Source organism: Physella acuta, unplaced genomic scaffold, assembly GCF_028476545.2.
Source record: "Physella acuta isolate Inbredline_101_S28 unplaced genomic scaffold, ASM2847654v3 ptg000952l, whole genome shotgun sequence".
Lineage (NCBI taxonomy): Eukaryota > Metazoa > Mollusca > Gastropoda > Physidae > Physella > Physella acuta.
In genome coordinates this window covers 4584-69387 of record NW_026732469.1, presented here as the reverse complement: position 1 = coordinate 69387, position 64804 = coordinate 4584, and the positions used below count along the sequence as shown (strand labels likewise).

At 34.6% G+C, this 64804-nt stretch overlaps 3 protein-coding genes across 3 annotated transcripts in view; all 3 read right to left on the bottom strand.

The window, feature by feature from the left end:
* Nucleotides 1-4158: 4158 nt before the first annotated feature.
* LOC131953778 (uncharacterized) lies at nt 4159-26932 on the bottom strand. Its single transcript, XM_059317148.1, has 10 exons — nt 26812-26932; nt 19634-19745; nt 18726-18853; nt 16290-16419; nt 15083-15234; nt 14835-14946; nt 6422-6546; nt 5627-5756; nt 4858-5013; nt 4159-4238 (listed from the first exon to the last, which is right to left on the bottom strand). Coding segments are annotated over exons 1-10 (1101 nt in total). The 5' UTR covers nt 26867-26932; the 3' UTR covers nt 4159-4237.
* A 5447-nt stretch (nt 26933-32379) lies between these two features.
* On the bottom strand, nt 32380-49953 carry LOC131953777 (uncharacterized). Its single transcript, XM_059317147.1, has 10 exons — nt 49833-49953; nt 42705-42816; nt 41017-41144; nt 38735-38864; nt 37536-37687; nt 37202-37313; nt 34878-35002; nt 34068-34197; nt 33080-33235; nt 32380-32459 (listed from the first exon to the last, which is right to left on the bottom strand). Coding segments are annotated over exons 1-10 (1101 nt in total). The 5' UTR covers nt 49888-49953; the 3' UTR covers nt 32380-32458.
* A 5210-nt stretch (nt 49954-55163) lies between these two features.
* Nucleotides 55164-64804, bottom strand: part of LOC131953780 (uncharacterized) — a 12957-nt gene continuing 3316 nt past the window's right edge. The window contains exons 4-11 of the mRNA XM_059317150.1: nt 63460-63587; nt 60440-60569; nt 59245-59396; nt 58997-59108; nt 57572-57696; nt 56777-56906; nt 55859-56014; nt 55164-55245 (exon numbers count right to left, since the gene is read on the bottom strand). Of these exons, the coding sequence (XP_059173133.1) occupies nt 55245; nt 55859-56014; nt 56777-56906; nt 57572-57696; nt 58997-59108; nt 59245-59396; nt 60440-60569; nt 63460-63587 (934 nt within the window). The 3' untranslated portion in view covers nt 55164-55244. The remainder of the gene's footprint in view (nt 55246-55858; nt 56015-56776; nt 56907-57571; nt 57697-58996; nt 59109-59244; nt 59397-60439; nt 60570-63459; nt 63588-64804) is intronic.

The following is a 64804-nucleotide window of genomic DNA, read 5'->3' as shown; positions in this document are numbered from 1 at the left end:
CAATTTACCCCTAAACAAGATACGAAAAAAAACAACTTGTAAAAAATGGATATGCCTTGGTTTTAAATGGGCTAAACCTGTTGTCAAAGGACAGAGGAGATAAAAGTGTTTATTTATCTACTAAATCCTTATAAGTCATCACAGTCTTTAGATGAAATTTAGTACATGATCTGTTACTAAAAGTAAAGTACCCTTTCCAAGAGGCAGGTGAGGTAGAATCACCCTTTTCAGTGACATCGGCATATCAATGGATAATGTGGTCAGCATTTTTATATTTCTTTTTATATTTCCTTAACTTGAGTTCGATACCCTTCATAGCTGGATGGACTCAGGGACGTTCTACAGGGCACGATCCTCTATCCGAATTTGAGATTTTCGACTCAGCAGTCATAAGCAAATTTAGTAAACACGTGTAATGAAATGTGTGTATTTTCTCAGACATAATTCAGAATTGCAGATATTGTGATTTTCAATTGTTTTTAAATAAATAAACGAAACTCAGGCAAAGTTTCAACGAACAGATATAAACTGAGCTATATACAAAATATTGACGCCTCTGAATCATGTATGGAGCCACTGCATAGCTTTCAGTTATTCAAAGCGAGGCTTAACACAGTCGGGCATCTCAACATGGGTATACATACTTACGGGTAGTAAGCAATCATGATATCAACTTACTGATCCGAAATGGACTTATAAGTTTTACTCATGTATTAGTGGTTAAAAAATTATTCATTTATGTTGGCACTGCAGTATTGCAATGCTATGACAATACAAGTAATTTAATTTTACAATTGAATAAGTTGCTTGATGCGGGTTGGATATACAGCAAGGATTAAGTATTTCATGTTTCAATAATTCTGTTCCATACCTCAGCTTAGTAGCCAAAAGCATTAACCGGCAATAGTTGAATCGTGTTATTGTAGAGGTAATCTTGTACTGGATCAATCTCAACGTGGTACCAAATGCATTGCGATTACATGAGAACACATTATGGTTCTTCTAATCCACTTTAGATCATCACTGGTTTGGTGTCAGCTTACACGTTCTTAATAAGATTTCGCAGAGATTAGTGTGAATAGGGTCTATTTGGGAAACTGCCAACTCATGGGCATTATGCACTTTGTGACATCAATAAAGATTATACTTTTAGCACATAGACGGGTGATGCCTAGATTACAGTAAGTGCAAATATTTCCAAAACTAGACAAGATGACTTCAAACATGTACCATGTACAGGGACAACCCACGGCCTTGAGCACATGATCCAAACTCGTTACATTCGGACTAGCTTGCGCGCGGTCTACCTCTAGGCCAACTACGATTAACAACAAACAACACGATATCATAAACTCGCTATTACTCAACTTATTACTTCTCACAAACATTACGTAATGATGCAATACCATCATCTCGATTCATCAAACCAAAATCATCAGTTGGATGCCATACAGCCGATACTATCAGTTCGATACGATTAACTCAATCGACTACTCTAAAACACTCCCAGTCGCTTTTCAGCTCAGCGACTCAATATTCTCAACTCATGATTAAGCAACCCACGATTAGTCTAATCCAAGCAATCTACAAACTCTAAGATACCACCACACCTTTGAAAAACCAACACAGAATAAACGCAACCTTTCACTACAAGACTCTAATCAATCATTCTTTGATACGGCATCACCAAACTCGATTCCGCAGAACTAAGATACCTCCTCTCCTAACTCATCCATGCTCTACCATCAACGACCAAATCTAGCACCAACTACAAGACAACAGACTTCTACGATATGCCAACACCACATTGTTCACTACTTCATCACCAGGAAACCACCTCAATAACATCCTCACTTCGATACTCTGTTAAGGATTCTACAACACAAGCGACATATCTCTAAGAATCGACACTTCAAAGAGACTCGACAACAACAAAAAACGAACATCAACCCCAACCAATGAAGATTGTTATTTGCAAGAAGCACGGCTTGAGAACTAATCAATGAACTAGGAGCGATCAAACTGTACATCTTCTAAGGAAACTACAAGTGTTAAAATATTTAGTCAATAAAATAAGGAAAATGTATAATTTATGTATAATATGATATGTATAAATGCTTATGTATTAATATCTTAAGCTGGGCATATTGTTTCACACCAGGCTCGAATGAAGTACAGAGTATGAGATGAAGGATACATGGATAAAAAAATCATCTTTATTGTATAGAAAACAAAGAAAAGAGCTGGATACTCAAGATTCATTTGACGTCACAACGCAGTAGGATCCTACTACCAGCAGTTTGTTAGATGATAGAGGTGATGGAAGCAAGCGTTGTTACTGCAACAGGTACATTGGCTACATAGAGTTTTTTCAACACCAAAAGTGGACACAGGTACATAATTAAGTATTGGTAAAAAAAAACAGAAAAAATTATATCAGTGGTTCAAAAGCTTGTTATCTTACTGCAATATTTCTTTAATCACTCAGCGACCCTCACCACGCCTACCCCCTAGAAAGTTATTGTAAAAACTAAGCCAGTATGGTATAGGACAAGGAAAGTCCAGTGTAGTGGGACATGAACAGTTTATTGTGATTGGACATGGACATTTCTATGTGGATGTCAACGAAGGTGGAAGTGGAGGGGGTTAAATCATGAAACTTGTTACAAGATGACGAAATAGTTTCAATATGACATGCTTATTGATAGACCACCTGTGATCAAAGGTCCTCTGCTGAGAAAACACCTGTGGTCAAACCCCCTATGGTCAAACCCCCTATGATCAAACCCCTTATGGTCAAAGCCCCTATGGTCAAAGCTACGATGTGGTCAAACCCCCTATGGTCAAACCCCCTATGGTCAAAGCACCTGGGGAGGGGGGGGCTCAGGCGTTCTTACGCGGGGGTGGGGCTTCGCCAAAGAATTGTATGCAAGAAACTCTTCACGCAAACCATTTAGATTAGACAAAATTGCCTTTTTATTCAATGTTTACTCGAGAATCAATGACGTCATATTACTGTGTGCACTCTCCGGCTTGAGATTATTTTTTACTCTATGCTAAATGTAACGTCATATTTCGTTTTTCGAATTACTATGCATGTTTTTAATTTGCTTGTGTTTTCTCTAGAGCGTTCTTGTCAGACAGATAGATAAATACACAGACAGTGAAACTATTATTATACGAGAAACATGGCCCGTTGAGGAAGGATACAACGGGCGCTAGGCTGATAGTGCTGTCTCTTTTCCCTAAACGAAAACCACCCCCACCCCCCCCCCCACACCCCCACACACCCACCCCCCACCCCCACCCCCCAAAAAACATGTCTACCGTCCCATTCAACGAAATATAATTATATACTTTTTTCAGTGTCAGCCCCCTCCCCGAAAATTCTACCCCCGCCCCCGAAAATTTCAAGTACCCCCACCCCTCTCCGGGGAGGAAAAAGTCTGAAAGAAACACTGGTGTCGCGCTTAGCCACTACCCGAAGAATTGCATTAAAGAAATTGCGAGAAAACCACTTTTTAGATTAGACACATTAATTAGGCGGTAATTTTATTATAGAGTATCGATGAGGAAATTTCTTTTGAGTTGGGGAGGGGGGGTGGGCTCAGACGTTCTTACGCGGGGGTGGGGCTTCGCCCCTACCCAAAGAATTGTATGAAAGAAACTCTTCACGCAAACCACTTAGATTAGACAAAATTTCCTTTTTATTCAATGTTTACTCGAGAATCAATGACGTCATATTACTGTGTGCACTCTCCGGCTTGAGATTATTTTCTACTCTGTGCTAAATGTGACGACGTCATACTTGGTTTTTCGAATTACTATGCATATTTTTAATTTGCTTGTCTTTTTTCTAGAGCGTTCGTGTCAGATAGATAGATAGACAGACAGCGAAACTATTAGTATTAATGGAGGCATGATCGAGTCGGCAAAAGCACATGGTTGATAAATTCAAACCCTCTGGCAGTTAAGGCTCGATCCCTTCCAACACTAAAAATTAAGAACTAAGAAGAAAGAAGAAGAAGACTGACGCTGTAAATTAAATGTCTAAGGCAGACAAAAGTAAAAATATATAAATGTCACAAAACGAATATTTCCACCGGATAATTCTGACACATAAAACAATACTTAAAATAAAAGATCTAAACTGATATTGGTATCTATACTTTTATTGGCAGATACATTGTATATAAGTATCATCGAAATCCGTATCTTATCCTGCCCTTCTCAAATTTCTGGGGGAAAAAGTGAAAAACAATACAAAACACCATTAGTTTACTAAGTTGTGTAATAGTAAAACGTAACAAAACCACTAACTTAAAAAAATATGTAGACTAATTAAGCTACCTTGCTGGATATTGAAAATAAATGTTCTTTTTGTCCCTTTTTATCTCTAATAGTATTCTCTATATCTACAATGATTTTTTGAAAATATATCTTAATTCGTAGTACAATTACGCTATTGGCGATGATATTAAAGGTCAATGACATACCGAAAATAGATATTCTGGACACTTCTGTAAAACATAATCGTTAATCTTACACACCGTGGTGTAGATTCCTACACCTGTCTCAGTTTATGACATCATCATCATCATCATCGTATTTTCCCTTTCGTGCCCGAGTTTCTTCTAGGCAGAATTCAGTCAGTGGAACGTCACTGTGGGTGGACACAGTGACGTTCCACTGACTTGAACTCGGATTCGAACGCGAGACTTTCGGGTTAGCAGCCTAGCGCTCTGTCTCTAGGCCACGCCGTCCCACATTTTATGACACTACCGAATCTACCTGACTAGCTAGCACAAATCGCACACCTAGGATTCTCCTTTCACCTAAGTAGGTGCCAAAACGTACCAATGTTCTGTTGCAAGCTCGTTCCTAATACAATTCTTGTGGTAAAAGTATCCTTCCTCATTCTCAAAGTTAAATGTGCTGTAGAATTCCCCTCCAATTTTACCACAAAGAGCTGTCAGTTCCAAATCATAACAGTCCTTCATTTTGTTCAGAATTCTAGTTCACAAAAATAAAAAAGTGTACATTTTATGTTGGATTTTTTATGTTCAGATACATAATGAAGGAAAAATAGAGCAAATACTTATCTTTGTACAGATTTAATGCAATAGACGTAACATTTTTTTTATCCATTTTTAATTACTTAATCGTTTCAAAATAGAATAGCATCTCTCAGGAAAAAAAAAAAGAAATGCGCTCCAAGTGTACGGCAAACAATATATGGGCCTATATAGGATGTTACAGCTGGAAACTATTTCTGCACCGATGAAGTGAAAAAAGGTATGGTTATTCATAATCAATGCAGATATATTGCACCTATTATATGCTTCTAAATTACAAAAGTCCAAAGAATATGCAACCGAAAACATTTACTCCTATAGAAACTTACTACCTAAAGAAACCTTTAACATTTTCATTAAAATAATGCAGTAACTTTAATTATATTTTATTGCTGTTATTCATAAAGTCTTATTATTACAATCAAAATATTATATTTTGTTTTTTATTTCCCAAGACACTTCTAATTAAAAGTTGCATACATCACTGTTTTCCCAGTAGGTAACAAACAGTTTATCTTAACCAAAATATCAATAGTATTACGACTTTTTACCTGCATATTTCTGCATTGTCATTTGCTTCATCAGTTGTGTAGGCTGTAGAACAAATACTAATCGCATTTTCAACCTTATTCTTCTTGTTCTCATCAATGAGGCATTGTGAAGCTGTCAGAGCGTCAACAGCTATTCATGTAAAACATGGATTCAAGATTTTAGATTTTAAAAATCTATTGATAAAATATCAGGCAATAAGGATGAAATGTAGTACAGACCATTAAAAAGTCATTTTAGTTACAAGCTTTACAAGCTTTTATTTAACTCGCAACGCTTGTCTAATTGTTTGTTTGTTTGTTTGTTTGTTTGTGGCAAATCTTGTAACTCATTTTTTTCCAACATTTAAAAAACAACCCAACCTAATGGCAATAAAAGTCTATCTATTTTTTTATTTAATTATTAGTTTATAAAAATTACTAAACGGTTTTGAAACTAATATGAAATAACAACATTGAATCACTCGATCATTAATATTTTCAATAAAAGAAAAAGAGCTAACTAGTTAGACGTTATCATCCGAATAGTCTGGTAAGCTTTGATCCATGCCGAATGTTAAAAATTGTAGAGTCGGTCGATCTAGTAAAGGGGCAGATAATAACGTTTTTAAACGATTTGACACGTAGAGATAACGCTATTAAGAACTCGATGTCACGGAAAGCTGCTTTTAAGGGGGTTTTCAAAAGGTATTCTAAATGAGTACGTATCACAGAGTAGGGTCAATTTGAACAGTGCCACCATGATCTTATTCTACGAGTTAACAAAAAAAACGCTGCATTGATTATGAATAACCATACCTTTTTTCACTTCATCGGTGCAGAAATAGTTTCCAGATGTTACATCTTTGTCATAGAAATCCACAATCTCGCTAATGTCACAGTCTTTGTGTTTTGCCACACAATCGGTATATGTATTAAATTCACTTTGGTCATGAGGGATAGTTTGAAGAATAACTATAAATAGGCTTATATATATATATATATATATATATATATATATATATATAAACGTTTACGTTTACGTTGACGTTGACGTTGACGTTGATGTTGATGTTGATGTTGATGTGTATGTTTATGTTTATGTTTATGTTTATGTTTATGTTTATGTTTATGTTTATGTTTATGTTTATGTTTATGTTTATGTTTATGTTTATGTTTATGTTTATGTTTATGTTTATGTTTATGTTTATGTTTATGTTTATGTTTATGTTTATGTTTATGTTTATGTTTATGTTTATGTTTATGTTTATGTTTATGTTTATGTTTATGTTTATGTTTATGTTTATGTTTATGTTTATGTTTATGTTTATGTTTATGTTTATGTTTATGTTTATGTTTATGTTTATGTTTATGTTTATGTTTATGTTTATGTTTATGTTTATGTTTATGTTTATGTTTATGTTCATGTTTATGTTTATGTTTATGTTTATGTTTATGTTTATGTTTATGTGACCTACTTAGGTCTAGTCATGTTTTATTTTTGGTTTGACATTGTATAATACCTTATATGGATTGATGGTGCAACCACCGGGTTTTTTCCACTGTCTTATTAAGGGTGTCTAAGACTAAGAATTTTTCCATCAAGATCTGATTGATTGATTCAGATCAAATGAACACCCCAACCAATGGCTACATGAGTTGAGGATAACCTCCCCTGTGGCCTAAGTCTTTAACTAGATCGCACACACGCGACACGAGGCAGTCTACCTTGATCAAGCGGTCCATTATGACCAGGCCGTCCATTTTGTCCGGCAATAGATTCTGACCATTTGAACGTGAGAGAACTTAAGTCCTGAGTGTGCAATGCCAATGCTTTCTTAAGTTGTTTTAGTCTTCTAGTATAATATTACTTGTCGCCAAGTGATTCTTGAAGCTATAGCAGTGTTGTGTGACCTGTGGCTATTTTTATACAGTGTTAAAATCTGTGATAGTATTTTTTCTTACGCTCTGTAAGTTGGGTTTTGTTATTTTCTAAATTAAATATTTTATCTCGTTTAACCTAGTGTTCTGCCACAACTGTGTTCGCTTATTAAAGGTTGTATGCAGATTGAATGAGTTGTTAACTTCAATAGTATCACTAGTTTTCCCTAGACATCGAAATCGAGCCCTAGTGTGCTGTTGAGTTAGCGTTCATTCATTTAGGCTTTAAGTCATTTGCATATAAACCCGAAAAAAGAATCCGGGGGCGTTCACCATCTATCTGGCTGGTAGATAGGTAAACGTTACAAAGTGGGGGCTCGTCCGGGATTTAATCTGTCGTTCCAGTTGTTGGTTATATCAGTTAAACACTAAGTTTAGTTTGATTTAGTTGTTTTTCTATCCAGTGGCGCCGTGTTCTTACAACGCGCGCAAGGCTAGAGGTATCTAGGTCAAAAGCCAGACGTGTCACGATAGGAGGTCAAGTACACGGCCCAGCGCTCCGTGTTAATTTAGAGAATCTAGGCTTGTTTTGATTTTGAAAGTTAGTGTTATGGAGTCTTTCTTATCTAATCCCACTTTTGAGGAGGTAGAGAAGTTGAGTAGAAAAGTTTTGATTAGTGTTGTTAAGGAATTGAAATTGGATTATTCTGTTACGCAGAAATCAGAGGTGTTGAGAGATAAAATTGTTGTTCATTTTATTAATGAAGGTGTATTTGATGAAAGTTTGTTGGCTGGTGTGTTAATCCGCGAGGAGAAACCTCTAGAGAAGGTAGAATTAGAAGCTAGAATTGCTTTAGAGAAGGAGAAAGTTACTTTAGAGAAGGAGAAATTTGCTTTAGAGAAGGCTTTAAAAGAACAGGAGTTAGAGGCTAAAATTGCTTTAGATAAGAGGAGGTTGGAATTAGAATTTGGTCAAGTTAGTGATGTTACTTCTCTGGTAGATCCAAAAAAGTTGTCGGTGGGGCAAGTGATTGCCAAATTTGGGAAATTAGTTCCTAAATTTGATGAAACAGATTTGGTCGTTTTCTTTAACTCATTTGAGAGTTTAGCGAAGACATGTGAGTGGCCCGAAACTTCCATTACTGCTTTATTGAGCACGGTCCTTACTGGGAAAGCTGCAAAAACATACCAGGCACTCTCTCACGACGTTCAAAATAACTATAGTTTGGTCAAGACTGCCATTTTGAAGGCCTACGAACTGACGGCCGAGGCCTATCGGATGAAATTCCGAGCACTCCGCAAGTTACCCACTCAATCATATGTGGAATTTCTCTTTGAAAAGGAGAAAATATTCTCAAGGTGGCTACACTCTGAGGAAGTTTCTGAGTTTGAGAAACTCAGGTCACTTATCCTAAGGGAAGAATTCCTAAAGTCCCTGCCTGAAGAGATACGACTACACATACTGGATAACAAGATAATTGACATCCAGAAGGCTGCTGAGTCGGCTGACACATATATGTTGGTGCATAAGAAACCACCAGTGTCAGGAAACCGCCTCAACCCCGTGCTTCCCCTTTTTGGCAGCAATCCTCCTGTTGGCCAACACGTGAAGGCATTACAGTCCAGGGAGAAACCAAGATCAACTCTCAATCGTCGAGCAGTATGCCAGTTCTGCAAAAGACCTGGTCATCATGTCAAGGACTGTTACAAACGTCTTCAATTTAACAGAGAGGTGGTGCGTACTTCTGCGCACTATGCTCTATCCCCTCAAGCAGCCAGTTCAACTATGAACTCTAGAATTCTAAAGGACTCTAACCCTAAGTGTCCGCAAGAAGGTAGTCAAGTCTCCACGCATTATGTGCAGTCACATTTTGACTGTTCACGCCACCATCCAGTTTCTTCCGAGTCTACCGATCTCGAGGGATCGAGAAAAGTTGACTTTTCATCTTTCATTGCCGAAGCTATCATTAGCAAACCAGGTGATCCGTTGTCTCAGCGGAATATCACCGTCCTAAGAGACACAGGAGCGTCACAATCACTTCTTTTGAAAAGTTCAATGGACATTACACCTGAGACGAACACCGGAAGGATTTCCATTATCCAGGGAGTGGGGACAAAATCTACTGTCGTCCCTCTACACAAGTTTGCCCTGAAACATCATCTCGTCGAAGGTGAAGTCATTTTAGGTGTGATAGATAGTATTCCTGTCCCAGGAGTACACCTACTTTTAGGGAATGACCTTGCGGGAAGCAAAGTATACCCCTGTACGGTTCCAAACCCTTTGTCAACAGTTCCAGCTAATGATAATGAACTGTATCCTGCATGTGTGGTGACAAGAAGCCAGACCAAACAATTAGCTGACACAACGTCTGAACCACACCTACCATCATCGTCAAGAAATTCGACTCCCAAACTGGAGTCTATGCTTCCAGAAAACACAAGCCTGGGCTTACCCCTGAGAATATCTCAGGAAGACATCATTAAAGCTCAACAAGTCGACGCGGAACTCAAAGCAATGGTCGAAAAATCTCTATCATCTGACGATGGGGAATATTTCTCCGAGAACGGCCTCTTCTTTCGTCGCTCTGTACCAGTGAATGCCTCACCAGCCGAACCATGGTTGGGTAAAAACCAGCTGTGGGTCCCTCCACCTTATCGGCATGAAATACTTAAACTGGCACATGACCATCCAATGTCAGCGCACCCAGGAGTCACTAAAACGACGGCGAAGATCAAAGAACTGTTCTTTTGGCCCAAAATAAGAAATGATGTGTCGCGTTACTGCAAAAGTTGCACGAACTGTCAGTTGGCCGGAAAGCCAAACCAGAAAATTCCTAAGGCCCCTTTGAGTCCGATTCCTGTATTAGAAGAACCCTTTTCTAAAATTCTCATGGACTGTGTAGGTCCCTTGCCTAAAACCAAGGCGGGCAACGAGTACCTACTTACCTTTATGTGTTCAAGTACCCGTTTTCCCGAGGCGTTACCCTTACGGAACATTAAGGCAAAGACTGTAGTCAGAGCCATGACCCGGTTCTTCACTACCTTTGGATTACCTAGAATTGTTCAAACAGATCAAGGCAGCAACTTCACCAGTCACCATTTTCAGGAAGCACTAGCCAAGCTAGGCGTTACCCACATCACCAGCTCAGCCTACCACCCTCAGTCTCAAGGCGTACTTGAGAGGTTCCACCAAACCCTCAAAACCATGCTAAGAACATTCGCTAAAAGTAACACCCAATGGGATGAGACTGTTCCTTGGATTATTTTCGCCGCGAGGGACTGTGTCCAGGACTCTTTAGGTTACTCTCCTTTTCAACTTGTGTTTGGACGTTCTGACCGTGGTCCCCTGAAGCTGATCCACGAACGTTGGACAGGTACCAGTGATCATCCAGTGGAAAACTTTGACGATTTTCACGTTCGACTGAAAGCCGTGTGCGAAATGGCTCACAAGAACTTAAGAAAGGCCCAAGTGAGAATGAAAGGACTGTATGATAAGAGTTCTCGTAAACGAACATTCAATCCAGGCGACAAAGTTCTTGTGCTAGTGCCTAATCTGAACAATGCGTTATCCTTGAGATATTGTGGACCCTTTACTGTGCATTCAAAATTAAGTGATTTGAACTATGTTGTCAATACGCCCGACAGAAGAAAGAAACAGACAGTGTATCATGTTAACTCACTGAAAAAGTATTATGATAATTGTAACAATTTTCATTCCACAGCTAAAATTACTTTACCTGTATGTTCAAATGTTTCTGATGATGTGATACATGATAAATTGAAACCCCCAAAATTGGTAAATTCTTCCTTTTTAGGTAATTTAAATGTCCACCTTATGCATTTGTCCACAGAGGAAAGCCATAAATTGTCTCAGTTATTTGAGACATTTCCCTCTATTTTTGGGGATGTCCCCAAGGAAGCGAAGGTCCCACCTCATGATGTAGACGTCGGTGACGCAAAACCCATCAAACAACACCCCTATAGAGTTAACCCGGAAAAAGCTGTTTTGATAAAAGATGAAATTGATTATATGCTCACGAATGATATCATTGAGCCCAGTTTCAGCAACTGGAGTTCCCCATGTCTCCTAGTCCCGAAAGACGGTGGATCTTTCAGGTTTGTGACCGACTTTAGGAAGGTAAATGCGCTCACCAAAGCTGATTCCTATCCTTTACCTCGGATAGAAGACGTTATTGATAAAGTTGGTCAAGCTAAGATAATTTCCAAAATTGATTTACTTTCAGGATACTGGCAAATCCCCTTATCTGACCGTGCAAAAGAAATATCTGCTTTTGTAACCCCTAATGGTTTTTATAGATACAAACGTATGCCCTTTGGTATGCGAAATGCTGGTCAAACTTTCCAGAGGGTCATTAACTCTGTCATTGCTGACATAGACCAATGTGAGGCCTACATAGATGATATAGTTGTATTTTCCAATACTTTTGAAGAACATATTGTGCAGTTGACGAACCTTTTTAGAAAATTGTCTGAGGTGAATTTTACTATAAACTTGCATAAAAGTGATTTCTGTAAAGGTTCAATTACCTATTTGGGTTATCAAGTGGGAACGAACCAAGTTCGGCCCATTGAAGCTAAAGTAGATGCTATTGTAAAGTTGCCACCTCCCAAAAATTGTAAAGAAATCAAAAAGTTCCTTGGGATGGCTGGTTACTATAGGCGGTTCTGTCAAAACTTTTCAGCTGTTGCTGAACCTCTTACCGCATTATTGAAAAAGGGTGTTGAGTTTGAATGGTCAAATAAATGTCAAGAAGCTTTTTTAACCATTAAGTCATTTTTATCTAATGCTCCTGTTATGGCTGCCCCAGATTTCAGCAAGCCCTTTAAACTTGCCATTGATGCTAGCAACTTAGCCATTGGTTCAGTCCTATTTCAAGAAGACAACATGGGGATTGACCATCTCATTGCTTTTTTTTCCAGGAAGTTAAATGAGAACTAAAAGAATTACTCTACTATTGAAAAAGAAGCTTTAGCTTTGGTTTTGTCCTTACAACATTTTGAAGTCTATGTCTCTTCTTCAACCAATCCAGTCAGAGTGTTTTCTGACCATGATCCCCTGAAATTTACCTCTAAGTTAGGACAGACAAATCAAAGAATATTGAGATGGTGTTTATATTTCCAAAATTTTAATCTGGAAATTTCACACATTAAGGGTAGTGATAATGTTGTGGCTGATTGTTTGTCAAGGATGTAAAATCTTATTACACACATTGATCATGTGACATGTTTTGTGGTTCATTAGGACCATATACAAGTGTTGTGTTTGGGTGACACTCACATGAAAATGAGTGGTATGAGTTTTGAATTTTTCAAAATTCCCATCCTGTTGAAAATTTTGTTTATTTTCAGGTGAACCTTAATTAAAGGTGGTTTTTGATTATATGTAATCTTTTATGATAATATGTCTCATATGACTCAGTTGATATTGTAGCTAGTCATTGAAATAAAGGTCTTACCCTGGCGGGTTTACCACTTTTAATATACACATGGAAATATTGTAATACCCCTTTCTGAGGGATTTTGATGTATAATTATTTGTTGAAGGGTTACTCCCCTTTCACCAATTGTAAAAGTTTGAGTTACTTCCCTTTTATGTTCAGGGATATTTTCATCTGGTATTAAGATTTTGATTGCCTACATTTGTAAGACATTTTTTTATTTTCATTGCCAGATTGGTTCCTTATGTATGTTTTTGTGGAACCTATCTGTCACTTCCAAAAAGGGAGGGCATGTGACCTACTTAGGTCTAGTCATGTTTTATTTTTGGTTTGACATTGTATAATACCTTATATGGATTGATGGTGCAACCACCGGGTTTTTTCCACTGTCTTATTAAGGGTGTCTAAGACAAAGAATTTTTCCATCAAGATCTGATTGATTGATTCAGATCAGATGACCACCCCAACCAATGGCTACATGAGTTGAGGATAACCTCCCCTGTGGCCTAAGTCTTTAACTAGATCGCACACACGCGACACGAGGCAGTCTACCTTGATCAAGCGGTCCATTATGACCAGGCCGTCCATTTTGTCCGGCAATAGATTCTGACCATTTGAACGTGAGAGAACTTAAGTCCTGAGTGTGCAATGCTTTCTTAAGTTGTTTTAGTCTTCTAGTATAATATTACTTGTCGCCAAGTGATTCTTGAAGCTATAGCAGTGTTGTGTGACCTGTGGCTATTTTTATACAGTGTTAAAATCTGTGATAGTATTTTTTCTTACGCTCTGTAAGTTGGGTTTTGTTATTTTCTAAATTAAATATTTTATCTCGTTTAACCTAGTGTTCTGCCACAACTGTGTTCGCTTATTAAAGGTTGTATGCAGATTGAATGAGTTGTTAACTTCAATAGTATCACTAGTTTTCCCTAGACATCGAAATCGAACCCTAGTGTGCTGTTGAGTTAGCGTTCATTCATTTAGGCTTTAAGTCATTTGCATATAAACCCGAAAAAAGAATCCGGGGGCGTTCACCATCTATCTGGCTGGTAGATAGGTAAACGTTACATTTATGTTTATGTTTATGTTTATGTTTATGTTTATGTTTATGTTTATGTTTATGTTTATGTTTATGTTTATGTTTATGTTTATGTTTATGTTTATGTTTATGTTTATGTTTATGTTTATGTTTATGTTTATGTTTATGTTTATGTTTATGTTTATGTTTATGTTTATGTTTATGTTTATGTTTATGTTTATGTTTATGTTTATGTTTATGTTTATGTTTATGTTTATGTTTATGTTTATGTTTATGTTTATGTTTATGTTTATGTTTATGTTTATGTTTATGTTTATGTTTATGTTTATGTTTATGTTTATGTTTATGTTTATGTTTATGTTTATGTTTATGTTTATGTTTATGTTTATGTTTATGTTTATGTTTATGTTTATGTTTATGTTTATGTTTATGTTTATGTTTATGTTTATGTTTATGTTTATGTTTATGTTTATGTTTATGTTTATGTTTATGTTTATGTTTATGTTTATGTTTATGTTTATGTTTATGTTTATGTTTATGTTTATGTTTATGTTTATGTTTATGTTTATGTTTATGTTTATGTTTATGTTTATGTTTATGTTTATGTTTATGTTTATGTTTATGTTTATGTTTATGTTTATGTTTATGTTTATGTTTATGTTTATGTTTATGTTTATGTTTATGTTTATGTTTATGTTTATGTTTATGTTTATGTTTATGTTTATGTTTATGTTTATGTTTATGTTTATGTTTATGTTTATGTTTATGTTTATGTTTATGTTTATGTTTATGTTTATGTTGACATCCGTCAACTTATTCTTTGTAAATTTAACCGATGAAAGAAATAGCAACTCACTCACAAAAGGCTGCGAGTGTTGTATTGTCGATGCTGTAGTACAATTCACTTAATAAGTTGCCTATTTCATCCTCCAAGCATTCAGAAAGTAGATTACATTTTTTCCAACTTACTAAATAATAAAATGTGAATTTAAATCAAAATGTAACTTCCAATCATAATACAAGTTTTAAATGTTCAATAATCTTATTTAAATTTCTATAAAACTTTTAAAATATTTTGAAACGTTAAATTATCTTTATCTAGACCTTTATGTTTTTCCTCCTCCAATTTACAGCCATAAGCGAAAAATCGTCCCTCCAACTCTTCCCAGATTAAACTGCTGTAGAAGTCCCCTCCAGCTCTACCACATAAAGCAGTCAACCTTGTTTCATAACAGCTCTGCATAAGTGATCCAAGCCTATTTGTAGATATGAAATGGAGACACGGTCATTTTCTCAGGAAAAACACTCTCCTTACAAATGATATCAGGACTAATGACCCGAATATATTGATCTCAGGATAAATTATCCCAAGACAAAAATTTAAATGATCTAATGTCAAACGATACTAAGACAAATAATCTCAGGACAAATGATCTCATTTGAAAATATCTCAAGGAAAACGATCTGTTAACAAATAATGTCATTACAAATTATCTCAGCGCAGATGATTGGGGGAGAAATGATCATATAAAAAATCAACTCACGACAAATTATCTCAGAATAAATAATCTCAGGACAAATTATCTCAGAATAAATCGTCTCAAGACAAATTATTAGGACAGATGATCTAACATACATAAATATTTCAAAAACACTAAATTAGAAGAAGCTGAATTTATAAAAGAACTCATTACAAAGGATCCCAAATTAAAAAAAAAAATAATATCTTATGACAAATGATCCGTTTACAAATTTTCATGGAAAACGATCTTAGGACGAATGATCTCAGGACAAATCATCCCAAGAAAAAATGATGACAGGCAAATGATCTCACGGACGAATGGTCGCATGATAAATTATTCTTTTTACTAATAATCTCTTGAAAAATAATCTCAGGACAAATGATCTCATTACAAATTAATTATCACAGGGCAAATGATTTTAGTGCAAATGGTATCAGGTCTATTGATCTAAGGACAATTGATCCAAAACATATATATTTTAAATATTAAATAATTTTAAATTTCTGTTACAAAATATATATAATATAAATATGATAAGAAAGATATTTTAAGATTTTTCTCGTATAGAATAAACTGAATCTACTTAACGGATTATTTTATAACCTATTAAAACATTGTTTTGAAAATGTATATATATTGTTTTCTGATGTTATCCACGAAGTATAATTCCTATCTGTATATGTGTTTTTCTTGCCCATACAACGTCTAACGCATACGTCATTAGGTTAAACATTTAAACAGCAAGTCACATAATGTTTCATCTAAACTATAATATTAAGTTTTATTACTGGCACACGTCCTCTATGAGATTGTAAGGATATCTGTAGATGATCCATGAACAATAATCTATCGCATTTTCAACTTCTTCCTTCTTCTTCGTATCAGTAAGGCATCGTGAAGCAGTCAAATCGTTAACAGCTGTTCACAATAAAAGGTATTTAAACATTAGTAAAAAACAAATTGTTTAAACAATAAAAAGTTTAGATAACTAAGATAAATTATAGTGTAATTATTTTAACATGTCAAAAAACTGCTTATTAAGGATATAATGTGAACAGAAAGTAAGTATATGAAACAGGGGTGTGTGGGATATGTGGCGGGGTTTATTTAGTTTTAGCTTGTTCTTGTCCTGGAGTGGTGTTATGTGGTGTAATATGGTTGCATGTGGTGTTATGTGGTGTGGTTTGATGTTAGATGGTGTCTTGTGATACGATGTGATGCTGTGTGGTGTCATTAGGTTTCATGTAGTGTGGTGTCGTGTGGAGTGATGTATTGTTATTTGATGTTATGTGATGTGGGATGATGTTATGTTATGTGATGTTATGTTATTTGATGTGGTGTGTTGTGATGTTGTGTGATGTTGTGTGATGTGGTGTCATGTGGTGTGATGTGGTGTAATGCGGTGTCACAGGGTATGATGTGATGTGGTTTGAAGTAATGTGGTGTGATGTTGTTTGATGTCGTGTTATGTGATATAGTGTGGTGTTGTGTGATGTGGTGTGGTGTGATGTGGTGTGATGTAGAGTTGTGTTATGTGGTATCGTGTGGTTAATGTAATTTGATGTGGTGTGATGTGGTGTGATGTGGTTTGATGTGGTGTGATGTGGTGTGATGTGGTGTGATGTGTGATGTGGTGCGATGTGATGTGATGTGGTGTGGTGTGATGTAGTGTCGCTATATAATGTGGTGTGTAGTGGTGTACAGTGACGTAGTGTGATGTGGTGCGGTGTGGTGTGGTGTGATGTGGCGTGGTGTGATGTTGTGTAATGTGCTGTGGCGTGGTGTTATGTTGCGTGATGTAGTGTGATGTGGTGTGATGTTGTTTGATGTCGTGTTATGTGATATAGTGTGGTGTTGTGTGGTGTGATGTGGTGTGATGTAAAGTTGTGTTATGTGGTATCGTGCGGTTAATGTATTGTAATGTGGTGTGATGTGGTGTGATGTGGTGTGATGTGTGATGTGGTGCGATGTGATGTGGTGTGATGTAGTGTGGTGTGTCGCTATAAAATGTGGTGTGCAGTGGTGTACAGTGATGTAGTGTGATGTGGTGTGATGTGGTGTGATGTGGTGCGGTGTGGTGTAATGTGCTGTTGCGTGGTGTTATGTTGCGTGATGTGGTGTGATGTGGTTTGATGTTTTGTGATGTTGCGTGATGTGGTGTGATGTGGCCGTGAGTGATGTAGTGTGGTGTGATGTAGTGTGGCGTGGTGCTATATAGTGTGGTGTGCTGTGGTGTACATTGTTGAGTGATGTGATGTGGCGTGGTGTGATTTTGTGTGATGTGGTGTGGTGTGATGTTGTGTGGTGTGATGTTGTGTGATGTGTTGTGGTGTGATGTTTTGTGATGTGGTGTGGCTTGATGTTGTGTGATTTGGTGTGGTGTGATGTAGTGTGGCGTTGTGTTATATGGTGTGATGTGGTGTGATGTGGTGTTATGTTGCGTGGTGTGATGTGGTGTGGTGTGATTTAGTGTGGCGTGGTGCTATAATGTGGTGTGCTGTTGTGTACAGTGGTTTGATGTGATGTGGTGTAGTATGATGCGGTGTGCTCTGGCGTACAGTGGTGTAGTGTGTGTAGTGTGATGTAAAGTTATGTGATGTTATGTCATGTGTTGTGATGTTGTGCCATTTGTTGTTATATGGTGTAATGTGTTGTAATGTGAAGTTGTGACGAGTAGAATGTTTTGCTTTTCTACCCGAAAGTACCTATAGTGAAAGAGGAACAAAGGAGTACCCATATATGTTTCATACATCGTGGGAAAAAGAATTTTGAATAGGTTTCAAGTAACCGCAAATCAAGTTATTTGATATATTTTTTTCCATGTTCTACATGCCTCTAGGAGTGTGTTTATATAAGTGGGTTTTAATGTTTGTGCAGGGTTTAGTATATGTGTATTGCATGGTTCTTATAGTTATACTTCAAATTCCCGAGATCGAACCCCCAGGCAGATGAGGCTCGATAGCTGGGGATAACAACGTATCTAGTACAGAAAACAAGAAAAATCAAACAACTACAGCCTTGTTGATTGTTTTTTAGGTTGACAAATACAATGATAACAAAGTGAGAATGAACACGGGCTTACAGCGTGAGCTCGCTGTCTAAAGAAGGCTGAGAAAGTTGTGCAATTAGTTGTGGTCTACCACCCGCTGGTATCACAACATTGGGTCTAATAGTATAGGCTAACTTGGGCCGAGCCTCCTACCACAGATTGAGAATAGCCATACCTTTTTTCGACACATTGGTGCAGACATACTTTCCCCGTGTAGTTATCTCCTCATGGTAATGTACAATGGAATCATCGTCACAGCGCCATGCAATCTCGTTTACACAATAGATGTAGTCATTCAATTCACTAATAGTAGCGTCGTGGGTGAAACGGGCACGTGGTTAAAATTAAATAAACACAAATATAGAGTAGGCTATATATGTATATATGTATAAACATATATATATATATATATATATATATATATATATATATATATATATATATATATATATATATATATATATATATATATATATATTCTTTCATTCTTTCATTCGTTCATTCGTTCATTCGTTTATTCGTTCATTGGTTCATTCGTTCATTCGTTCATTCGTTCATTCGTTCATTCGTTCATTCGTCCATTCGTTCATTCGTTCATTCGTTCATTCGTTCATTCGTTCATTCGTTCATTCGTTCATTCTTTCATTCGTTCATTCGTTCATTCTTTCATTCGTTCATTCATTCATTTATTCATTAAATTCATTCATTAAATTCTTCCACTAAATTCATTCTCTATCTATTTATATTTTATTTTTTAATTTTATTTATGTATTTATATTTATATATATATAATTAAAAAAGCATTTTTTTCAATACATATGTATTTACTTTTAAAATTAAAAGTTGAAATATATCTAAACGTTAATGGTTATTATCATGACTATTTCCAGGGCAAAAATATTTGTAAAAATTGTGGCTTACTTCATGCTCGACATTCTTGTTAAATTTGTTGTGTAATTCTAGTTTTCTAACATCTCTAGACGCTAGTCTACTAACATGCCTATTTGACTTATAATATTGCATCCGTCATAATATTTTAAAGTTATAATCAAATCTATATAAACAGTCAGGATTGATACGCACCTACAAAATGCTTGCAGTGTTTTACTGTCTATGTAGTAGTATGGACGAGGCAAGAATTGTTTAATGCCAGGAGTCACGCATTTCTTAAGTGTGGAACATTCCTCGTTGCTTTCTAATTTGAGAAAAATATGTACACCTTTATGTCATGAAATAGGATTCTCTAAGTGGGACATAGGCCTATTTATGGTGGCTTTCTGATTTTAAAAACATGTGACTGTTCGTATGGTGTTTCATTGTAAAATAGATGCTATCAAGATACATTTGAAAATAGTTATAAATATCACAATATAATTGTCACAGGCCTTTCTCCTACCTTTTACATTACATATACAGAATCAAAAGACAAGCCTTCTTTTGCAATGTTTCATATTTATTTTGTTTTCACACAGGCAGCATGTTCACTCAAGCTACGCCATATTCTTGCCTCCTTTTTCTCCTGTTCCTTTCGCGCATGCGCACAGCCACTGTCTCCCTGATGCAATCTCGCCTTATTACAACACACACACTCCCAAGATACAATCCACCAATATTTCACTGTTATACGCCCTTTCTCCCGTTTAAAAAAAATAATTTATTAATTTTTTTTGTTATATAGATCACATTCACTATAAAATATTCATTATACATGTAACAGTGAAATGAAAATCATGTTGAAAAAGAAACTTGCTAATGAACATCCTAAATTATTTTATATGTACACTTTTTAAATTTAAGCAATGATATTTATAAAATACATGGCAAAATGTAAAGCGTCACTTATCTTATAAGTATCGCCATTAAAAAAAACTTAGGTAAACCTTCTTAGTTTAGTAAGAACACATGACTCTAACTAAGGAACATCTCCTCTTAGTGTAACAAAAAAAGAAATCATTAAAACTCACTAAGGAATATTACCTCTTAGTGTATCTCAAAATAAATCTACTTAGGAAAACTCTCTCTTAGTAGAACAAAATCATAGCTATGCAATAGCTCCCATGGGCAAATCATATCCTTGATTTCCCTACTTCACTGGCTGAGGTAAACTCCTCATCATAACATATGTAAATCACCACATCTGTCAGGTCATACTGCCATAATCATGTTCATTACTTAACAAGATATACAGTATACATACAAATCATAAAAATACAACAAAATGTATGTTCATTTTCATTACTAAATTAAAATAGTGGTAAAACATATTTATACGAGTCATATTATGACTTATTCCTATCTTGCTCACATTTGTAAAATGTTAATGTTCTCTGGAATTACACATCACATACTACGTTATTCAAAATTTCCTTATAAGGATTGGCTGATATGTCTCAGGTCATTATTTTCTTTAGTCAGTTCCATGTTTGTTTTTTCATCTTCAATCTGTCTTGATAAAAAATTCAGCTAGTGTATTGTGCAGTCCCTTTACAGGTTAGCTTTTCTTGACATAATGTTACTAGACAAATCCATTTTCCTTATGAAAGCAATATTTACCAAGTCAAAATTCCAAACACATAGTTAAGCTCTGTTAATTGAATACAACTTTAAACAACAATAGAATCCATTAGCATTACCATATAAAGTGCAAAAAATACACAACTGCTTTGTTCATGAACATCAGTTAACAAAATACAAGGTCCAATAACAAACTAAACATTTGTTAACACATTATGATAACAAACTCCATGCTTTACTTTAAATGGTTTTCTAACTTACAAATTCCCCTAAAGTCAATAACATGTAAAATAATGTATGTTAGTAGTCCCTATATCACTGATGCTTAAGTACCAATGCACACAACATAAAAAGTAACAGGTTTTGTTAGCCAAAAAGAATGTGTAGAGCCAATCAATGAAATAAATTCTGTTTAAACTGCTGAGGTTGGTGATACAACTAAAGTGGTTAAATATTATTTTGTTACATCCACTAAACCAGGTTCTATATGCATGATAACTGATGTTATATATTAAAGCTTGAAAGTAAAATCTTAAAGGAGTAGTAAGTTCAGCATATTTATCCACAACATATTATAAAAATTGCATAGTCCCAACAATGCTTTCACTTCTTTCTTTGTAGTAGGGGTTTTGATATTTAATATTTTGTCCTTATTTCCTTCAGTAGGTCTAATTTCTTTATTTCCAACCTTAAATCCTAGGAATTCTACTGTATCTACTCCCACATGCAGTTTCTCTGGTGCTATGGTAACCCCATGTTTTCTAAGTCTTTCTAGTAGTTCTTTTAGTGTTTCTATGTGTTCTGCCCATGTGTTATTATGTATGCATATATCATCAACAAAGAAGACCAGGTTTTTCATTCCCTCTGTTATTTTATTCATGAATTTTCGGAACGTGGCGGTACTGTTCATAAGTCCGAATGGCATCACCTTCCATTGACATAGACCTTTGCTAGATGTAAAGGCTGTGTATTGTCTTGACCCCTTTTCCAGTCCTATTTGCCAGAAGCCTCTGTTCAAATCACAAGTGGTGAAAATTGAGGATTTACTGATAGTTTCCAAAATGTCTTTAGGATCATTCATGGGTTCAGCATCTATCTTAGTCCTTTTATTCAACTCTCGATAGTCACAACATATCCTTACTTTGTTGTTCTTTTTTCTTACTATCACCATGGGTGATGAGTATGCTGATTCTGTTCTTTCTATTTGCCCAGACTCAAGTAGAAAATCCAGTTCTGCTTCAACAGCTTCTCTATAAGCAACTGGTACTTGGTAATGCTTCCCTTTCATAGCACTATAATCAGTCAATTCTATTGTGTGTTGAATTGTTTCAGTAAAACACATTTCTGTTGTAATCACATCTTTGTACTCATTCATTATTTTGTCTATTATGTTTTTCTCATTCACTGGGATATGATTAGTCTTAATTTCTTGTGTATTACAGCTTTCACTTATTATAGTACAGGCCATAAGTTCCTCTTCTATCAGTTTCTCTGGCTCTACTTATAATTTCTTCATTCTGTCTATGTGTATAGGAGTGTTATTTCCCTTTATGTTTATTTCATAATTTACATAAGATAGTTTCTTGATTACTTCAAAAGGTCCTTGAAATACATCTATGTTTTTTGCTGTCTGGCAGTTTGACAAAAGCTAAATCTCCTCTTTTAAAAGTTCTTAAATATCTATGCTTGTTTTTTATATTTCTGTGTCTTTCACTGGCTACTTGTGCATTCTCTTGGGCTGTATGGACACCATAAACTAATCTCTCTCTAGTCTGGTTTACTAGTTCATGAGGATCAAATTCCTCTTCGTGTTTATTTAATAATTTGTGTTTCAATAAAGTTAATGGGCCTCTTGGCTTTACCCCATATATCAGTTCAAAAGGAGAAAAACCTGTTGACTCATGTTTAGTCTCTCTGTATGCGAATAGTACTTGAGGTAAATACTTGTGCCATTCACCTGGGTGATCATCTGTTACCTTTTTTAACATAGTCTTCAGTGTTTTATTCCATCTCTCATTAATCCCATTTGCTTGTGCATGGTATATGGTACTATGTACTTGTGCAATGTTCAAGAAGCTTGTGAATGCCTTTGTCAATTTTGCCTTAAACTGTGTTCCATTGTCTGATAAAATTGTATCAGGAAAACCAAATCTTGTACATACACTCATCACAGCATCACAGATAGCCACAGCTGTAATCTCTCTAAGTGGTATTGCTTCTGGCCATCTGGTTGCCCAATCCACTATAGTTAATATGAACTTGTGGCCCTGGGAAGTAGGGTGTTCCATAGGTCCAACTATGTCCACTGCTATTTTTTGGAATGGTCTTGTAACTCTATCTGTCTGTTGTATAGGTGCATTATGTTTCCCATCAATAGGATTGAGTCTTATGCATTTGGTGCATTTTTGTATGTGTGTTTTTATGTCTTCCTTCATTAAAGGCCAGTAGTAATCTTCAGCTATTCTCTCAAATGTATTTGTGTGCCCCCAGTGGACTGTCATGTGCTTGTTGTAATATCTTTGTTCTCATAGTGTGTGCCACCACTATCTGAGTCTTTTCATTATTCTTGTCATCAATATATTTCCTGACTAAAACATTATTTTCTTTAGTGTACTTAGATCCCCTGGCATTCATGTTACTTGTATTGGTGTTTTTCAGTATATTTTTGAGAGTATTGTCTTCTTCCTGAAGTTTAATCCATTCATTTATATCTTCTCTTAATTCTGTGTTGCTTTCCTCATTGTCCACACTTCCCTGATTTGCTTGTTTCTGTGCTCTTGTCTCAACCGCTGCTCCAATTTGACTTTCCCATCTATCTATATCTTCCTCATTACTTTCTTTCACCTCCTTTACATTCCCAATGATCATATCTGCTATTGGTTCTTCCATGACTGCCACTTTATATTTACCTTTCAGCCAAGCAGAATCTATATCAACTACTGCTATCTTACACTCATCCTTAAATTTCTTGTTTGCATATGTCATTCTCATTATGCCAGGAATGTATTGTTCTGGTCTTACAAGACTTTTCTTAACAATAATGCATGTGCAACCTGAATCTCTCAGGCACATTACTCTGACATTGTTTACTATAGCTGGGAACATCTTCAGTGTTGTATTGCTTTGACTAACAGATGCCACCATCTCTGACCCTTCTACCCCTGCTGATATCTCTTGATGATTATTTCTACAAATTCTATTTTCTCCCCTGTTGTCTGGTCCCATTCTTGGCTGTCTACTTTGATTGTGGAATTCATTTCTACTTTGTCCATTATACTGTTCTTGTCTGTAATAATTACTTTGATTTCTATAGTTGTTATTAGGTGCATAACCTCCTCTGTAATTATTGCTGAGATATGTATCTCTATTTTGTGAGCTGAGACACTCAGACTTTACATGGCCTTTTTTTCCACAGTTGTAACACTCTATGCTTCTGCTATATTTATACCTGTCTGGTTTCCATGTGGTAGGTGCACTGTTGCTTCAATCTCTCTTGCTGTTGCCATACCTTCTTTGATCCCTGCTAGAGTTTCTACTGTAGACTGCTGCCGAAATCTCTCCCTGCTCTCTTTTGTCTAACATAGCCCCTGGATGTGCATCCTTATAAATATTAAGGTGCTCTATTAATTGTTTCTGTGTCCTAACTTTTCTTTCACTCAAAAAAAGTGAATAAACTATCTGTTGCATTATTTAAAACATGATCTATCAGGTTGAGTTCAATAATTGCTTAAGGATTCTTTAAATCTATTTCTGCCAATTCTAGCCTTTTGTTCATGCATTTGCGAATGTCAAAAATGATCTGGTTTATGTCACCAGTGTTGTTAATTCTAGCTTCTCTTATAGTCTTTCTGTAATAGTCTTCTGTGTTTCCAAAATGTTTCATCAATCTTTCTTTTACTAGGTCATAGTCTTCTTTTTCAGCCACAGACATACTTGCTATTATGGCAATAGTCTCTCCTGTCAAATTAGTCAATAAAGCCTGTGCCTTCCCAGCAGGTGAATAATTAAAACTCTTAGATGTTTGCTCAAATTGTATTAAATAAGTTTCCACACTTTCTTCTTGTGGTTTGAATGCTCTGAATTTAGGCTTCCAATTGTCCATTTTGTGAACCTTGCTGTCTTGAGATTGGTTACTTTTAATTTTTTCTAATTCTAACTCATGTTGTCTCTGTTTTTCTCTATCTTCTAATTGTCTCGCTTTTTCTCTATCTTCGGCTGCTATTTTAGCTAGATTTAGTTCCTTATCAGCCTCTATTTTAGCTCTTTCATTATCAGCCACTTGTTTAGCTTTAGCTGCTTCCCTCTCGGAAGCTCTTTCTTCCCTTTCAGCTGCAGCCAATATTTTTTTTCTGCTATTTTATCTTCAACCCATTTGGCCTTTTCTGCCCCAGTGTATCCAAAAGAGTCAGCCAACTCCATGTATTTGGCATAGAGCTCGAACTCCATCGTAATGATGCAAGCACAGTTATTCAGTTACAATACTAAATCTAGATGTAATTCTTTCTTTTACGGTGTAGAGCACCGACCACTTCTGACAGCAAAATGTCACAGGCCTTTCTCCTACCTTTTACATTACATATACAGAATCAAAAGACAAGCCTTCTTTTGCAATTTTTCATATTTATTTTGTTTTCACACAGGCAGCAGGTTCACTCAAGCTACGCCACATTCTTGCCTCCTTTTTCTCCTGTTCCTTTCGCGCATGCGCACAGCCACTGTCTCCATGAAGCAACCTCGCCTTATTACAACACACACACTCCCAAGATACAATCCACCAATATTTCACTGTTATAATAATGAATTAGATTTCTTTGTAAATGATCATATTGTTAAATCATAACATAAATATAAAACTATTACAATTTTATGATTTTAAATGAAATATTTTAATAAAATAAACTGTTTCGTTAGTTAAGTGCACAGGGAACTTAGCTTTGCAAGAGATTTTTAAGACTGACAATACTTTTTTAAATTGCTTTATTTCGAGGAGGGTCGCAACTAATTTATCGGATTTGTGGCAAACAGACGCAGTGAACTTTGAGAAGAAAAAAAACACCAAAATGTTCAGAAGAAAAATTCTTTTTGCCAGTTCAATTAATGATTAATTAAAGTTAAAGTCTTGTAATTGCAAATCTACAATTATTACAACGTGCTAACTATAGAGAAAACAATTCTACACCCAACTGTATTATTAACAAACTATAGATAAACATCGTTATTAATCATGCAGTGATTAAAGTTTATACATACATATATATATATATATATATATATATATATATATATATATATATATATATATATATGCTTTGTTTCTTGGGGGGGGGTGACACCACAAAGTGCCGCACCACGTGACAATCGACCTAGAGACGCCACTGACCAACAGGACATAATACAAAGTATAACAAATCCACTGTATATAAGAGTATCATTATGAAAATTATCACTAATTTGCTATTAGATATTATTAACCTGCGATATGGTTAAGTGTCACGAGTTAAATTATCGCTCACCTGTAATAAATTAAACTACCACTCAACTGCCATAAGGTAAAATACCACTCACTTAAAAAAGTAAATGTAAAGTTCTCTTTTCAAACCTGACAGTCCTATTAAGGTCACTTGTTTCTGTGACCACAGCATATGATCAACTAGTGTGGTCAGCACTATGCCCATCGCTTTTACTAACTAAAACCCGGATTCGCGCTCGAGACTTTCAGGTTAGCAGACTAGCGCTCTACCACTCACCTGCCGTGGCGACAAACGCGGCAAAGATCAGAACAACTTTGATCACGTTGGTCATCTTTAACAGGTAGAAACGTAAGCTCTCCTCGTATGTTCGTGTGTGTGTTCTTGCTTTACTGTCCACTCGATTGAGCACAAGCAAGGCATGTGCCGTTTAAATATGTTAACGGGGCTTTTTTTAGCCACAGACACACAGTGTCGGATCTACTTTACAGAATGTACACACTCAAAGAGAGGTTCAGCTTCTAAATTACTTTACATAATTCACGTATCTAAGAATCTAAGAGGACACATGCTTAAAGAAAGTAGACTACTCGACAACCTGTTTTTGAGCTCATAAGATATTAAAATCCGTAACAAGTTTAGTTGATATAAATAGTTAATTTAAAAATATATTATATTCTGAATACCCTTGATAATTATAAGAAATAACACACTTGAAAAATTTATATTGTTATTAAATAGACGACGTGACTTATTAACTTTGAGTGTAAAAGAAATTAAATTTTGTTGTTCGTTTCATTGAGATAAGTACTCATTTCCAATATACCCGTAAACAAGATATGAAAAAAATAACTTGTAAAAAATGGATATGCCTTGGTTTTAAATGGGCTAAACCTGTTGTCAAAGGACAGACGAGATAAAAGTTTTTATTTATCTACTAAATCCTTATAAGTCATCACAGTCTTTAGATGAAATTTAGTACATGGTCTGTTAGTAAAAGTAAAGTACACTTTCCATGGGGCAGGTGAGGTAGAATCATCTTTTTCAGTGGCATCAGAATATCATTGGATAATGTGGTCAGCATTTTTTTAATTTCTTTTTATATTTCCTTAACTTGAGTTCGATACCCTTCATAGCTGGATGGACTCAGGGACGTTCTACAGGCATGATCCTGTATCCGAATTTTCGGGTCAGCAGTACTATGCAAATGTAGTACACAAGTGTAATGAAATGTGTGTATTTTCTCAGACATAATTCAGAATTGCAGATATTGTGCTATTCAATTGTTTTAAAATAAATAAACGAAACTCAGGCAAAGTTTCGACGAACTGATATAAACTAAGCTTTATACAAAATATTGACGCCTCTGAATCATGTATGAAGCCACTGCATAGCTTTCAGTTATTCAAAGCGAGGCTTAACACAGTCGGGCATCTCAACATGGGTATACGTACTTACGGGTAGTAAGCAATCATGATATCAATTTACTGATCCGAAATGGACTTATAAGTTTTACTCATGTATTAGTGGTTAAAAATGATTCATTTATGTTGGCACTGCAGTATTGCAATGCTATGACAATAAAAGTAATTTAATTTTACAATTGAATAAGTTGCTTGATGCGGGTTGGATATACAGAAAGGATTAAGTATTCCATGTTTCAATAATTCTGTTCCATACCTCAGCTTAGTAGCCAAAGCATTAACCGGCAATAGTTGAATCGTGTTATTGTTGAGGTAATCTTGTACTGGATCAATCTCAACGTGGTACCAAATGCATTGCGATTACATGAGAACACATTATGGTTCTTCTAATCCACTTTAGATCATCACTGGTTTGGTGTCAGCTTACACGTTCTTAATAAGATTTCGCAGAGATTAGTGTGAATACCGTCTATTTGGGAAACTGCCAACTCATGGGCATTATGCACTTTGTGACATCAATAGAGATTATACTTTTAGCACATAGACGGGTGATGTCTAGACTACAGTAAGTGCAAATATTTCCAAAACTAGACAAGCGACTTCAAACATGTACCATGTACAGGGACAACCCACGGCCTTGAGCACATGATCCGAACTCGTTACATTCGGACTAGCTTGCGCGCGGTCTACCTCTAGGCCAACTACAATTAACAACAAACAACACGATATCATAAACTATCTATTACTCAACTTATTACTTCTCACAAACATTACCTAATGATGCAATACCATCATCTCGATTCATCAAACCAAAATTATCAACTCGATGCCATGCAGCCGATTCTATCAGTTCGATACGATTAACTCACTAAACTACTCTAAAACACTCCCAGTCGCTTTTCAGCTCAGCGACTCAATATTCTCAACTCACGATTAAGCAATCCACGATTACTCTAATCTAAGCAATCTACAAACTCTAAGATACCACCACACCTTTGAAAAACCAACACAGAATAAACGCAACCTGTCACTACAAGACTCTAATCAATCATTCTTTGATACGGCATCACCAAACTCGATTCCCCAGAACTAAGATACCTCCTCTCCAACTCATCCATGCTCTACCATCAACGACCAAATCTAGCACCAACTACAAGACAACAGACTTCTACGATATGCCAACACCACATTGTTCACTACTTCATCACCAGGAAACCACCTCATTAACAACCTCACTTCGATACTCTGTTAATGATTCTACAACACAAATGACATATCTCTAAGAATCGACACTTCAAAGAGCCTCGACTACAACAAAAAACGAACATCAACCCCAACCAATGAAGATTGTTATTTGCAAGAAGCACGGCTTGAGAACTAATCAATGAACTAGGAGCGATCAAACTGTACATCTTCTAAGGAAACTACAAGTGTTAAAATATTTAGTCAATAAAATAAGGAAAATGTATTATTTATGTATAATATGATATGTATAAATGCTTATGTATTAATATGTCAAGCTGGGCATATTGTTTCACACCTGGCTCGAATGAAGAACAGAGTATGAGATGAAGGATACATGGATGCACCTCCCCCCCCCCCCTCCTCCCCCAAATAAAAGAACCGAAATGGAATAGGAAAAAAATACTTGTTTAGTGTAGAAGAACATTGATCTTTACAGTATAGAGAAATATATATTCAAAATGGTATATAAAAAAAATCTATTGGGATTTTGTGGTAAATATATTGATAAAAAAATCATCTTTATTGTATAGAAAAACAAAGAAAAGAGCTGGATACTCAAGATTCATCTGACGTCACAACGCAATAGGATCCTACTACCAGCAGTTTGTTAGAAGATAGAGGTGATGGAAGCAAGCGTTGTTACTGCAACAGTTATATTGGCTACATAGAGTTATTTCAACACCAAAAGTGGACACAGGTACATAATTAAGTATTGGTAAAAAAACAGAAAAATTATATCAGTGGTTCAAAAGCTTGTTATCCTACTGCAATATTTTTTTAATCACTCAGCGACCCTCACCACGCCTACCCCCTAGAAAGTTTACTTAAATGTTATTGTAAAAACTAAGCCAGTAGGGTATAGGACAAGGAAAGTCCAGTGTAGTGGGACATGGACAGTCTATTGTGATTGGACATGGACATTTCGATGTGGATGTCAACGAAGGTGGAAGGGGAGGGGGTTAAATCTTGAAACTTGTGACAAGATGACGAAATAGTTTCAATATGACATGCTTATTGATAGACCACCTGTGATCAAAGATCCTCTGCTGAGAAAACACCTGTGGTCAAACCCCCTATGGTCAAACCCCCTATGGTCAAACCCCTATGATCAAAGCCCCTATGGTCAAACCCCCTGTGGTCAAAGCCCCGCTGTGGTCAAAACCCCCCCAAAAACCGTGGGGATGGGGCTTCGCCGAAGAATTGTATGCAAGAAACTCTTCACGCAAACCATTTAGATTAGACAAAATTTCCTTTTTATTCAATGTTTACTCGAGAATCAATGACGTCATATTACTGTGTGCACTCTCCGGCTTGAGATTATTTTTTACTCTATGCTAAATGTAACGTCATATTTCGTTTTTCGAATTACTATGCATGTTTTTAATTTGCTTGTGATTTCTCTAGAGCGTTTTTGTCAGACAGATAGATAGATACACAGACAGCGAAACTATTATATATATATATATATATATATATATATATATATATATATATATATATATATATATATATATATATATATATATATATATATATATGTATATATATATATATATATATATATATATAATTTAATTGGATTTTTTTTTTAAATTCCAAAACACCGGGCTTCACAAAGTATACGAGTCTAAATAAGCACGAGTCTAAATAGGTCCAGGCCCTTTTACAAATAACTTTGACCTCAAACGCCAGTGCAGAGCTTAGTCGGGACGGCTAGTCTAATAATTCTATTTGTGATTCTTATTACGTTCATTAAATACATTTGTTTAATGCTAGTATTAAGTTCGATAAACATACTTGGTTTTGGCTTTTATTATGTTCACTAAATGTATTTGTTTGTGGTTTTTATTACGTTCTTTAAATATATTTGTTTGTTGCGTTTATTAAGTTCATTTCACATATTTGTTTGTGCCTTGTATTACCTTCATAAAATATATTTAATTGAGGCTTTTATAACGTTCACTAAAAATATTTTATTGTTGCTTTTATTACGTGTATTAGAAATATTTGTTTGTGACTTTTTTTTACAAATCGTATATGTTTTACACCTCTCTGAGTCGGAAAAACATATGTCTTTTTTGTGTATGTATGTGTGTAATTGTGTCTGTGAACACGAAAACTTGAGTTAAAATTATAGCTAGGTTGATACAATTCAATATACTATTATTATATCAAATTTGTTGTTCTGTATCAACTTTTCAGCAATTTCTGGTAACTGTAAATGGAACTTATTCTACTTTTAATTTTTCCAAAAGCCTATAACTTCATTACTGTTTCAGATAGATAACTGAAATTTCACATGTAAGTAAAGAACTAATTATCTGCCTTCTGACAAATTTTAAGTAATTTTCGTTGATCGAAAGAAGTTATTTATGCTATTTCAGATTTCTCAAAATAACGCACGTGAATTTATAAAGTACTTATAATATTCCACACTATTATACACATATTGTTTGGCGTTCACTTGTTGAGCAGTTAATTTTTTTTTTTACTTTCTCGTATACGAAGTATAGAGGTCTAATTGTAATCGTGGAAAAAAACATCGAAATCGATATTTTCACAAATCTCGATGTTTCACACTTCATTGAGTCGAAAAAACATAGTTTTGCAATTTTTGTCCGTACTGTGTGTGTGTGTGTGTGTGTGTGTCTGTGTGTCTGTCTGTCTGTCTGTCTGACTGTGAACACGATAGTTTAAGTACCGTTACAGCTAGGTTCATACAAATTCATATATAAGCATTATATCACATTTGTATTTTTGTATCAACTTTTCTGCGATTTCCGATAACCGGCATTGGATCTTTTTCTACCTTTTCTGGCTCATTCAGTGATTATAAAACATTTTACAAGTGTCCTCTCGACCCTGCCCCCGAAAATGTACACCACCGCCACACCCGAATGGTCTCAAGTTCACACGTATTCTTAATTGTGATGGAGGCGTGATCGAGTCGGCAAAAGCACATGGTTGATAAATTCAAACCCTCTGGCAGATAAGGCTCGATCCCTTCAAACACTAAAAATTAAGAACTAAGAAGAAAGAAGAAGAAGACTGACGCTGTTAATTAAATGTCTAAAGGCAGACAAAAGTAAAAATAAATAAATGTCACAAAACGAATATTTCCACCGGATAATTCTGACACATAAAACAATACTCAAAATAAAAGATCTAAACTGATATTGGTATCTATACTTTTATTGGCAGATACATTGTATATAAGTATCATCGAAATCCGTATTTTATCCTGCCTTTCTCAAATTTCTGGGGGAAAAAGTGAAAAACAATACAAAACACCATTAGTTATACTAAGTTGTGTAATAGTAAAACGTAACAAAACCACTAACTTAAAAAAATATGTAGACTAATTAAGCTACCTTGCTGGATATTGAAAATAAATGTTCTTTTTGTCCCTTTTTATCTCTAATAGTATTCTCTATATCTACAATGATTTTTTGAAAATATATCTTAATTCGTAGTACAATTACGCTATTGGCGATGATTTTAAAGGTCAATGACATACCGAAAATAGATATTCTGGACACTTCTGTAAAACATAATCGTTAATCTTACACACCGTGGTGTAGATTCCTACACCTGTCTCAGTTTATGACATCATCATCATCATCATCGTATTTTCCCTTTCGTGCCCGAGTTTCTTCTAGGCAGAATTCAGTCAGTGGAACGTCACTGTGGGTGGACACAGTGACGTTCCACTGACTTGAACTCGGATTCGAACGCGAGACTTTCGGGTTAGCAGCCTAGCGCTCTGTCTCTAGGCCACGCCGTCCCACATTTTATGACACTACCGAATCTACCTGACTAGCTAGCACAAATCGCACACCTAGCATTCTCCTTTCACCTAAGTAGGTGCCAAAACGTACCAATGTTCTGTTGCAAGCTCGTTCCTAATACAATTCTTGTGGTAAAAGTATCCTTCCTCATTCTCAAAGTTTAATGTGCTGTAGAATTCCCCTCCAATTTTACCACAAAGAGCTGTCAGTTCCAAATCATAACAGTCCTTCATTTTGTTCAGAATTCTAGTTCACAAAAATAAAAAAGTGTACATTTTATGTTGGATTTTTTATGTTCAGATACATAATGAAGGAAAAATAGAGCAAATACTTATCTTTGTACAGATTTAATGCAATATAGTGGCAAGAAAAATTATCTTAATACAAGAGACGTAACATTTTGATGTCTTAAAAAGCGGGAGTGATCTCTACTAAAACTTATTTTATTATATTACACTACAGGGAATGGCAACTCGAGATATAGACATGATTTTTTATCCATTTTTAATTACTTAATCGTTTCAAAATAGAATAGCATCTCTCAGGAAAAAAAAGAAATGCGCTTCAAGTGGACGGCAAACAATATATAGGCCTATATAGGATGTTACAGCTGGAAAACATTTCTCCACCGATGAAGTGAAAAAAGGTATGGTTATTCATAATCAATGCATATATATATATATATATATATATATATATATATATATATATATATATATATATATATATATATATATATATATATATATATATATATATATATATGCACCTATTATATGCTTCTAAATTACAAAATGTCCAAAGAATATGCAACCGAATACATTTACTCCTATAGAAACTTACTACCTAAAGAAAACTTTAACATTTTCATTAAAATAATGCAGTAACTTTAATTATAATTTATTGCTGTTATTCATAAAGTCTTATTATTACAATCAAAATATTATAATTTGTTTTTTATTTCCCAATAAACTTAAATTAAAATTTGCATACATTATTGTTTTCCCAGTAGGTAACAAACAGTTTATCTCAACCAAAATATCAATAGGATTACGGTAGAAGTGTTCAATTTTTTTACCTGCACATTTCTGCATTGTCATTTGCTTCATCAGTTGTATAGGTGTTATAACAAACAATAACCGCATTTTCAACCTTCTTCTTCTTGTTCTCATCAATGAGGCACTGTGAAGCTGTCAGAGCTTCAACAGCTGTTCATATAAAACATGGGTTCAAGATTTTAGATTTTAAAAATCTATTGATAAAATATCAGGCAATAAGGATGAAATGTAGTACAGACCATTAAAAAGTCATTTTTGTTACAAGCTTTACAAGCTTTTATTTAATTCACAACGCTTGTCTAATTGTTCGCTTGTTTGTTTGTGTATTTGTAGCAAATCTTGTAACTCAATTTTTTTCCCAAATTTAAGGCGGCGATTTCGTTCAAACTTTTCAGAAACAACCCAACCTAATGGAAATAAATGTCTATTTTTTTAAAAATTATTAGTTAATAAAAATTACTGTTTTGAATCTAATAAGAAATAAAGATGTTGAATCACTCGATCATTAATATATTCAATAAAAGAAAAAGAGCTAACGAGTTTGACGTTATCATCCGAATAGTCTGGTGAGCTTTGATCCATACCGAATGTTAAAAATTGTAGAGTCGGTCGATCTAGTAAAGGGGCAGATAATAACGTTTTTAAACGTTTGACACGTAGGGGAGATAACGCTATTATGTTTATTTCACGGAAAGCTGCTTTTAAGAGGGTTTTCAAAAGGTATTCTAAATGAGTACGTATCACAGAGTTGGGTCAATTTGAACAGTGCCACCATGATCTTATTCTACTAGTTAACAAAAAAACGCTGCATTGATTATGAATAACCATACCTTTTTTCACTTCATCGGTGCACAAATAGTGTCCAGCTGTAACATCCTTCTCATAGAAATCTACAATCATGGTATTGTCACAGTCTTTGTGTTTTGCCAAACAATTGGTATATGTATTAAATTCACTTTGGTCATGTGGAATAGTTTGAAAAGTTAGTATAAATAGACCTATATATATATATATATATATATATATATATATATATATATATATATATATATATATATATATATATATATATATATATATATATATATATAAATAAATATATATATATATATAAATATATATATATATATGTATATAAATATATATATATATATATATATATATATATATATATATATATATATATATATATATATATATATATATATATATATATATATATATACATAAACATTTCCGTTTACGTTAACGTTAACGTTAACGTTAACGTTAACGTTAACGTTAACGTTAACGTTAACGTTAACGTTTACGTTTACGTTTACGTTTTCGTTTACGTTTTCATTTACGTTTAAGTTGACGTTGACGTTGACGTCGACGTGTACGTGTACGTGTACGTGTACGTGTACGTGTACGTGTACGTGTACGTGTACGTGTACGTGTACGTGTACGTGTACGTGTACGTGTACGTGTACGTGTACGTGTACGTGTACGTGTACGTTTACGTTTACGTTTACGTTTACGTTTACGTTTACGTTTACGTTTACGTTTACGTTTACGTTTACGTTTACGTTTACGTTTACGTTTACGTTTACGTTTACGTTTACGTTTACGTTTACGTTTACGTTTACGTTTACGGTTACGTTTACGTTTACGTTTACGTTTACGTTTACGTTTACGTTTACGTTTACGTTTACGTTTACGTTTACGTTTACGTTTACGTTTACGTTTACGTTTACGTTTGCGTTTGCGTTTACGTTTGCGTTTACGTTTGCGTTTACGTTTGCGTTTACGTTTGCGTTTACGTTTGCGTTTACGTTTGCGTTTACGTTTGCGTTTACGTTTGCGTTTACGTTTGCGTTTACGTTTACGTTTACGTTTACGTTTACGTTTACGCTTACGTTTACGCTTACGTGTACGTTTACGTTTACGTTTACGTTAACGTTAAGGTTTACGTTAAGGTTTACGTTAACGTTTACGTTTACGTTTACGTTTACGTTTACGTTTACGTTTACGTTTACGTTTACGTTTACGTTTACGTTTACGTTTACGTTTACGTTTACGTTTACGTTTACGTTTACGTATGCGTTTGCGTTTACGTTTACGTTTACGTTTACGCTTACATTTACGTTTACGCTTACGCTTACGTTTACGTTTACGTTTACGCTTACGCTTACGCTTACGTTTACGCTTACGCTTACGTTTACGTTTACGTTTACGTTTACGTTTACGTTTACGTTTACGTTTACGTTTACGTTTACGTTTACGTTTACGTTTACGTTTACGTTTACGTTTACGTTTACGTTTACGTTTACGTTTACGTTTACGTTTACGTTTACGTTTACGTTTACGTTTACGTTTACGTTTACGTTTACGTTTACGTTTACGTTTACGTTTACGTTTACGTTTACGTTTACGTTTACGTTTACGTTTACGTTTACGTTTACGTTTACGTTTACGTTTACGTTTACGTTTACGTTTACGTTTACGTTTACGTTTACGTTTACGTTTACGTTTACGTTTACGTTTACGTTTACGTTTACGTTTACGTTTACGTTTACGTTTACGTTTACGTTTACGTTTACGTTTACGTTTACGTTTACGTTTACGTTTACGTTTACGTTTACGTTTACGTTTACGTTTACGTTTATGTTTACGTTTACGTTTACGTTTACGTTTACGTTTACGTTTACGTTTACGTTTATGTTTATGTTTACGTTTACGTTTACGTTTACGTTTATGTTTATGTTTATGTTTATGTTTATGTTTATGTTTATGTTTATGTTTATGTTTATGTTTATGTTTATGTTTATGTTTATGTTTATGTTTATGTTTATGTTTATGTTTATGTTTATGTTTATGTTTATGTTTATGTTTATGTTTATGTTTATGTTTATGTTTATGTTTATGTTTATGTTTATGTTTATGTTTATGTTTATGTTTATGTTTATGTTTATGTTTATGTTTATGTTTATGTTTATGTTTATGTTTATGTTTATGTTTATGTTTATGTTTACAATAGTTTTTAAGAGTTTGTTTTTGTAACTCTAGATTGACAACATCCTGACAAATTAGCCTATAAACATTTCATGAATTGAGAATACATTCGTTAACTTATTCTTTTTAAATTTAACCGATGTAAGAAATTGTAACTCACTAACAAAAGGCTGTGAGTTTTGTATTGTCCATGCTGTTGTAAAATTTATATAGTAAGCTGCGTATTTCATCCTCCAAGCATTCATAAAGTAGATTACATTTTTTCCAGCTTACTAAAATAATAACATGTGTAACTATTAGCGTGTTGTGATACGAGATACACATCCAAAAGTGTTTTCATTTGTTATAATAATGCTCATCGATTGATTTATACAGAATTTAAATGAAAATGTAATTTCCAATCATAATACAAGTTTTATATGTACAATAATCTTATTTAAATTTCTATAAACCTTTTTTAAATTTTTGAAACGTTAAATTATCTTTATCTAGACCTTTATGTTTTTCCTCTTCCAATTTACAGCCATAGGCGAAAAATCGTCCCTCCAACTCTTCCCAGATTAAACTGCTGTAGAAGTCCCCTCCAGCTCTACCACACAAAGCAGTCAACTTGGTTTCATAACAGCTCTGCATAAGTGATCCAAGCCTATTTGTAGATATGAAATGGAGACACGGTAATTTTCTCAGTAAAAGCACTCTCCTTACAAATGATATAAGGACTAATGACCCGAACATATCGATCTCACGATAAATTATCCCAAGACAAAAATTTAAATGATCTAATGTCAAATGATACTAAGACAAATAATCTCAGGACAAATGATCTCATTTGAAAATATCTCAAGGAAAACGATCTCTTAACAAATAATGTCATTACAAATTATCTCAGCGCAGATGATTGCGGGAGAAATGATCATATGAAAAATGAACTCAGGACAAATTATCTCAGAATAAATAATCTCAGGACAAATTATCTCAGAATAAATCGTCTCAAGACAAATTATTAGGACAGATTATCTAACATACATAAATATTTCAGAAACACTATATTAGAAGAAGCTAAATTTATAAAAGAACTCATTACAAAGGATCCCAAATAAAAAAAAAACAATTTCTCACGACTAATTATCCGTTAACAAATTTTCATGGAAAACGATCTTAGGACGAATTATCTCAGGACAAATCATCCCAAGACAAATGATGACAGGCAAATGATCTCACGGACCAATGATCGCATTATAAATTATCCTTTTTACTAATAATCTCTTGAAAAATAATCTCAGGACACATGATCTCATTACAAATTAATTATCTCACGGCAAATAATTTTAGTTCAAATGGTATCAGGTCTATTGATCTAAGGACAATTGATCCAAAAAATATATATCTTAAATATTAAATAATTTTATATTTCTGTAAAAAAATATAATATGAATATGATATGAAAGATATTTTAAGATTTTTTTCGTATAGAATAAAGTGAATCTACTTAACGGATTATTTTATAACCTATTAAAACATTGTTTTGAATTGTTTATATATTGTTTTTTGATGTTACCCACAAAGTATAATTCCTATCTGTATATGTGTTTTTCTTGTCCATACAACGTCTAATGCATTCGTCATTAGGTTAAACATTTAAACAGCAAGTCACATTATGTTTCATCTAAACTATAATATTAAGTTTTATTACTGGCACACGTCCTCAATTTGATTGTAAGGATATCTGTAGATGATCCATGAACAAAAGTCTATCGCTTTTTCAACTTCTTCCTTCTTCTTCGTATCAGTAAGGCATCGTGAAGCAGTCAAATCGTTAACAGCTGTTCACAATAAAAGGTATTTAAACATTAGTAAAAAACAAATTGTTTAAACAATAAAAAGTTTAGATAACTAAGATAAATTATAGTGTAATTATTTTAACATGTCAAAAAACTGCTTATTAAGGATATAATGTGAACAGAAAGTAAGTATATGAAAGATGGGTGTGTGGGATACGTGGTGGGGTTTATTTAGTTTTAGCTTGTTCTTGACCTGGAATGGTGTTATGTAGTGTATTATGGTTGTATGTGGAGTTATGTGGTGTGGTTTGATGTTAGATGGTGTCTTGTGATACGATGTGATGCTGTGTGGTGTCATTAGGTTTCATGTGGTGTGGTGTGAAGAGGTGTGATGTTATTTGATGTTATGTGATGTGGGATGATGTTATGTTATGTGATGTTATGTTATTGGATGCGGTGTGTTATGATCTTGTGTGATGTTGTGTGAAGTGGTGTCATGTAGTGTGATGTGGTGTGATGTGATGTACTGTGGTCTGAAGTAATGTGATCTGGCGTGTTGTGATGTAGAGTGGTGTAGTGTGATAAGGTGTTGTGTGATGTGATGTGGTGTGGTGTGATTTGTTGTAATGTGTTGTGATGTTGTTTGATGTCGTGTTATGTGATATAGTGTGGTGTTGTGTGATGTAGTGTGATGTGATGTACTGTGGTCTGAAGTAATGTGATCTGGCGTGTTGTGATGTAGAGTGGTGTAGTGTGATAAGGTGTTGTGTGATGTGATATGGTGTGGTGTGATTTGTTGTAATGTGTTGTGATGTTGTTTGATGTCGTGTTATGTGATATAGTGTGGTGTTGTGTGATGTAGTGTGATGTGATGTACTGTGGTCTGAAGTAATGTGATCTGGCGTGTTGTGATGTAGAGTGGTGTAGTGTGATAAGGTGTTGTGTGATGTGATGTGGTGTGGTGTGATTTGTTGTAATGTGTTGTGATGTTGTTTGATGTCGTGTTATGTGATATAGTGTGGTGTTGTGTGATGTAGTGTGTTGTGATGTGGTGTGAGTTGTATTATGTGGTATCGTGTGATTAATGTGGTGTGATGTGGTGTGGTGTGATGTGGTGTGATGTGGTGTGATGTGGTGTGATGTGGTGTGATGTGGCGTGGAGTGTTGTTGTGTGGTGTGATTTAGTGTGGCGTGGTGCTATATAATGTGGTGTGCTGTGGTGTACAGTGTTGTGTGAATTGATGTGGCGTGGTGTAATGTTGTGTGATGTGGTGTGGTGTGGTGTTGTGTGATGTGGTGTGATGTGGTGTGATGTGGTGTGATGTGGTGTGATGTGGTGTGATGTGGTGTGATGTGGTGTGATGTGGTGTGATGTGGTGTGATGTGGTGTTGTGTGGTGTTGTGTGATGTGGCGTGGTGTGATGTTGTGTGGTGTGATGTAGTGTGGCCGTGTGCTATAAAATGTGCTGTGCTGTTATGTACAGTGGTTTGATGTGATGTGGTGTAGTATGATGTGGTGTGCTCTGGCGTACAGTGGTGTGGTGTGTAGTGTGATGTAAAGTGATGTGATGTGATGTCATGTGTTGTGATGTTGTGCCATTTGTTGTTATGTGATGTAATGTGTGTAATGTGACGTTGTGAGTAGTAGAATGTATTGCTTTTCTACCCGAAAGTACATATAGTGAAAGAGGAACAAAGGAGTGCCCATATATGTTACATACATCGTGGGAAAAAGAATTGGAATAGGTTTCAGGTAACCGCAAATCAAGTTATTTAATATATTTTTTTCCATGTTCTACATGCCTCTAAAAGTGGGTTTATATAAGTGGGTTTTAATGTTTGTGCAGTGTTTAGTATATGTGTATTGCATGGTTCTTATACTTATACTTAAAATTCCCGAGATCGAACCCCCAGGAAGATGAGGCTCGATAGCTGGGGATAACAACGTATCTAGTACAGAAAACAAGAAAAATCAAACAACTACAGCCTTGTTGATTGTTTTTTAGGTTGACAAATACAATGATAACAAAGTGAGAATGAACACGGGCTTACAGCGTGAGCTCGCTGTCTAAAGAAGGCTGAGAAAATTGTGCAATTAGTTGTTGTCTACCACCCGCTGGTATCACAAAATTGGGTCTATTTGAATAGGCTAACTTGGGCCGAGCCTCCTACCACAGATTGAGAATAGCCATACCTTTTTTCGACACATTGGTGCAGACATACTTTCCCCGTGTAATTATCTCCTCATGGTAATGTACAATGGAATGATCGTCACAGCGCCATGCAATCTTGTTTACACAATAGATGTAGTCATTCAATTCACTAATAGTAGCGTCGTGGGTGAAACGGGCACGTGGTTAAAATTAAATAAACACAAATATAGAGTAGGCTATATATGTATATATGTATAAACATATATATATATATATATATATATATATATATATATATATATATATATATATATATATATATATATATATATTCGCTCATTCGTTCATTCGTTCATTCTTTCATTCGTTCATTCGTTCATTGGTTCATTCGTCCATTCGTTCATTCGTTCATTGGTTCATTCGTTCATTCGTTCATTCGTTCATTCTTTCATTCGTTCATTCGTTCATTCGTTCATTCGTTCATTCGTTCATTCGTTCATTCGTTCATTCGTTCATTCGTTCATTCTTTCATTCGTTCATTCGTGCATTCGTTCATTCGTTCATTCTTTCATTCGTTCATTCATTCATTTATTCATTAAATTCATTCATTAAATTCTTCCACTAAATTAATTCTCTATCTATTTATATTTTATTTTTTAATTTTATTTATGTATTTAGATTTATATATATAATAAAAAAGCATTTTTTTCAATACATATGTAAGCCCTGCTAGGGGGGATACCTAATATCTACCCTTCTAGGCTTATCTAACTAACTACTGTCCGGTCAGTGCAAGCCCGGATAAACCCAGACTGGTTAATAACCTAACCTTAGTCTAAATAATGAAAACAAAAAGCTTTGACAATAATATAAAATTTATTTAACAAAATATGGAACCAAAAGTTATTATAAAAAAACTAGAATCTAGACCTAGACAAAACACTCAAGACATTCAAAACAAACAGAACTCAACGAAACAAAACATTACGTTTGACCATTTGATGGTGTTGCGCCCGACTTATGATGTCTAGGATGGTCCAGGCCCTGACACACAGAAACCTCCCTTCATCCATTCTCGACATCCAAAAGTCCACACCAAACAAAACACTACGTAAAACCACTACGTACAATACCTTACGTACAACACATTACGTAGAAAACAATACGTACACAACAAACTTTTTACATCAAACAAAACAATTCATATCTAACAAAACACCCAGCCAAGTTGCCCAAGCAACCTCACTCCACGCGTGAGGTGCGCCACGCGCCCACACAGAAACCTGACCCGACCTACATCTCGCCGCGGGTCAAAAAGGAAGAAAATCGTCCGACCGGTCAATTTATACTGACCGCTTCGGACGGAAGGGGGACCCCGTGGCCTTTCCCCATTGGACCACCATGCACTCCCAGATTCGCAACAAATAAAATAATACAAAATAATCCATTCACCCGCTCACACATATGTATTTACTTTTAAAATTAAAAGTTGAAATATATCTAAACGTTAATGGTTATTATCATGACTATTTCCAGGGCAAAAATATTTGTAAAAATTGTGGCTTACTTCATGCTCGACATTCTTGTTAAATTTGTTGTGTAATTCTAGTTTTCTAACTTCTCTAGACGCTAGTCTACTAACATGCCTATTTGACTTATAATATTACATCCGTCATAATATTTTAAAGTTATAATCAAATCTATATAAACAGTCAGGATTGATACTTACCTACAAAATGCTTCCAGTGTTTTACTGTCTATGTAGTAGTATGGACGAGGCAAGAATTGTTTAATGCCAGGAGTCACGCATTCCTTAAGTGTGGAACATTCCTCGTTGCTTTCTAATTTGAGAAACATGTGACTGTTATTATGGTGTTTCATTGTAAAATAGATGCTATCAAGATACATTTGAAAATAATTATAAATATCACAATATAATTGTCACAGGCCTTTCTCCTACCTTTTACATTACATATACAGAATCAAAAGACAAGCCTTCTTTTGCAATTTTTCATATTTATTTTGTTTTCACACAGGCAGCATGTTCACACAAGCTACGCCATATTCTTGCCTCCTTTTTCTCCTGTTCCTTTCGCGCATGCGCACAGCCATTGTCTTCCTGATGCAATCTCGCCTTATTACAACACACACACTCCCAAGATACAATCCACCAATATTTCACTGTTATACGCCCTTTCTCCCGTTTAAAAAAAAAAAATTTATTATTTTTTTTTTGTTATATAGATCACATTCACTATAAAATCTTCATTATACATGTAACAGTGAAATGAAAATCATGTTGAAAAAGAAACTTGCTAATGAACATCCTAAATTATTTTATATGTACACTTTTTAAATTAAAACAATGATATTCATAAAATACATGGCAAAATGTAAAGCGTCACTTATCTTATAAGTATCGCCATTAAGAAAAATTGTAACTTAGGTAAACCTTCTTAGTTTAGTAAGAACACATGACTCTAACTAAGGAACATCTCCTCTTAGTGTAACAAAAAAAGAAATCATTAAAACTCACTAAGGAATATTACCTCTTAGTGTATCTCAAAATAAATCTACTTAGGAAAACTCTCTCTTAGTAGAACAAAATCATAGCTATGCAATAGCTCCCATGGGTAAATCATATCCTTGATTTCCCTACTTCACTGGCTGAGGTAAACTCCTCATCATAACATATGTAAATCACCACATCTGTCAGGTCATACTGCCATAATCATGTTCATTACTTAACAAGATATACAGTATACATACAAATCATAAAAATACAACAAAATGTATGTTCATTTTCATTTCTAAATTAAAATAATGGTAAAACATATTTATACGAGTCATATTATGACTTATTCCTATCTTGCTCACATTTGTAAAATGTTAATGTTCTCTGGAAGTACACATCACATACTACGTTATTCAAAATTTCCTTATAAGGATTGGCTGATATGTCTCAGGTCATTATTTTCTTTAGTCAGTTCCATGTTTGTTTTTTTCATCTTCAATCTGTCTTGATAAAAAATTCAGCTAGTGTATTGTGCAGTCCCTTTACAGGTTAGCTTTTCTTGACATAATGTTATTAGACAAATCCATTTTCCTTATGAAAGCAATATTTACCAAGTCAAAATTCCAAACACATAGTTAAGCTCTGTTAATTAAATACAACTTTAAACAACAATAGAATCCATTAGCATTACCATATAAAGTGCAAAAAATACACAACTGTTATGTTCATGAACATCAGTTAACAAAATACAAGGTCCAATAACAAACTAAACATTTGTTAACACATTATGATAACAAACTCCATGCTTTACTTTAAATGGTTTTCTAACTTACAAATTCCCCTTAAGTCAATAACATGTAAAATAATGTATGTTAGTAGTCCCTATATCACTGATGCTTAAGTACCAATGCACACAACGTAAAAAGTAACAGGTTTTGTTAGCCAAAAAGGAATGTGTAGAGCCAATCAATGAAATAAATTCTGTTTAAACTGCTGAGGTTGGTGATACAACTAAAGTTGTTAAATATTATATTGTTACATCCACTAAACCAGGTTCTATATGCATGATAACTGATGTTATATATTAAAGCTTGAAAGTAAAATCTTAAAGGAGTAGTAAGTTCAGCATATTTATCCACAACATATTATAAAAATTGCATAGTCCCAACAATGCTTTCACTTCTTTCTTTGTAGTAGGGGTTTTGATATTTAATATTTTGTCCTTATTTCCTTCAGTAGGTCTAATTTCTTTATTTCCAACCTTAAATCCTAGGAATTCTACTGTATCTACTCCCACATGCAGTTTCTCTGGTGCTATGGTAACCCCATGTTTTCTAAGTCTTTCTAGTAGTTCTTTTAGTGTTTCTATGTGTTCTGCCCATGTGTTATTATGTATGCATATATCATCAACAAAGAAGACCAGGTTTTTCATTCCCTCTGTTATTTTATTCATGAATTTTCGGAACGTGGCGGTACTGTTCACAAGTCCGAATGGCATCACCTTCAATTGACATAGACCTTTGCTAGATGTAAAGGCGGTGTATTGTCTTGACCCCTTTTCCAGTCCTATTTGCCAGAAGCCTCTGTTCAAATCACAAGTGGTGAAAATTGAGGATTTACTGATAGTTTCCAAAATGTCTTTAGGATCATTCATGGGTTCAGCATCTATCTTAGTCCTTTTATTCAACTCTCGATAGTCACAACATATCCTTACTTTGTTGTTCTTTTTTCTTACTATCACCATGGGTAATGAGTATGCTGATTCTGTTCTTTCTATTTGCCCAGACTCAAGTAGAAAATCCAGTTCTGCTTCAACAGCTTCTCTATAAGCTACTGGTACTTGGTAATGCTTCCCTTTCATAGCACTATAATCAGTTAATTCTATTTTGTGTTGAATTGTTTCAGTAAAACCCATTTCTGTTGTAATCACATCTTTGTACTCATTTATTATTTTGTCTATTATGTTTTTCTCATTCACTGGGATATGATTAGTCTTAATTTCTTGTGTATTACAGCTTTCACTTATTATAGTACAGGCCATAAGTTCCTCTTCTATCAGTTTCTCTGGCTCTACATATAATTTCTTCATTCTGTCTATGTGTATAGGAGTGTTATTTCCCTTTATGTTTATTTCATAATTTACATAAGATAGTTTCTTGATTACTTCAAAAGGTCCTTGAAATACATCTATGTTTTTTGCTGTCTGGCAGTTTGACAAAAGCTAAATCTCCTCTTTCAAAAGTTCTTAAATATCTATGCTTGTTTTTTATATTTCTGTGTCTTTCACTGGCTACTTGTGCATTCTCTTGGGCTGTATGGACAACATAAACTAATCTCTCTCTAGTCTGGTTTACTAGTTCATGAGGATCAAATTCCTCTTCGTGTTTATTTAATAATTTGTGTTTCAATAAAGTTAATGGGCCTCTTGGCTTTACCCCATATATCAGTTCAAAAGGAGAAAAACCTGTTGACTCATGTTTAGTCTCTCTGTATACGAATAGTACTTGAGGTAAATACTTGTGCCATTCACCTGGGTGATCCTCTGTTACCTTTTTTAACATAGTCTTCAGTGTTTTATTCCATCTCTCATTAATCCCATTTGCTTGTGGATGGTATATGGTACTATGTACTTGTGCAATGTTCAAGAAGCTTGTGAATGCCTTTGTCAATTTTGCCTTAAACTGTGTTCCATTGTCTGATAAAATTGTATCAGGAAAACCAAATCTTGTACATACACTCATCACAGCATCACAGATAGCCACAGCTGTAATCTCTCTAAGTGGTATTGCTTCTGGCCATCTGGTTGCCCAATCCACTATAGTTAATATGAACTTGTGGCCCTGGGAAGTAGGGTGTTCCATAGGTCCAACTATGTCCACTGCTATGTTTTGGAATGGTCTTGTAACTCTATCTGTCTGTTGTATAGGTGCATTATGTTTCCCATCAATAGGATTGAGTCTTATGCATTTGGTTCATTTTTGTATGTGTTTCTTTATGTCTTCCTTCATTAAAGGCCAGTAGTAATCTTCAGCTATTCTCTCAAATGTAGTTTTTTCTGCCATGTGTGCCCCCAGTGGACTGTCATGTGCTTGTTGTAATATCTTTGTTCTCATAGTTTGTGCCACCACTATCTGAGTCTTTTCATTATTCTTGTCATCAATATATTTCCTGACTAAAACATTATTTTCTTTAGTGTACTTAGATCCCCTGGCATTCATGTTACTTGTATTGGTGTTTTTCAGTATATTTTTGAGAGTATTGTCTTCTTCCTGAAGTTTAATCCATTCATTTATATCTTCTCTTAATTCTGTGTTGCTTTCCTCATTGTCTACACTTCCCTGATTTGCTTGTTTCTGTGCTCTTGTCTCAACCGCTGCTCCAATTTGACTTTCCCATCTATCTATATCTTCCTCATTACTTTCTTTCACCTCCTTTACATTCCCAATGATCATATCTGCTATTGGTTCTTCGATGACTGCCACTTTATATTTACCTTTCAGCCAAGCAGAATCTATATCAACTACTGCTATCTTACACTCATCCTTAAATTTCTTGTTTGCATATGTCATTTTCATTATGCCAGGAATGTATTGTTCTGGTCATACACGACTTTTCTTAACAATAATGCATGTGCAACCTGAATCTCTCAGGCACATTACTCTGACATTGTTTACTATAGCTGGGAACATCTTCAGTGTTGTATTGCTTTGACTAACAGATGCCACCATCTCTGACCCTTCTACCCCTGCTGATATCTCTTGATGATTATTTCTACTAATTCTATTTTCTCCCCTGTTGTCTGGTCCCATTCTTGGCTGTCTACTTTGATTGTGGAATTCATTTCTACTTTGTCCATTATACTGTTCTTGTCTGTAATAATTACTTTGATTTCTATAGTTGTTATTAGGTGCATAACCTCCTCTGAAATTATTGCTGAGATATGTATCTCTATTTTGTGAGCTGAGACACTCAGACTTTACATGGCCTTTTTTTCCACAGTTGTAACACTCTATGCTTCTGCTATATTTATACCTGTCTGGTTTCCATGTGGTAGGTGCACTGTTGCTTCTATCTCTCTTGCTGTTGCCATACCTTCTTTGATCCCTGCTAGAGTTTCTACTGTAGACTGCTGCCGAAATCTCTCCCTGCTCTCTTTTGTCCAAAATAGCCCCTGGATGTGCATCCTTATAAATATTAAGGTGCTCTATTAATTGTTTCTGTGTCCTAACTTTTCTTTCACTCAAAAAAAGTGAATAAACTATCTGTTGCATTATTTAAAACATGATCTATCAGGCTGAGTTCAATAATTGCTTCAGGATTCTTTAAATCTATTTCTGCCAATTCTAGCCTTTTGTTCATGCATTTGCGAATGTCAAAAATGATCTGGTTTATGTCACCAGTGTTGTTAATTCTAGCATCTCTTATAGTCTTTCTGTAATAGTCTTCTGTCTTTCCAAAATATTTCATCAATCTTTCTTTTACTAGGTCATAGTCTTCTTTTTCAGCCTCAGACATACTTGCTATTATGGCAATAGTCTCTCCTGTCAAATTAGTCAATAAAGCCTGTGCCTTCCCAGCAGGTGAATAATTAAAACTCTTACATGTTTGCTCAAATTGTATTAAATAAGTTTCCACACTTTCTTCCTGTGGTTTGAATGCTCTGAATTTAGGCTTCCAATTGTTCATTTTGTGAACCTTGCTGTCTTGAGATTGGTTACTTTTAATTTTTTCTAATTCTAACTCATGTTGTCTCTGTTTTTCTCTATCTTCTAATTGTCTCTGTTTTTCTCTATCTTCGGCTGCTATTTTAGCTAGATTTAGTTCCTTATCAGCCTCTATTTTAGCTCTTTCATTATCAGCCACTTGTTTAGCTTTAGCTGCTTCCCTCTCGGAAGCTCTTTCTTCCCTTTCAGCTGCAGCCAATATTTTTTTCCTGCTATTTTATCTTCAACCCATTTGGCCTTTTCTGCCCCAGTGTATCCAAAAGAGTCAGCCAACTCCATGTATTTGGCATAGAGCTCGAACTCCATCGTAATGATGCAAGCACAGTTATTCAGTTACAATACTAAATCTAGATGTAATTCTTTCTTTTACGGTGTAGAGCACCGACCACTTCTGACACCAAAATGTCACAGGCCTTTCTCCTACCTTTTACATTACATATACAGAATCAAAAGACAAGCCTTCTTTTGCAATTTTTCATACTTATTTTGTTTTCACACAGGCAGCATGTTCACTCAAGCTACGCCACATTCTTGCCTCCTTTTTCTCCTGTTCCTTTCGCGCATGCGCACAGCCACTGTCTCCCTGATGCAATCTCGCCTTATTACAACACACACACTCCCAAGATACAATCCACCAATATTTCACTGTTATAATAATGAATTAGATTTCTTTGTAAATGATCATATTGTTAAATCATAACATAAATATAAAACTATTACAATTTTATGATTTTAAATGAAATATTTTAATAAAATAAACTGTTTCGTTAGTTAAGTGCACAGGGAACTTAGCTTTGCAAGAGATTTTTAAGACTGACAATACTTTTTTAAATTGCTTTATTCGAGGAGGGTCGCAACTAATTTATCGGATTTGTGGCAAACAGACGCAGTGAACTTTGAGAAGAAAAAAAAACACCAAAATGTACAGAAGAAAATATCTTTTTGCCAGTTCAATTAATGATTAATTAAAGTTAAAGTCTTGTAATTGCAAATCTACAATTATTACAACGTGCTAACTATAGAGAAAACAATTCTACATCCAACTGTATTATTAACAAACTATAGATAAGCATCGTTATTAATTATGCAGTGATTAAAGTTTATACATATATATATATATATATATATATATATATATATATATATATATATATATATACATATATATATATATATGCTTGTTTCTTGGGGGGGGGGGGTGACTACACAAAGTGACGCATCGGGTGAAAATCGACCTAGCGACGCCACTGACAAACATGACATAATACAAAGTATAACAAATCCACTGTATAAAAGAGTATCATTATGAAAATTATCACTAATTCGCTATAAGATATTATTAACCTGCCATATTGTTAAGTATCACGAGGTAAACTATCGCTCACCTGTAATAAATTCAACTACCACTCAATTGCCATAAGGTAAAATACCACTCACTTAAAAAGTAAATGTAAGGTTCTCTTTTCAAACCTGACAGTCCTATAAAGGTCACTTGTTTCTGTGACCACAGCATATGATCAACTAGTGTGGTCAGCACTATGCCCATCGCCTTTACTAACTAAAACCCGGATTCGCGCTCGAGACTTTCGCGTTAGCAGACTAGCGCTCTACCACTCACCTGCCGTGGCGACAAACGCGGCAAAGATCAGGACAACTTTCATCACGCTGGTCATCTTTAACAGGTAGAAACGTAAGCTCTCCTAGTATGTTCGTGTGTGTGTTCTTGCTTCACTGTCCACTCCACTGAACAAAAGCGAGGCATACGCAGTTTAAATATGTTAACGGGGCTTTTTTAGCCAAAGACACACAGCGTCGGATCTACTTTACAAAATGTACATACTCAAAGAGAGGTTCAGTTTCTAAACTACTTTACATAATTCACGTATCTAAGAATCTAAGAGGACACATGCTTAAAGAAAGTAGACTACTCGACAACCTGTTTTTGAGCTCATAAGATATTAAAATCCGTAACAAGTTTAGTTGATATAAATAGTTAATTTAAAAATATATTATATTCTGAATACCCTTGATAATTATAAGAAATAACACACTTGAAAAATTTATATTGTTATTAAATAGACGACGTGACTTATTAACTTTGAGTGTAAAAGAAATTAAATTTTGTTGTTCGTTTCATTGAGATAAGTACTCATTTCCAATATACCCGTAAACAAGATACGAAAAAAATAACTTGTAAAAAATGGATATGCCTTGGTTTTAAATGGGCTAAACCTGTTGTCAAAGGACAGACGAGATAAAAGTGTTTTTTTATCTACTAAATCCTTATAAGTCATCACAGTCTTTAGATGAAATTTAGTACATGGTCTGTTAGTAAAAGTAAAGTACACTTTCCATGGGGCAGGTGAGGTAGAATCATCTTTTTCAGTGACATCGGCATATCAATGGATAATGTGGTCAGCATTTTTATATTTCTTTTTATATTTCCTTAACTTGAGTTCGATACCCTTCATAGCTGGATGGACTCAGGGACGTTCTACAGGCATGATCCTGTATCCGAATTTTCGGGTCAGCAGTACTATACAAATGTAGTACACAAGTGTAATGAAATGTGTGTATTTTCTCAGACATAATTCAGAATTGCAGATATTGTGATATTCAATTGTTTTTAAATAAATAAACGAAACTCAGGCAAAGTTTCGACGAACTGATATAAACTGAGCTATATACAAAATATTGACGCCTCTGAATCATGTATGGAGCCACTGCATAGCTTTCAGTTATTCAAAGCGAGGCTTAACACAGTCGGGCATCTCAACATGGGTATACGTACTTACGGGTAGTAAGCAATCATGATATCAACTTACTGATCCGAAATGGACTTATAAGTTTTACTCATGTATTAGTGGTTAAAAATGATTCATTTATGTTGGCACTGCAGTATTGCAATGCTATGACAATAAAAGTAATTTAATTTTACAATTGAAGAAGTTGCTTGATGCGGGTTGGATATACAGCAAGGATTATGTATTCCATGTTTCAATAATTCTGTTCCATACCTCAGCTTAGTAGCCAAAGCATTAACCGGCAATAGTTGAATCGTGTTATTGTAGAGGTAATCTTGTACTGGATCAATCTCAACGTGGTACCAAACGCATTGAGATTACATGAGAACACATTATGGTTCTTCTAATCCGCTTTAGATCATCACTGGTTTGGTGTCAGCTTACACGTTCTTAATAAGATTTCGCAGAGATTAGTGTGAATACCGTCTATTTGGGAAACCGCCAACTCATGGGCATTATGCACTTTGTGACATCAATAAAGATTATACTTTTAGCACATAGACGGGTGATGCCTAGACTACAGTAAGTGCAAATATTTCCAAAACTAGACAAGCTGACTTCAAACATGTACCATGTACAGGGACAACCCACGGCCTTGAGCACATGATCCGAACTCGTTACATTCGGACTAGCTTGCGCGCGGTCTACCTCTAGGCCAACTACAATTAACAACAAACAACACGATATCATAAACTATCTATTACTCAACTTATTACTTCTCACAAACATTACCTAATGATGCAATACCATCATCTCGATTAATCAAACCAAAATCATCAACTCGATGCCAGGCAGCCGATTCTATCAGTTCGATACGATTAACTCACTCAACTACTCTAAAACACTCCCAGTCGCTTTTCAGCTCAGCGACTCAATATTCTCAACTCACGATTAAGCAACCCACGATTACTCTAATCTAAGCAATCTACAAACTCTAAGATACCACCACACCTTTGAAAAACCAACACAGAATAAACGCAACCTGTCACTACAAGACTCTAATCAATCATTCTTTGATACGGCATCACCAAACTCGATTCCGCAGAACTAAGATACCTCCTCTCCCAACTCATCCATGCTCAACCATCAACGACCAAATCTAGCACCAACTACAATACAACAGACATCTAAGATATGCCAACACCACATTGTTCACTACTTCATCACCAGGAAACCACCTCAATAACAACCTCACTTCGATACTCCGTTAAGGATTCTACAACACAAATGACATATCTCTAAGAATCGACACGTCAAAGAGCCTCGACTTCAACAAAAAACGAACATCAACCCCAACCAATGAAGATTGTTATTTGCAAGAAGCACGGCTTGAGAACAAATCAATGAACTAGGAGCGATCAAACTGTACATCTTCTAAGGAAACTACAAGTGTTAAAATATTTAGTCAATAAAATAAGGAAAATGTATAATTTATGTATAATATGAATTGTATAAATGCTTATGTATTAATATCTTAATTGGGCATATTGTTTCACACCAGGCTCGAATGAAGTACAGAGTATGAGATGAAGGATACATGGATAAAAAAATCATCTTTATTGTTTAGAAAACAAAGAAAAGAGCTGGATACTCAAGATTCATCTGACGTCACAACGCAATAGGATCCTACTACCAGCAGTTTGTTAGATGATAGAGGTGATGGAAGCAAGCTTTGTTACTGCAACAGTTATATTGGCGACATAGAGTTATTTCAACACCAAAAGTGGACACAGGTACATAATTAAGTATTGGTAAAAAAAACAGAAAAATTATATCAGTGGTTCAAAAGCTTGTTATCCTACTGCAATATTTTTTTTAATCACTCAGCGACCCTCACCACGCCTACCCCCTAGAAAGTTTACTTAAATGTTATAGGACAAGGAAAGTTCAGTGTAGTGGGACATGGACAGTCTATTGTGATTGGACATGGACATTTCTATGTGGATGTCAACGAAGGTGGGAGGGGAGGGGGTTAAATCTTGAAACTTGTGACAAGATGACGAAATAGTTTCAATATGACATGCTTATTGATAGACCACCTGTGATCAAAGATCCTCTGTTGAGAAAACACCTGTGGTCAAACCCCCTATGGTCAAACCCCCTATGGTCAAACCCCTATGATCAAAGCCCCTATGGTCAAACCCCCTGTGGTCAAAGCCCCGCTGTGGTCAACCCCCCCCCCCCCAAAACCGTGGGGATGGGGCTTCGCCGAAGAATTGTATGCAAGAAACTCTTCACGCAAACCATTTAGATTAGACAAAATTTCCTTTTTATTCAATGTTTACTCGAGAATCAATGACGTCATATTACTGTGTGCACTCTCCGGCTTGAGATTATTTTTTACTCTATGCTAAATGTAACGTCATATTTCGTTTTTCGAATTACTATGCATGTTTTTAATTTGCTTGTGTTTTCTCTAGAGCGTTTTTGTCAGACAGATAGATAGATACACAGACAGCGAAACTATTATATATATATATATATATATATATATATATATATATATATATATATATATATATATATATATATATAATTTAATTGGATTTTTTTTTTAAATTCCAAAACACCGGGCTTCACAAAGTATACGAGTCTAAATAAGCACGAGTCTAAATAGGTCCAGGCCCTTTTACAAATAACTTTGACCTCAAACGCCAGTGCAGAGCCTAGTCGGGACGGCTAGTCTAATAATTCTATTTGTGATTCTTATTACGTTCATTAAATACATTTGTTTAATGCTAGTATTAAGTTCGATAAACATACTTGGTTTTGGCTTTTATTATGTTCACTAAATGTATTTGTTTGTGGTTTTTATTACGTTCTTTAAATATATTTGTTTGTTGCGTTTATTAAGTTCATTTCACATATTTGTTTGTGCCTTGTATTACCTTCATAAAATATATTTAATTGAGGCTTTTATAACGTTCACTAAAAATATTTTATTGTTGCTTTTATTACGTGTATTAGAAATATTTGTTTGTGACTTTTTTTTACAAATCGTATATGTTTTACACCTCTCTGAGTCGGAAAAACATAGTTTTGTCTATATGTCTTTTTTTGTGTATGTATGTGTGTAATTGTGTCTGTGAACACGAAAACTTGAGTTAAAATTATAGCTAGGTTGATACAATTCAATATACTATTATTATATCAAATTTGTTGTTCTGTATCAACTTTTCAGCAATTTCTGGTAACTGTAAATGGAACTTATTCTACTTTTAATTTTTCCAAAAGCCTATAACTTCATTACTGTTTCAGATAGATAACTGAAATTTCACATGTAAGTAAAGAACTAATTATCTGCCTTCTGACAAATTTTAAGTAATTTTCGTTGATCGAAAGAAGTTATTTATGCTATTTCAGATTTCTCAAAATAACGCACGTGAATTTATAAAGTACTTATAATATTCCACACTATTATACACATATTGTTTTGCGTTCACTTGTTGAGCAGTTCATTTTTTTTTACTTTCTCGTATACGAAGTATAGAGGTCTAATTGTAATCGTGGAAAAAAACATCGAAATCGATATTTTCACAAATCTCGATGTTTCACACTTCATTGAGTCGAAAAAACATAGTTTTGCAATTTTGTCCGTACTGTGTGTGTGTGTGTGTGTGTGTGTGTGTCTGTCTGTCTGTCTGTCTGTCTGACTGTGAACACGATAGTTTAAGTACCGTTACAGCAAGGTTCATACAAATTCATATATAAGCATTATATCACATTTGTATTTTTGTATCAACTTTTCTGCGATTTCCGATAACCGGCATTGGATCTTTTTCTACCTTTTCTGGCTCATTCAGTGATTATAAAACATTTTACAAGTGTCCTCTCGACCCTGCCCCCGAAAATGTACACCACCGCCACACCCGAATGGTCTCAAGTTCACACGTATTCTTAATTGTGATGGAGGCGTGATCGAGTCGGCAAAAGCACATGGTTGATAAATTCAAACCCTCTGGCAGATAAGGCTCGATCCTTTCCAACACTAAAAATTAAGAACTAAGAAAGAAGAAGACTGACGCTGTAAATTAAATGTCTAAGGCAGACAAAAGTAAAAATAAATAAATGTCACAAAACGAATATTTCCACCGGATAATTCTGACACATAAAACAATACTCAAAATAAAAGATCTAAACTGATATTGGTATCTATACTTTTATTGGCAGATACATTGTATATAAGTATCATCGAAATCCGTATCTTATCCTGCCTTTCTCAAATGTCTGGGGGAAAAAGTGGAAAACAATACAAAACACCATTAGTTATACTAAGTTGTGTAATAGTAAAACGTAACAAAACCACTAACTTAAAAAAATATGTAGACCAATTAAGCTACCTTGCTGGATATTGAAAATAAATGTTCTTTTTGTCCCTTTTTATCTCTAATAGTATTCTCAATATCTACAATGATTTTTTGAAAATATATCTTAATTCGTAGTACAATTACGCTATTGGCGATGATTTTAAAGGTCAATGACATACCGAAAATAGATATTCTGGACACTTCTGTAAAACATAATAGTTAATCTTACACACCTGTCTCAGTTTATGACATCATCATCATCATCATCGTATTTTCCCTTTCGTGCCCGAGTTTCTTCTAGGCAGAATTCAGTCAGTGGAACGTCACTGTGGGTGGACACAGTGGGTGGACACAGTGACATTCCACTGACTTGAACTCGGATTCGAACGCGAGACTTTCGGGTTAGCAGCCTAGCGCTCTGTCTCTAGGCCACGCCGATCCACATTTTATGACATTACCGAATCTACCTGACTAGCTAGCACAAATCGCACACCTAGCATTCTCCTTTCACCTAAGTAGGTGCCAAAACGTACCAATGTTCTGTTGCAAGCTCGTTCCCAATACAATTCTTTTCGTAAAAGTATCCTTCCTCATTCTCAAAGTTTAATGTGCTGTAGAATTCCCCTCCAATTTTACCACAAAGAGCTGTCAGTTCCAAATCATAACAGTCCTTCATTTTGTTCAGAATTCTAGTTCACAAAAATAAAAAAGTGTACATTTTATGTTGGATTTTTAATGTTCAGATACATAATGAAGGAAAAATAGAGCAAATACTTATCTTTGTACAGATTTAATGCAATAGTGGCAAGAAAAATTATCTTAAAACAAGAGACGTAACATTTTTTTTTATCCATTTTTAATTACTTAATCGTTTCAAAATAGAATAGCATCTCTCAGGAAAAAAAAAGAAATGCGCTCCAAGTGTACGGTAAACAATATATAGGCCTATATAGGATGTTACAGCTGGAAACTATTTCTGCACCGATGAAGTGAAAAAAGGTATGGTTATTCATAATCAATGCAGATATATATATATATATATATATATATATATATATATATATATATATATATATATATATATATATATATGTATATATATATATATATATATATATATATATATATATATATATATATATATATATATTTGCACCTATTATATGCTTCTAAATTACAAAAGTCCAAAGCATATGCAACCGAAAACATTTACTCCTATAGAAACTTACTACCTAAAGAAACCTTTAACATTTTCATTAAAATAATGCAGTAACTTTAATTATATTTTATTGCTGTTATTCATAAAGTCTTATTATTACAATCAAAATATTATATTTTGTTTTTTATTTCCCAAGACACTTCTAATTAAAAGTTGCATACATCACTGTTTTCCCAGTAGGTAACAAACAGTTTATCTCAACCAAAATATCAATAGTATTACGACTTTTTACCTGCATATTTCTGAATTGTCATTTGCTTCATCAGTTGTGTAGGTTGTAGAACAAATACTAATCGCATTTTCAACCTTATTCTTCTTGTTCTCATCAATGAGGCATTGTGAAGCTGTCAGAGCGTCAACAGCTATTCATGTAAAACATGGGTTCAAGATTTTAGATTTTAAAAATCTCTTGATAAAATATCAGGCAATAAGGATGAAATGTAGTACAGACCATTAAAAAGTCATTTTTGTTACAAGCTTTACAAGCTTTTATTTAATTCACAACGCTTGTCTAATTTTTCGCTTGTTTGTTTGTTTGTTTGTGGCAAATCTTGTAACTCATTTTTTTTCCAACATTTAAAAAACAACCCAACTTAATGGCAATAAAAGTCTATCTATTTTTTTATTTAATTATTAGTTTATAAAAATTACTAAACGGTTTTGAAACTAATATGAAATAACAATATTGAATCACTCGATCATTAATAATTTCAATAAAAGAAAAAGAGCTAACTAGTTAGACGTTATCATCCGAATAGTCTGGTGAGCTTTGATCCATGCCGAATGTTAAAAATTGTAGAGTCGGTCGATCTAGTAAAGGGGCAGATAATAACGTTTTTAAACGATTTGACATGTAGAGATAACGCTATTAAGAACTCGATTTCACGGAAAGCTGCTTTTAAGGGGGTTTTCAAAAGGTATTCTAAATGAGTACGTATCACAGAGTTGGGTCAATTTGAACAGTGCCACCATAATCTTATTCTAGTAGTTAACAAAAAAACGCTGCATTGATTATGAATAACCATACCTTTTTTCACTTCATCGGTGCAGAAATAGTTTCCAGCTGTTACATCTTTGTCATAGAAATCCACAATCTCGCTAATGTCACAGTATTTGTGTTTTGCCACACAATCGGTATATGTATTAAATTCACTTTGGTCATGAGGGATAGTTTGAAAAGTAACTATAAATAGGCTTATATATATATATATATATATACATACATATATATATATATATATATATATATATATATATATATATATATATATATATATATATATATATATATATATATATATATATATATAAACGTTTACGTTTACGTTTACGTTTACGTTTACGTTTACGTTGACGTTGACGTTGACGTTGACGTTGATGTTGATGTTGATGTTGATGTTTATGATGATGTTTATGTTTATGTTTATGTTTATGTTTATGTTTATGTTTATGTTTATGTTTATGTTTATGTTTATGTTTATGTTTATGTTTATGTTTATGTTTATGTTTATGTTTATGTTTATGTTTATGTTTATGTTTATGTTTATGTTTATGTTTATGTTTATGTTTATGTTTATGTTTATGTTTATGTTTATGTTTATGTTTATGTTTATGTTTATGTTTATGTTTATGTTTATGTTTATGTTTATGTTTATGTTTATGTTTATGTTTATGTTTATGTTTATGTTTATGTTTATGTTTATGTTTATGTTTATGTTTATGTTTATGTTTATGTTTATGTTTATGTTTATGTTTATGTTTATGTTTATGTTTATGTTTATGTTTATGTTTATGTTTATGTTTATGTTTATGTTTATGTTTATGTTTATGTTTATGTTTATGTTTATGTTTATGTTTATGTTTATGTTTATGTTTATGTTTATGTTTATGTTTATGTTTATGTTTATGTTTATGTTTATGTTTATGTTTATGTTTATGTTTATGTTTATGTTTATGTTTATGTTTATGTTTATGTTTATGTTTATGTTTATGTTTATGTTTATGTTTATGTTTATGTTTATGTTTATGTTTATGTTTATGTTTATGTTTATGTTTATGTTTATGTTTATGTTTATGTTTATGTTTATGTTTATGTTTATGTTTATGTTTATGTTTATGTTTATGTTTATGTTTATGTTTATGTTTATGTTTATGTTTATGTTTATGTTTATGTTTATGTTTATGTTTATGTTTATGTTTATGTTTATGGTTATGTTTATGTTTATGTTTATGTTTATGTTTATGTTTATGTTTATGTTTATGTTTATGTTTATGTTTATGTTTATGTTTATGTTTATGTTTATGTTTATGTTTATGTTTATGTTTATGTTTATGTTTATGTTTATGTTTATGTTTATGTTTATGTTTATGTTTATGTTTATGTTTATGTTTATGTTGACATCCGTCAACTTATTCTTTGTAAATTTAACCGATGAAAGAAATTGCAACTCACTCACAAAAGGCTGCGAGTGTTGTATTGTCGATGCTGTAGTACAATTCACTTAATAAGTTGCCTATTTCATCCTCCAAGCATTCAGAAAGTAGATTACATTTTTTCCAACTTACTAAATAATAAAATGTGAATTTAAATCAAAATGTAACTTCCAATCATAATACAAGTTTTAAATGTTCAATAATCTTATTTAAATTTCTATAAAACTTTTAAAAAATTTTGAAACGTTAAATTATCTTTATCTAGACCTTTATGTTTTTCCTCCTCCAATTTACAGCCATAAGCGAAAAATCGTCCCTCCAACTCTTCCCAGATTAAACTGCTGTAGAAGTCCCCTCCAGCTCTACCACACAAAGCAGTCAACCTTGTTTCATAACAGCTCTGCATAAGTGATCCAAGCCTATTTGTAGATATGAAATGGAGACACGGTCATTTTCTCAGGAAAAACACTCTCCTTACAAATGATATCATGACTAATGACCCGAATCTCCTTACAAATGATATCAGGACTAATGATTCGAATATATTGATCTCAGGATAAATTATCCCAAGACAAAAATTTAAATGATCTAATGTCAAACGATACTAAGACAAATAATCTCAGGACAAATGATCTCATTTGAAAATATCTCAAGGAAAACGATCTCTTAACAAATAATGTCATTACAAATTATCTCAGCGCAGATGATTGCGGGAGAAATGATCATATAAAAAATGAACTCAGGACAAATTATCTCAGAATAAATAATCTCAGGACAAATTATCTCAGAATAAATCTTCTCGAGACAAATTATTAGGACAGATGATCTAACATACATAAATATTTCAAAAACACTAAATTAGAAGAAGCTGAATTTATAAAAGAACTCATTACAAAGGATCCCAAATTAACAAAAAAAATAATATCTTATGACAAATGATCCGTTTACAAATTTTCATGGAAAACGATCTTAGGACGAATGATCTCAGGACAAATCATCCCAAGACAAATGATGACAGGCAAATGATCTCACGGACGAATGATCGCATGATAAATTATTCTTTTTACTAATAATCTCTTGAAAAATAATCTCAGGACAAATGATCTCATTACAAATTAATTATCACAGGGCAAATGATTTTAGTGCAAATGGTATCAGGTCTATTGATCTAAGGACAATTGATCCAAAACATATATATTTTAAATATTAAATAATTTTAAATTTCTGTTACAAAATATATATATATAAACTGAATTTACTTAACGGATTTTTTTATAACCTATTAAAACATTGTTTTGAATTGCAATATATTGTTTTCTGATGTTATCCACGAAGTATAATTCCTATCTGTATATGTGTTTTTCTTGCCCATACAACGTCTAACGCATACGTCATTAGGTTAAACATTTAAACAGCAAGTCACATTATGTTTAATCTAAACTATAATATTAAGTTTTATTACTGGCACACGTCCTCTATGAGATTGTAAGGATATCTGTAGATGATCCATGAACAATAGTCTATCGCATTTTCAACTTCTTCCTTCTTCTTCCTATCAATAAGGCATCGTGAAGCAGTCAAATCGTTAACAGCTGTTCACAATAAAAGGTATTTAAACATTAGTAAAAAAAAATTGTTTAAACAATAAAAAGTTTAGATAACTAAGATAAATTATAGTGTAATTATTTAAACATGTCAAAAAACTGCTTATTAAGGATATAATGTGAACAGAAAGTAAGTATATGAAAGATGGGTGTATGGGATATGTAGCGCGGTTTATTTAGTTTTAGCTTGTTCTTGTCCTGGAGTGGTGGTATGTGGTGTAATATGGTTGTATGTGGTGTTATGTGGTGTGGTTTGATGTTAGATGGTGTCTTGTGATACGATGTGATGCTGTGTGGTGTCATTAGGTTTGATGTGGTGTGGTGTGAAGAGGTGTGATGTTATTTGATGTTATGTGATGTGGGATAATGTTATGTTATGTGATGTTATGTTATTGGATGTGGTGTGTTGTGATGTTGTGTGATGTGGTGTCATGTGGTGTGATGTGATGTAATGCGGTGTCACATGGTATGATGTGATGTGGTTTGAAGTAATGTGATCTGGCGTGGTGTGATGTGATGTAGTGTGGTGTGATGTGATGTAGTGTGGTGTGATGTGGTGTTGTGTGATGTGATGTGGTTTGTTGTGATGTGGTGTGATGTTGTTTGATGTCGTGTTATGTGATATAGTGTGGTGTTGTGTGATGTAGTGTGTTGTGATGTGGTGTGATGTAGAGTTGTGTTATGTGGTATCGTGTGGTTAATGTATTGTGATGTGGTGTGATGTGGTGTGATGTGGTGTGATGTGGTGTGATGTTGTGTGATGTGGTGTGATGTGGTGTGATGTTGTGTGATGTTGTGTGATGTGGTGTGATGTGGTGTGATGTGGTGTGATGTGGTGTGATGTGGTGTGATGTGGTGTGATGTGGTGTGATGTTGTGTGATGTGATGTGATGTGGTGTGATGTGGTGTGATGTGGTGTGATGTGGTGTGATGTGGTGTGATGTGGTGTGATGTTGTGTGATGTTGTGTGATGTGGTGTGATGTGGTGTGATGTGGTGTGATGTGGTGTGATGTGGTGTGATGTGATGTGATGTGATGTGGTGTGATGTGGTGTGATGTGGTGTGATGTGGTGTGATGTGATGTGGTGTGATGTGGCGTGGTGTGGTGTGATGTGGTGTGATGTGGTGTGATGTGGGATGTGGTGCGATGTGATGTGGTGTCGCTATATAATGTGGTGTGCAGTGGTGTACAGTGATGTAGTGTGATGTGGTGCGGTGTGGTGTGGTGTGATGTGGCGTGGTGTGATGTTGTGTAATGTGCTGTGGCGTGGTGTTATGTTGCGTGATGTGGTGTGATGTGGTGTGATGTGGTGTGATGTGGTGTGATGTGGTGTGATGTGGTGTGATGTTGTGTGATGTTGTGTGATGTGGTGTGATGTGGTGTGATGTGGTGTGATGTGGTGTGATGTGGTGTGATGTGGTGTGATGTGGTGTGATGTGGTGTGATGTGGTGTGATGTGGCGTGGTGTGGTGTGATGTGGTGTGATGTGGTGTGATGTGGGATGTGGTGCGATGTGATGTGGTGTCGCTATATAATGTGGTGTGCAGTGGTGTACAGTGATGTAGTGTGATGTGGTGCGGTGTGGTGTGGTGTGATGTGGCGTGGTGTGATGTTGTGTAATGTGCTGTGGCGTGGTGTTATGTTGCGTGATGTGGTGTGATGTGGTGTGATGTGGTGTGATGTGGTGTGATGTGGTGTGATGCGGTGTGATGTGGTATGGTGTGTGATGTGGTGCAATGTGATGTGGTGTGGTGTGATGTAGTGTGGTGTGTCGCTATATAATGTGGTGTGCAGTGGTGTACAGTGATGTAGTGTGATGTGGTGTGATGTGGTGCGGTTTTTGTTGTGGTGTAATGTGCTGTTGCGTGGTGTTATGTTGCGTGATGTGGTGTGATGTGGTGTGATGTGGTGTGATGTTTTGTGATGTTGCGTGATGTGGTGTGATGTGGCCGTGAGTGATGTAGTGTTGTGTGATGTAACGGGCGTGGTGCTATATAGTGTGGTGTGCTGTGGTGTACATTGTTGAGTGATGTGATGTGGGTGGTGTGATGTTGTGTGATGTGGTGTGGTGTTGTTTGATGTGTTGTGGTGTGATGTTTTGTGATTTGGTGTGGTGTGATGTAGTGTGGCGTTGTGCTATAATGTGGTGTGCTGTTGTGTACAGTGGTTTGATGTGATGTGGTGTAGTATGATGTGGTGTGCTCTGGCGTACAGTGGTGTGGTGTGTGTAGTGTGATGTAAAGTGATGTGATGTTATGTCATGTGTTTTGATGTTGTACCATTTGTTGTTATATGGTGTAATGTGTTGTAATGTGAAGTTGTGACGAGTAGAATGTTTTGCTTTTCTACCCGAAAGTACCTATAGTTAAAGAAGAACAAAGGAGTGCCCATATATGTTTCATACATCGTGGGAAAAAGAATTGGAATAGGTTTAAGGTAACCACAAATCAAGTTATTTGATATATTTTTTTCCATGTTCTACATGCCTCTAGGAGTGTGTTTATATAAGTGGGTTTTAATATTTGTGCAGGGTTTAGTATATGTGTATTGCATGGTTCTTATACTTATACTTAAAATTCCCGAGATCGAACCCCCAGGAAGATGAGGCTCGATAGCTGGGGATAACAACGTATCTAGTACAGAAAACAAGAAAAATCAAGCAACTACAGCCTTGTTGATTGTTTTTTAGGTTGACAAATACAATGATAACAAAGTGAGAATGAACACGGGCTTACAGCGTGAGCTCGCTGTCTAAAGAAGGCTGAGAAAGTTGTGCAATTAGTTGTTGTCTACCACCCGCTGGTATCACAAAATTGGGTCTATTTGAATAGGCTAACTTGGGCCGAGCCTCCTACCACAGATTGAGAATAGCCATACCTTTTTTCGACACATTGGTGCAGACATACTTTCCCCGTGTAATTATCTCCTCATGGTAATGTACAATGGAATGATCGTCACAGCGCCATGCAATCTTGTTTACACAATAGATGTAGTCATTCAATTCACTAATAGTAGCGTCGTGGGTGAAACGGGCACGTGGTTAAAATTAAATAAACACAAATATAGAGTAGGCTATATATGTATATATGTATAAACATATATATATATATATATATATATATATATATATATATATATATATATATATATATATATATATATATACATTCGCTCATTCGTTCATTCGTTCATTCGTTCATTCTTTCATTCGTTCATTCGTTCATTGGTTCATTCGTCCATTCGTTCATTCGTTCATTGGTTCATTCGTTCATTCGTTCATTCTTTCATTCGTTCATTCGTTCATTCGTTCATTCGTTCATTCGTTCATTCGTTCATTCGTTCATTCGTTCATTCGTTCATTCGTTCATTCGTTCATTCTTTCATTCGTTCATTCGTGCATTCGTTCATTCGTTCATTCTTTCATTCGTTCATTCATTCATTTATTCATTAAATTCATTCATTAAATTCTTCCACTAAATTCATTCTCTATCTATTTATATTTTATTTTTTAATTTTATTTATGTATTTAGATTTATATATATAATAAAAAAGCATTTTTTTCAATACATATGTAAGCCCTGCTAGGGGGGATACCTAATATCTACCCTTCTAGGCTTATCTAACTAACTACTGTCCGGTCAGTGCAAGCCCGGATAAACCCAGACTGGTTAATAATCTAACCTTAGTCTAAATAATGAAAACAAAAAGCTTTGACAATAATATAAAATTTATTTAACAAAATATGGAACCAAAAGTTATTATAAAAAAACTAGAATCTAGACCTAGACAAAACACTCAAGACATTCAAAACAAACAGAACTCAACGAAACAAAACATTACGTTTGACCATTTGATGGTGTTGCGCCCGACTTATGATGTCTAGGATGGTCCAGGCCCTGACACACAGAAACCTCCCTTCATCCATTCTCGACATCCAAAAGTCCACACCAAACAAAACACTACGTAAAACCACTACGTACAATACCTTACGTACAACACATTACGTAGAAAACAATACGTACACAACAAACTTTTTACATCAAACAAAACAATTCATATCTAACAAAACACCCAGCCAAGTTGCCCAAGCAACCTCACTCCACGCGTGAGGTGCGCCACGCGCCCACACAGAAACCTGACCCGACCTACATCTCGCCGCGGGTCAAAAAGGAAGAAAATCGTCCGACCGGTCAATTTATACTGACCGCTTCGGACGGAAGGG

Bases quoted from the DNA above. Each gene is read 5' to 3' on its own strand.
- LOC131953778 (XM_059317148.1), bottom strand. From the start codon at position 26,866: ATGACCAACGTGATCAAAGTTGTTCTGATCTTTGCCGCGTTTGTCGCC. The intron at 19,746-26,811 runs GTGAGTGGTAGA...TTCTCAAATTAG, and splicing joins CGCGTTTGTCGCCACGGCAG to AAAGCAACGAGGAATGTTCC. The intron at 6,547-14,834 runs GTGAGTTGCTAT...TCATGACCAAAG, and splicing joins ACACTCGCAGCCTTTTGTGA to TGAATTTAATACATATACCG.
- LOC131953777 (XM_059317147.1), bottom strand. From the start codon at position 49,887: ATGACCAGCGTGATGAAAGTTGTCCTGATCTTTGCCGCGTTTGTCGCC. The intron at 37,314-37,535 runs GTCTAGATAAAG...TTATTATTTTAG, and splicing joins GGAAGAGGAAAAACATAAAG to TAAGCTGGAAAAAATGTAAT. The intron at 35,003-37,201 runs GTGAGTTACAAT...ACATGACCAAAG, and splicing joins AAACTCACAGCCTTTTGTTA to TGAATTTAATACATATACCA.